General features: G+C 44.6%; 3 protein-coding genes across 3 annotated transcripts; 2 read left to right on the top strand and 1 right to left on the bottom strand.

Annotated features, from left to right (window-relative positions):
• The first annotated feature begins 12,912 nt into the window (after nucleotides 1–12,912).
• LOC120020025 (myeloid-associated differentiation marker homolog) lies at nucleotides 12,913–20,694 on the top strand. Its single transcript, XM_038963452.1, has 2 exons — nucleotides 12,913–12,972; nucleotides 18,647–20,694. Exon 2 carries the CDS (start codon nucleotides 18,778–18,780, stop codon nucleotides 19,657–19,659), a length of 882 nt encoding a protein of 293 aa, XP_038819380.1. The 5' UTR covers nucleotides 12,913–12,972; nucleotides 18,647–18,777; the 3' UTR covers nucleotides 19,660–20,694.
• A 21,403-nt stretch (nucleotides 20,695–42,097) lies between these two features.
• On the bottom strand, nucleotides 42,098–48,285 carry LOC120020635 (nuclear factor of activated T-cells, cytoplasmic 4-like; the record flags this gene model as incomplete). Its single annotated transcript, XM_038964345.1, has 12 exons — nucleotides 47,688–48,285; nucleotides 46,718–46,881; nucleotides 45,291–45,800; nucleotides 45,038–45,210; nucleotides 44,751–44,913; nucleotides 43,998–44,098; nucleotides 43,796–43,897; nucleotides 43,426–43,613; nucleotides 43,082–43,222; nucleotides 42,913–42,968; nucleotides 42,678–42,804; nucleotides 42,098–42,525 (listed from the first exon to the last, which is right to left on the bottom strand). Coding segments are annotated over exons 1-12 (2,334 nt in total), but the record flags the coding sequence as incomplete, so codon positions are not given.
• A 4,015-nt stretch (nucleotides 48,286–52,300) lies between these two features.
• Nucleotides 52,301–53,984, top strand: LOC120020634 (leukotriene B4 receptor 1-like). The gene is made up of 4 exons (XM_038964344.1): nucleotides 52,301–52,942; nucleotides 53,224–53,424; nucleotides 53,552–53,595; nucleotides 53,714–53,984. The coding sequence occupies exons 1-4, from the start codon at nucleotides 52,301–52,303 to the stop codon at nucleotides 53,982–53,984; spliced, it is 1,158 nt and encodes a 385-aa protein (XP_038820272.1).
• The last annotated feature ends 18,105 nt before the right edge of the window (nucleotides 53,985–72,089 follow it).

Raw genomic sequence — 72,089 nt, 5'->3', positions numbered from 1 at the left:
TACCTATCGCTCCACAAAAGCTGTGGCCCTTGCAGAGCAAGGGAAACAACTACTTCAAGGTCTCAGAGCAAGTGACGTCACCGATTGAAATGCTATTAGCGCGCACCCCGCTTACTAGCTAGCCATTTCACACCGGTTACACAGGGAGTACAGGAGGGGGCTGAGCACGGACCCTTGTGGGTCCCCAGTGTTGAGGATCAGTGAAGTGGAGATGTTGTTTCCTATCTTCACCACCTGGGGGGGCGGCCCGTCAGGAAGTCCAGGACGCAATTGCACAGGGCAGGGTTGAGACCCAGGGCCTCAAGCTTAATGATGAGCTTGTAGTAAATGAACAGCATTCTTACATGGGTATTCCTCTTGTCCAGATGGGATAGGGCAGTGTGATGGCGATTGCATTGCCTGTGGACCTATTGGAGCGGTACGCAAACTGAAGTGGGTCTTGGGTGGCAGGTAAAGTGGAGGTGATATGATCCTTAACTAGCCTCTCAAAGCACTTCATGATGACAGAAGTGAGTGCTACGGGGCGATAGTCATTTAGTTCAGTTAGTTCAGTTACCTTTGCCTTCTTGGGTACAGGAACAATGGTGGCCATCTTGAAGCATGTGGGGACAGCAGACTGGGATAGGGAGAGATTGAATATGTCTATAAACACACCATCCAGCTGGTCTGCGCATGCTCTAATAGCACAGCACAGATTGAAGGGTACACTTCCTGCTTTAACTTCCTGGCATGGGTACACTCAAAATGGCAGCCAGTCCACCCATTACGCCATCATTGACTTGAGTGGAGATGTCCTTTCTATTTATTCTTATTTCTATAGCTGAAACATCAATCCATGGGCAAGTCGGAAGCACATTTTCATTTGTGCCAAAATCGAAATGAAAGAAAAGTTGTCTTGCAAATTCAGCAGGCTATCATGTAAAATGGACTTTATTTTATTACCTTGTGTTTTGGTGTGGTTATTGACGTGTCTTGACTATCATTAAAGTGAAGATTGTTATATTATCGAATCAATTCTCTATGTGTAATTATTACATGTTTAAACTAATCATGTAACATTAATTAACTATGCAGTCGGGGCACCACGGGAAAATGATGTCCCGAATTTAACTCTTCAGATATTTTCATATCTTATCGACAGTCACTTACTAATGTATTATTACCTCATCAGACATTCTGAACGTCGTACTTTCTTGTAGTCTGCACGAACCCTACTTTATGGATGATTCAGCGATACACAAATTAGGTAAATTATGTATTTACTAACTAATTAAACAATTACAGAATACACAAATACACACTAACATCATACAGTAAATAGTCTCTAGAAGACTAACAATACAGGACAGTGGTTATAACACGGTGGCGAATTCAGAGAGAGGAGGGGGGGAGAAAGGGAGACAAAGGAGTTACTCTATCAGACATTGGGAAGCTACGCTCACAAAAATACAAAATCTTAAGCACTCTAATAACTGCTCATTTGGAAAAAGAGAATGCAATTTATACATTTACGATTGAGCTGGCCTTGATCGTCCAAATCCTTTGGTCTCGGAGATGTTGGGTGTACGACTCTGTTTCAGTCACCAGAGATCACCATGTCCTTAGGTAGAGGTCGTGGTGGTGGTAAGAATTGATACTTCGACATACCATAGTTGATCTCCTTAGAATGCTTCAGAGGTTGCCGGTGTTCTCTTCCTGGGCTACGTATGTTTTCAGCTGCAGACTGATAACGCGACATCTAGGATTTGCTTCTTTTGTAGTGATCGATAGTTTATAACCATTTTGCAACATTCGGTTTGGTCTATAGACGTAACCATTTCAACGTGGGGACTAGCGTCCTCACATTCTCTGGTCTTGTCCTTTGGTGGAGTTGTAGGTTTAAAACTACAAACCATTTTGCATCATCCGGCTCACACCTTAGTCTGCTTGGTCTATAGAGTGGTAGATTTCTTAACCATTTGTAACGTATTCAGTTGGCGCTGCACGTAACTGGTCTAATATGTTAATTCTTCAGCAAGTCCTTTTAAACACTTGGGGGAAAAAGGGTGTTCCATTATCTTTGGCATAATGTCTGTGCTTACGTGGGCTTGGTTACTGACTGGATAAACTTGACATTATTATTTTTTTCTCATTTAGAAGACTATAGTTACATTTCTATCTTTTCAAAAGTATTCTGATACTTAATCATTAATTTTATACAACATTCAGATGCAAACCTCATAATTGAGAAGTGTAGACACACAGAGATACAGTTGTGGTTATACTGTCTTTCATGAAGTCACAACATAAACAAATTCGACATGAGGGTTATTTTAGTGTCCGCTGACCATTAACACATTCTCAAACAGAAATATTGTTTAATTCTCAAATTTTGGGGATGTAGGAGTTTTGGCAGGAGAAGATCCTTTGTTCTACTTAGGTCTCTCCCTCCATACTGCTTGGCAAGGAAAGGTATTTATGACCATCATAAAACTGGGGGGAGTCTTAAGACCTTAGCCTAGCCGGCACGCCCGATCTCCATCTAAGGACTGGCAAGTCATGACATTATCAATGCACAAGCACCTTGTTTCCCACTCCTATAAATAAAATAATAAGTCATACAAAAGTTTTACTGTGAATTAAGTTTCAAATGCATTTGTCATTACAAAATGTGTAATGTGATTTTAACGTTACTATTTTTTAACACACAAAAACAGATTCAAAATATTGAATCAGTTGTATTCCGCAAATTAAGTGGATGAGGATCCAGTTTTTCCTCGAGGGACGGAATCTGATTTGAATTGGTCCTCAGAAAAGGTGAGCCGTTTTCGTGATACCAGTTCTCTCTCTGTGGGTCTAACCCCAAGAAGTTCTGGAAAACGGTTAAAGACCTGGAGAATAAACCCTCCTCCTCACAGCTGCCCATGTCCCTTAATGTTAATGATATGGTTGTTACTGACAAGGAGCACATGGCTGAGCTCTTTAATCACCACTTCATTAAGTCAGGATTCCTATTTGACTCAGCCATGCCTCATTGCTCGTCCAACATTTCCTCATCTCCTAGCCCTTCTAATGTGACTAGCCCCGATGCTCCTCCCTCTTTTTCCCCTGCCCCGCAACAAAGTTTCTCCCTGCAGGCAGTCACTGAATCTGAGGTGCTAAAGGAGCTCCTTAAACTTGACCCCCAAAAAACCATCTGGGTCAGATGGTTTAGATCCTTTCTTCTTTAACTTCTTACGGCTGAGATCGGCTGAGATCCCGTTAATGGGATCGACTTGACAACAGCCAGTGAAAGTGCAGGGCGCCAAATTCAAACAACAGAAATCTCATAATTAAAATTCCTCAAACATACAAGTATTTTACACCATTTTAAAGATACACTTGATGTTAATCCCACCACAGTGTCCGATTTCAAAAAGGCTTTACAACGAAAGCACACCATCTGATTATGTTAGGTCAGTACCTAGTCACAGAAAAACACAGCCATTTTTCCAGCCAAAGAGAGGAGTCGCAAAAAGCAGAAATAGAGATAAAATGAATCACTAACCTTTGATGATCTTCATCAGATGACACTCATAGGACTTCATGTTACACAATACATGTATGTTTTGTTCGATAAAGTTCATATTTATATCCAAAAATCTTAGTTTACATTCGCACGTTATGTTCAGTAATGTTTTGCCTCCAAAACATCCGGTGATTTTGCAGAGAGCCACATCAATTTACAGAAATACTCATCATAAATGTTGATGAAAATACAAGTGTTATGCATGGAACTTTAAACTTCTCCTTAATGCAATCGCTGTGTCAGATTAAAAAAAAACTGTACGGAAAAAGCACACCATGCAACAATCTGAGTACGGTGCTCAGACACAAAAACAAGCCAAACAACCTGCCATGTTGTGGAGTCAACAGAAGTCAGAAATAGCATTATAAATATTCACTTACCTTTGATGATCTTCATCAGAATGCACTCACAGGAATCCCAGTTCCACAATAAATGTTTGTTTTGTTCGATAAAGTCCATAATTTATGTCCAAATACCTCCTTTTTGTTTGCGCGTTTAGTACACAAATCCAAACTCAGGAGGCGTGGGCAAGTCCAGGCGAAAGTTCAGACAGTCATATTACAGTTCGTAGAAACATGTCAAACGAAGTATAGAATCAATCTTTAGGATGTTTTTATCATAAATCTTCAATAATGTTTCAACCAGAGAATTCCTTTGTCTGTAGAAATGCAATGGAACGCAGCTAACTCTCACGGGAGTGTGCGAGACTGAGCTCGTGGCACTCTGCCAGGCCCCTGACTCAAACAGCTCTCATTCCCCCCTCCTTCACAGTAGAAGCATCAAACAAGGTTCTAAAGACTGTTGACATCTAGTGGAAGCCTTAGGAAGTGCAATATGACCCCACAGACACTGTATATTAGATAGGCAATAACTTGAAAACCTACAAACCTCAGATTTCCCACTTCCTGGTTGGATTTTTTTCTCAGGTTTTTGCCTGCCATATGAGTTCTGTTATACTCACAGACATCATTCAAACAGTTTTAGAAACTTCAGAGTTTTCTATCAAAATCTACTAATAATATGCATATCCTAGCCTCTGGGCCTGAGTACCAGGCAGTTAACTTTGGGCACGCTTTTCATCCGGACGTGAAAATACTGCCCCCTATACCAGTGAGGTTAAAGGCCAATTTCTATTTTGCCCTGTTTATCAAAAGTGTTGGAAAAACGTGTCAATAATCAATTGACTGGCTTTCTTGAAGTCTATTGTATTCTTTCTGGTATGCAATCTGGTTTCCGCTCAGGTTATTGATGTGTCACTGCAACCTTAAAGGTCCTAAATTATGTCACCATTGCCCTAGATTCTAAGCAATGTTGTGCTACTATTTTTATTGACTTGGCCAAAGCTTTTCATACGGTAGACCATTCCATTATTGTGGGCCGGCTAAGGACTATTGGTGTCTCTGAGGGTCTTTGGCATGGTTTGCTAACTACCTCAAAGAGTGCAGTGTATAAAGTCAGAACATCTGCTGTCTCAGCCATTGCCTGTCACCAAGGGAGTACCCCAAGGCTCGATCCTATGCCCCACGCTCTTCTCAATTTACATCAACAACATAGCTCAGGCAGTAGGAAGCTCTCCCATCCATTTACGGTTCGGAAAGTATTCAGACCCCTTGACTTTTTCCACATTTTGTTAGGTTACAGCCTTATTCTAAAATTGATTAAATCGTTTTTTCCCCTCATCAATCTACACACAATACCCTATAATGACCAAGTAAAAACGGGTTTTTAGACAGTTTTTTATTTTTATAAATGAGCAAAAATATCACATTTACATAAGTATTCAGACACTTTTACTCAGTACTTTGTTGAAGCACATTTGGCAGCGATTTCAGCCTCGAGTCTTCTTGGGTATGACGCTACAAGCTTGGTACACCTGTATTTGGGGAGTCTCTCCCATTCTTCTCTGCAGAACCTCTCAAGCTCTGTCAGGGAGGATAGGGAGCGTTGATGCACAGCTATTTCATATTACTTTGACACCGGTGACCCCGCACATTGCCTCTGTACTGATTTGGGGAGTCTCTCCCATTCTTCTCTGCAGAACCTCTCAAGCTCTGTCAGGGAGGATGGGGAGCGTTGATGCACAGCTATTTTCAGTTCTCTCCAGAGATGTTGAATCAGGTTCAAGTCCGGGCTCTGGCTTGGCCACTCAAGGACATTCAGAGTCTTGTTCCGAAGCCCCTCCTGCGTTGTCTTGGCCGTATGCTTAGGGTCGTTGTCCTATTGGAAGGTGAACCTTTGCCCCAGTCTGAGGTTTTGAGCGCTCTGGAGCAGGTTTTCATCAAGGATCTCTATACTTTGCTCCATTAATCTTTGCCTCAATCTTGACTAAACAATCAAGTCAAATCCAATTGTATTTGTCACATGCGCCGAATACAACAGGTGTAGGCCTTACAGTGAAATGCTTACTTACAAGTCCTTAACCAACAATGCAGTTTTAAGAAGAAGAAAAATATATATATATATATATATTTTTAAGTAAGAGATAAGAATAACTAATCAAAGAGGCAGCAGTAAATAGCAATAGCGGTGCTATATACAGGTGGTACCAGTACAGAGGCAATGTGCGGGGTCACCGGTGTCAAAGTAATATGGTAGAGTTATTAAAGTGACTGTGCATAGATGATAACAGAGTAGCAGCAGCGTAGAAGAGGGGGAGGGGGGCATCAATGCAAATAGTCTGGGTAGCCATTTGATTAGCTGTTCAGAATTTTATGGCTTGGGGGTAGAAGCTGTTTAGAAGCCTCTTGGACCTAGACTTGGCGCTCCAGTACCGCTTGCCATGCAGTAACAGAGAGAACAGTCTATGACTAGTCTCCCAGTCCCTGCAGCATGATGCTGCCACCACCATGCTTCACTGTAGGGACGGTGCCAGGTTTCCTCCAGACATGACGCTTGGCATTCAGGCCAAAGAGTTCAATCTTGTTTCTCATGGTCTGAGAGTCTTTAGGTGCCTTTTGTCAAACTCCAAGTGGGCTGTCATGTGCCTTTTTAATGAGGAGTGGCTTCCATCAGGCCACTCTACCATAAAAGCCTAATTGGTGGAGTGCTGCAGAGATGGTGGTCATTCTGGAAGGTTCTCCCATCTCCATAGAGGAACTCTAGAGCTCTGTCAGAGTGACCATCGGGTTCTTGGTCCCCTCCCTGACCAAAGCCCTTCTCACTTGAATGCTCAGTTTGGCCGGGCAGCTGTAGGAAGATTCTTGGTGGTTCCAAACTTCTTCCATTTAAGAATGATGGAGGCCACTGTGTTCTTGGGGACCTTCAATGCTGCAGAAATGTTTTGGTACCCTTCCCCAGATCTGTGCCTCGACACATTCCAGTCTCAGAGCTCTACGGACAATTCCTTCGACCTCATGTCGGACAAAACAGAGATCTTCTGTTGGATCTGACAATTAATCTTGATGGTTGTACAGTCATCTCAAATAAAACTGTGAAGGACCTCGGCGTTACTCTGGACCCTGATCTCTCTTTTGACGAACATATCAAGACTGTTTCAAGGACAGCTTTTTTCCATATATGTAACATTGCAAAAATCTGAAACTTTCTGTCCAAAAATTATGCAGAAAAATGAATCCATGCTTTTGTCACTTCTAGATTAGACTACTGCAATGCTCTACTTTCCGGCTACCCGGATAAATCACTAAATAAACTTCAGTTAGTGCTAAACATGGCTGCTAGAATCTTGACTAGAACCAAAAAATGTGATCATATTACTCGAATGCTAGCCTCTCTACACTGGCTTCCTGTTAAGGGCTGATTTCAAGGTTTTACTGCTAACCTACAAAGAATTACATGGGCTTGCTCCTACTTGTCTCTCAGATTTGGTCCTGCCGTACATACCTACACATACGCTACGGTCACAAGACGCAGGCCTCTTTATTGTCCCTAGAATTTCTAAGTAAACAGCTGGAGGCAGGGCTTTCTCCTATAGAGCTCAATTTTTATGGAATGGTTTGCCTATCCATGTGAGAGACGCAGACTCGGTCTCAACCTTTAAGTCTTTATTGAAGACTCATCTCTACAGTAGGTCCTATGATTGAGTGTAGTCTGGCCCAGGGGTGTGAAGGTGAATGGAAAGGCACTGGAGCAACGAACCGCCCTTGCTGTCTCTGCCTGGCCGGTTCCCCTCTCTCCACTGGGATTCTCTGCCTCTAACCCTATTACAGGGGCCGAGTCACTGGCTTACTGGTGCTCTTCCATGCTGTCCCTAGGAGTGGTGCGTCACTTGAGTGGGTTGAGTCACTGACGTGATCTTCCTGTCCGGGTTGGCGCCCCCCTCTAATTCTTTCTTTCTCTTCTCTCGGAGGACCATGCCTCAGGACTATCTGGCCTGATGACTCCTTGCTGTCCCCAGTCCACCTGGTCGTGCTGCTGCTCCAGTTTCAACTGTTCTGCCTGCGGCTATGTAACCCTGACCCGTTCACCGGACGGGCTACGTTGTCCCGGACCTGCTGTTTTATACTCTTTCTCTCTACCGCACCTGCTGTCTCTAACTCTGAATGATCGGCTATGAAAAGCCAACTGACATTTACTCCTGAGGTGCTGACCTGTTGCACCCTCTACAACCACAGTGATTATTATTATTTGACCCTGCTGGTCATCTATGAGTGTTTGAACATCTTGGCCATGTACTGTTATAATCTCCACCCAGCACAGCCAGAAGTGAACTGGCCATCCCTCATAGCCTGGTTCCTCTCTAGGTTTCTTCCTAGGTTCCTGCCTTTCTAGGGAGTTTTTCTGTGCTTCTATACCTGCATTGCTTGCTGTTTGGGGGTTTTAGGCTGGGTTTCTGTACAGCACTTTGTGACATCGGCTGATGTAAAAAGGGCTTTATGAATAAATTTGATTGATTGACGCTTTTTTTATTAGGCCTCACTCCCCCCTATCTGGGATACCTACTGCAGCACTCATCCTCCACATTTTTATTTTTATTTTATTTAACTAGTCAAGTCAGTTAAGAACAAATGCGTATTTACAATGATGGCCTAACCCGGACGACGCTGGGCCAATTGTGCGCCGCCCTATGGAACTCCCAATCACGGCCGGTTGTAATACAGCCTGGAATCGAACCAGAGTCTGTAGTGACACCTCTAGCACTGAGATGCAGTGCCTTAGACCGCTGCGCCACTCTGGAGCCCATATACAACACCCGTTCTGCCAGTCACATTCTGTTAAAGGTCCCCAAAGCACACACATCCCTGGGACCCTCCTCTTTTCAGTTCGCTGTAGCTAGTGACTGGAACGAGCTGCAAAAAACACTCAAACTGGACAGTTTTATCTCCATCCCTTCATTCAAAGACTCAATCATAGACACCTTTACTAACAGTTGTGGCTGCTTCGCATGATGTAATGTTGTCTCTACCTTCTTGCCTTTGCTGTTGTCTCTGCCCAGTAATGTTTGTACCATGTTTTGTGCAGCTACCATGTTGTGCTGCTGTCATGTTGTGTTGCTACCATGTTGTTGTCATGTGGTGTTGCTACCATGCTATGTTGTTGTTCTAGGTCTCTCTATGTAGTGTTGTGGTGTCTCTCTTGTTGTGATGTGTGTTTTGTCCTATATCTTTTTTTCTTTCTTCCCAGCCCCCATCCTGGAGGCCTTTTTCCTTTTGGTAGGCCATCATTGTAAATAAGAATTTGTTCTTAACTGACTTGCCTAGTTAAATTAAATATATATTTGAAATCCAAAGTTGAACTTGCCAGAGGCATTTCACTGTACTTGTGTGCCACGTGACAATAAAACTTTAAACTACATTAGTAGTATAGGGCTCGTGGACATCGTCCTTAGTTGCAAACAGTCACCATTGTGTGTTTGTGTGTGTGAGAGAGAGTGTGTTGTGTGCGTGCTTGCATACTTGTGGTGCATCTTTGTAAAACTTCAGATGCCTTCAGTCTGTTTCTGAGAAACTAGTCATTAGGGTAGTAAATAAATAGTGGTTTCCATGGGAACTGTCTCTGTTTCTTAGCAACATATACAAATAATGTGAACAACAACAAAGAAGTACCTGCAAAATAATTTCTTGGTAGCCATTGACTGATAACATATTGTTATAGGCTACAGATGTAATATTATACCATTGAAGGACATTGCCTGCTATAAATATGAACCATTATGCCAAATGAAACTGTAATAACTAAATGACAATCAATTGAATTAATAAACCTGTAATTATTTTCATTAGTTTACAGTGCCTTCAGAGAGTATTCATACCCCTTGACTTATTCCACATTTTGTTGTTACAGCCTGAATTCAAAATGGATTAAATAGATTTTGTTTCACCCATTCACACACAATACCCCATAATGAGTGTAGTATCTGGGATCTACATCTGTTTATATTAGTTACTATGCTGTTACTAAGCGGTGATGTATTACGACAGTGTTACGTTACTACACCTAATAGGAAATGCACATGCGCACTAGTGTGCCCGGGAACTGTAGAGCTCGAGAGGTTTTGACTAAACGAAAACTAACTGTACTCCCGTCTCCTGCCTGGTCATTTCTCCACAACACAAATATTACAATGACAAAGTGAAAACATGTATTTAGTGTGCAAATTTATTGACAATGAAATACAGAAATATCTAATTCAGCCTAAGTAGTCACACCCCTGAGTCAATACATGTTAGAATCACCTTTGGCAGCAATTACAGCTGTGAGTCTTTCTGGGTAAGTCTCTAAGAGCTTTGCAAACCTGGATTGTATAATATTTGCACATTATTATTTTAAAAATTGTTCTAGCTCTGTCAAGTTGGTTGTTCATTGCTAGACAGCCATTTTCAAGTCTTGCCATACATTTTCAAGGCGATTTAAGTCAAAACTGTAACTAGGCCACTCAGGAACATTCAATGTCATCTTGGTAAGCAACTCCAGTGTATATTTGGCCTTGTCTTTTAGGTTATTGCTGAAAGTGAATTTGTCTCCCAGTGTCTGTTGGAAAGTAGACTGAACCAGGTTTTCTTCCATGAATTTTGTCTATGCTTAGCTCTATTCTGTTTATTGTCATCCTAAAAAAATCCCTAGTCCTTGCCAATGACAAGCATACCCACAACATGATGCAGCCACCACCATGGTTTAAAATATGAAGAGTGGTACTTAGTGTTGTGTTGGATTTGCCCCAAACATAACGCTTTGTATTCAGGACATACATTTTATTCCTTTGCCACATTTTTAACAGTTTTACTTTAGTGCATTATTACAATGCATGTTTTGTAATAGTTTGTTTTCTGTATAGGCTTCCTTCTTTTCACTCTTGTCGTTTAGGTTAGTATTGTGGCGTAACTACAATGTCGTTGATCCATTCTCAGTTTTTTATCACAGCCATTACACTCTAACTGTTTAAGTCACCATGGGCCTCTTGGTGAAATCCCTGAGCGGTTTCCTTCCTCTCCAGCAACTGAGTTAGGTAGGACGCCTGTATCTTTGTAGTGATTGGATGTATTTATACACCATCCAGTGTAATTAATAACTTCACCATGCTCAAAGGGATATTCAATGTCTGCTTTTTATTTGTTACCCATCTACCAATAGGTGCTCTTTGCGTGGCATTGGAAAACCTACCTAGACTTTGTGGTTGAATCTGTGTTTGAAATTCACTGCTCAGCTGAGGGATCTTACACATAATTGTATGTGGGGTACAGAGATGAGATAGTCATTGAATCATTTAAAACACTATTATTGCACTCAGTCCATGCAACTTATTATGTGGCTTTCCATAACAAAGTGGTTAAATACTTATTGACTCAAGACATTTCCCCTTTTCGTTTAATTAATTTGTAAAAAATTCTAAAATCATAATTCCTCTTTGAAATTATGGGGCATTTTGTGTAGGCTAGTGACACAAAATCTCAATGTAATCCATTTTAAATTCATACTGTAACAAAGGCCTGGGCGATTCGGCCCCCGACCTAATTCAATACGGCCCGCAGAATAATGCTCTGATCACATAAAGAATTTGCGATCGTAAACGTATTTGTTTACCAAATAAAAAGCCCAATGAATACTCGCCTTTGTGTAATGATTTAACTCTTGAAGGCACGTATAAATAACAACTGCACGAGGACAGAGTGACTGACAGGCTGACACACACGTTAGTTACAAATAGTAGCTTGCTAGAAATTGCGCAAAAATTCGTTTTTCAAAGATTTCAATGAAAAGGAAAGTAGACAATGAATGTAGGGTGTTTTTTTGGCCTTTTTCAACATCAGATGTACAGCCTTGTCAAAGCCCCAAGGGAAAATTACTCCTGACCCGCCAAGTAGAAGCCAACAATCTCACCCACCTTCCGACACTACTATTAGTCTGTTTCCTATCACATGACCAGAGGGTGTATACGTCGCTGCTGAGTGCTTTGAACCGTGAGTTTTCTCATCGTTTTGAGAATTTGAAGGTGTTGGAAAATGACATGCTGTTGGTGACAGGCTCCTTTCACCTTAAATGTGGATAACGTTCCCACTGACCTGCAACTTGAGCTTATCGATCTTCAGTCTGATGCAGTGATTGGAGAACTATTCAAAACAATGTCACTGACGAGGTTCTATGCATCTCTTAATGAACAAAACTTTCCAAAGATTAGGAGTCATGTTCAGAAGATGTTTGTACTGTTTGGGTCAACCTATGTATGTGAACAGTTTCAGAAATCCTGCGCATAGCGACGTCAGAAACTATAACGTTACCTGACTTCGCTGCCCATCTGAGACTTCACTGCTCAGACTGATTGAGTAATTTAAATGATAGGTTGAGCTCTCTTGTGTTTTTGTGCATACCCGTTAACAAGAGTTCTGGTGCTGAATGTACAGTGTACCTTTCCCTCCGTGTAGTTCATTGCATGTTTAAGCATGAAAATACCTACCAAAAGGAGAACATGGATGTGGTGTATTTCTGTGAATGTTAAAAAAGTAAAATAAGTAGCATATCTGGACGTGATTTATAATCCTGTAATATGATTCTGGCCCGCGATGGCAAAAATATATTCTAATGTGGCCCTCCATGGAAAATAATTGCCCAGGCCTGCAGTAACACAACAAAATGTGGAAAATCTAAAGGGGTGTGAATACTTGCTGAAGGCACTGTGTATATCAGGTTGTTAATATAGTGATTATTCAAATACTGACCTATTGATGGAGATCGCACAGATCCAGACTTCTAGAATTTGGCAACACACTTGTAGCCTACAGAAAACGTGCAATCAATTCATCTTAGAAACTAGCCTACTTAGTCGAGTGCAATTTTGCGTGGAGGAGGGATGAGATGGCGCGCAGTAGAAAGATGGTGGCGACATTTGATACCTAATTTGGTTTGCACTGGGCGTGGAGCTGGGTGGATGTGCTTTTCTTACTATGACTGTAGGAGGGCTACGCTGGCAAACTCTCATTCGATTGGAGATCCTGAGAGAGAACAGAGGATATTGCAGCCACAACGTAACAAAGGTAATACATTTTGGTTACAGTGTTATATTTGAGATTGTGAAATATAGAGGTCTATTCGAGAGTTTTTTTTCTCAACATGATGACTACAAATTGTACAACCAGTTGAAACGTGTCCTAACTGCATGCCTTTTATAGTTTTAAACACGTCCTAACTGCATGCCTTTTATAGTTTTAAACACGTCCTAACTGCATGCCTTTTATAGTTTTAAACACAGTATATTAAAAATACTAATTCCAGGAATGTTGTTTATCTTTCGGGGTGAGCTTTCTACACTATGCAATTGAAACATCCCCTTTTGCACATCAAATAGCCTAGAAGTATTTTGGACACAGGGATAGTCAAGAAAATAACTTCTACAGTGTTGTAAAACTGTTTTGCCATTCAAATGTCTTTTGCCTCATATGAATGACTTGATGGGGGGATACACTCGTTTTGTTCTAACACTGAGAAACTCCAGGGCGCGGCACAATTGAGCGTCACACCCACCTCAGACTGTGGTTGTCAATGAGCAACCAGAATAACGGAAGGATAACAGTAGGCTACAGCTGTCAGAATAACAGGAAAGTTGTGAAACGATGAATAATATAGATGAATATTTTGAATATGAGGGCTCTGATAGTTTGTGGGAATGTGGGTGCAGGCGTTCCTATAGTCCCTACTATTGATCAGAACACTTGTTATAACACAAATATTCCCCCTATATTGTTGCATCTGACCAGCTCACCTATGGAGCATGGTGAAACAACGTGAACATTTTGGACACGTTGGTTTTAACAATACAGTACATCATGGCCTAGTGTATTTCTGTAACATCCTCAGTGACTAAAATATCTCAATATTACAGTATTCAGTGTCTACAGTTTACATCACTGTATTGTGCCTCTATCTCACGTTTTCTCCCTCTCTCCCTTTCTCCCTCCCTCCATTGTGGGATCATTAGCTGACAGACTAGACTCCCTTGTGTCTATGCCTAGCAGTCTTGGAGCCTATGGCTCTTTATCTGGATTACGGGTGAAATCGAGTTAACCATGTTGTGTCATGACAACGCTCGTGACCCCTGCCTCAAACAAACACTGAGCCTGCCCTCTTCACCCTCAAGCTTGTGTGTGTGTGACTGTGCAAAAGTATGCTATTGTATATCCTGTTTCCCCTCCTGTCCAGGCTATGTGTGAGCCTATGAGCCTATTTTAAGCACCTCTCTAAAGGAAAGGCTGTCTTTTCCATGCCACCCCCTAAAAGGTGGCATACCCATTTTCCTAACATGATTTCATAAGTACCAAGTAATGGCTGGGAGTGGATGGATTTTTCCATTACTTCCTCCCATAGGTTTATTTTAAGTGGTTTACATGATTAGTGTTTCTCTTTGATAGAGAGACAGAAAGAGAGGGATACAGAAAGAGAGAGAGAGATTTAAGAAGGTAAATCAGTCAAATATAAAAAAGAGATCGGGAAAGGGGACTTGGCACCTTTTGACTCAGTTAGCAGTTCGGCAGTAGTCTGCATAGTTGGGATAAATCAACGAGTTGGAAAATCTTACAAGAGGGAGGGTGCACAAGAGAGAATGAGAGAGGGAGGTGACTCACTGCTCTGCTATTCCTCTTCATCATTGTGTTTAAAATATGCCTTTCTGAGGTTAAGGCACAGGGATTTCCCCATTTTACTTACTTCAACTAGCCTGTTCTGCCTGACTGCTTTGGTCACTCTCACTTTGAGTTTGTCCATAGTTTAAAATCTTCATTCATCTGTCTGTTTCCTCTATTTCTCTCTATCCACATCCCTTCCCTCTTGCTCCCACTCTCTGTCCCCTGCTGTTTGAACAAGACATCTTGTTAATGTAAACAGGTGTGTCTCTTTTAGTCCCTCCTACGTTATGTAAACTGGGAGCATGGACTCTTCACAATTTGTGGAGGGGACTGGAGGAGAGAGTGGCTTGAGGGAGTGGGAGGGAGCAATAGTTACTCAGAGTGTCTCTGGATAATGAGACTGTTAGTGGCCGATGACAGATTGGCTGTGAGGTCGGGTGGGGGTCCCTTTCAGCACCACGCCTGTCTGAAAAGCGGGGGTGGGGATAAAGCATGTCCAGTGACACTGACTCACTGACTAATAGAACAGGAATCCCTCAGCTGATAAAGCCTTCTCAGAGAATGAAAAGAAGGAACCTATACTTTCACATCCTCTTATACAGTTGAAGTCAGAAGTTTACATACACTTAGGTTGGAGTCATTAAAACTCATTTTTCAACCACTCCACAAATTTATTGTTAACAAACTATAGTTTTGGCAAGTCGGTTAGGACATCTACTTTGTGCTTGACACACGTAATTTTTCCAACAATTGTTTACAAACAGATTATTTCACGTATAATTCACTGTATCACAATTCCAGTGGGTCAGAAGTTTACATACACTAAGTTGACTGTGCTTTTAAACAGCTTGGAAAATTCCAGAAAATGATGTCATGGCTTTAGAAGCTTCTAATAGGTTAATTTACACAATTTAAGTCCATTGGAGGTGTGCCTGTGGATGTATTTCAAGGCCTACCTTCAAAATCAGTGCCTCTTTGCTTGACATCATGGGAAAATCAAAAGAAATCAGCTAAGACCTCAGAAAATAAATTGTAGACCTCCACGGGTCTGGTTCATCCTTTGGAGCAATTTCCAAACGCCTGAAGGTACCACGTTCATCTGTACAAACAATAGTACGTCAGTATAAACACCATGGGACCACGTAGTCGTCATACTGCTCAGGAAGGAGTTGCATTCTGTCTCCTAGAGATGAATGTACTTTGGTGCGAAAGTGCATATCAATCCCAGAACAGCAATGGACCTTGTGAAGATGCTGGAGGAAACAGGTACAAAAGTATCTATATCCACAGTAAAACGAGTCCTATAGCAACATAACCTGAAAGGCCGCTCGGGGAGGAAGAAGCCACTGCTCCAAAACCACCATAAAAAAGCCAGACTATGGTTTTCAACTGCACACGGGGACAAAGATCGTACTTTTTGGAGAAATGTCTGATGAAACAAAAATATAACTGTTTGGCCATAATGACCATCGTTATGTTTGGAGGAAAAAGGGGGAGGCTTGCAAGCCGAAGAACACCATCCCAACCGTGAAGCACGGGGGTGGCAGCATCATGTTGTGGGGGTGCTTTGCCGCAAGAGGGACTGGTGAATTCACAAAATAGATGGCATCATGAGGTAGGAAAATTATGTGGATATATTGAAGCAACATCTCAAGACATCAGTCAGGAAGTTAAAACTTGGTCTCAAATGGGTCTTCCAAATGGACAATGACCCCAAGCATACATCCAAAGTTGTGGCGAAATGGCTTAAGGACAACAAAGTCAAGGTATTGGAGTGGCCATCACAAAGCCCTGACCTCAATCCTATAGAACATTTGTGGGCAGAACTGAAAAAGCGTGTGCGAGCAAGGAGGCCTACAAACCTGACTCAGTTACACCAGCTCTGTCAGGAGGAATGGGCCAAAATTCACCCAACTTATTGTGGGAAGGTTGTGGAAGGCTACCTGAAAGGTTTGACCCAGGTTAAACAATTTAAAGGCAATGCTACCAAATACTAAGTGAGTGTATGTAAACTTCTGACCCACTGGGAATGTGAAGAAAGAAATAAAAGCTGAAATAAATCACTCTAACATTATTCTGACATTTCATCTTCTTAAAATAAAGTGGTGATCTTAACTGACCTAAGACAGGGGAAAAAATGTAAGATTAAATGTCAGGAACTGTGAAAAACAGTTTAAATGTATTTGGCTAAGGTGTATGTTAACGTACGACTTCAACTGTACATTTAAACCCAGTTTTTCACAATTCCTGACATTCAGTCCTTGTAACAATTCCCTGTCTTAGGTCAGTTAGGATCAACACTTTATTTTAATAATGTGAAATGTCCGAATAATAGTACCGAGAATGATTTATTTCAGCTTTTAATGCTTTCATCACAATCCCAGTGGGTCAGAAGTTTACATACACTCACTTAGTATTTGGTAGCATTGCCTTTAAATTGTTTAACCTGGGTCAAATGTTTCGAGTAGCCTTCCACAAGCTTCCCACAATAATTTGGGTGAATTTTGGCTCATTCCTCCTGACCGAGCTGGTGTAACTGAGTCAGGTTTGTGGGCCTCCTTGCTCGCACACGCTTTTTCAGTTCTGCCCACATATTTTCTATAGGATTGAGGTCAGGGCTTTGTGATGGCCACTCCAATACCTTTCCTTTGTTGTCCATAAGCCATTTTGCCACAACTTTGGAAGTATGCTTGGGGTCATTGTCCATTTGGAAGACCCATTTGCGATCAAGCTTTAACTTCCTGACTGATGTCTTGAGATGTTCCTTCAATATATCCACATAACTTTCCTTTGTCATGATGCCATCTATTTTGTGAAGTGCACCAGTCCCTCCTGCAGCAAAGCACCCCCACAACATGATGCTGTCACCTACGTGCTTCACGGTTGGGATGGTGTTCTTCGGCTTGCAAGCCCCCCCCCTTTTTCCTCCAAACATAATGATGGTCATTATGGCCAAACAGTTATATTTTTGTTTCATCAGACCAGAGGACATTTCTCCAAAAAGTACAATCTTTGTCCCCATGTGCAGTTGCAAACCGTAGTCTGGCTTTTGCTTTTTGGAGGTTTTGGAGCAGTGGCTTCTTCCTCCCTGAGCGGCCTTTCAGGTTATGTTGATATAGGACTCGTTTTACTGTGGATATAGATACTTTTGTACCTTTTTCCTCCAGCATCTTCACAAGGTCCTTTGCTGCTGTTCTGTGATTGATTTGCGCACCAAAGTATGTTCATCTCTAGGAGACAGAACGCAACTCCTTCCTGAGCAGTATGACGGCTACGTGGTCCCATGGTGTTTATACTTACGTACTATTGTTTGTACAGATGAACGTGGTACCTTCAGGCGTTTGGAAATTGCTCCCAAGGATGAACCAGACCCGTGGAGGTCTACAATTTATTTTCTGAGGTCTTGGCTGATTTCTTATGATTTTCCCATGATGTCAAGCAAAGAGGCACTGAGTTTGAAGATAGGCCTTGAAATACATCCACAGGTACACCTCCAATTGACTCAAATTATGTCAATTAGCCTATCAGAAGCTTCTAAAGCCATGACAAAGTTTTCTGGAATTTTCCAAGCTGTTTAAAGGCACAGTCAACTTATTGTATGTAAACTTCTGACCCACTGGAATTGTGATACAGTGAATTATAAGTGAAATACTCTTGTCTGTAAACAATTGTTGGAAAAATTACTTGTGTCATGCACAAAGTTAATGTCCTAACCGACTTGACAAAACTATAGTTTGTTAACAAGAAATTTGTGGAGTGGTTGAAAAACGAGTGCTACTGACGCCAACCTCTGTGTATGTAAACTTCTGACTTCAACTGTACATGGTATTTAAAATGCGAAATCCATAATTGAATTGATACACTTTTGTGTATTGTCACCCATTATTATGTTACATTTACAAGGAGATAATGACAAAAAATGCACCTGTTGCCCTCATGTCGTCAAATATGATACACCATCACGAATGTTTTATGAAAACCATAATGGAATCAATACTTGCTATTTGAACTTCATTGTTTTTATATGAATGCATTCTGTTAATTTGTTCTTTGTTACTGAAGCTGCTCTCAATTCTGTGTCTCCTTATAGATCCCTCTGCACCAGATGCACCAAGAGCAGTAGTCCTACAGTATTCCACATAAATATCTAATCTCCAGCCTATTCAGCCTTTCACTTTAATCTAACCCATTCTAGTTGTCAAGCATCATCCATATCCCATCATGCCGATAGTGGTGGTGCACTCCAACCCCCTGTTCTGGGTGCGTTTGTGTGCTCTGGTCTTCTCCTGTGTGGCCTTTGCTGTGACCGTCCATGGGGCCAACCTCTCCCATGGCACAGGGGACTGGTGTGTGTTCTGCTGGGCCTTCAGCTTCGCTGGGACCCTGCTGGTGCTGCTGGTGGAGCTGTTTGGCCTGCAGACCCGTGCCCCTGTCTCCTGGAAGAACTTCCCCATCACCTTTGCCTGCTACGCCTCCCTGCTCTGCCTCTCTGCCTCCATCATCTTCCCCCTCTACTTCCTCAAGGGCCAGAACTCCCGCAGCGAGACTCACAACTACCGCATTGTGGCCACTGTCTTCTCCTGCCTGGCAACCATCGCTTACATTTGTGAGGTGAGCATCAGCAAAGCCAGGCCAGGAGAGGTAGCAGGTTACATGGCCACCGCCCCGGGTCTGCTGAAGGTGTGTGAGACTTTTGTAGCCTGCGTCATCTTCGTCTTCATTAGCGACCCAGTGTCCTACGACTCTCACAATGCACTGAGGTGGTGCCTGGCCGTCTTCTGCATCTGTTTCATCCTGTCGGCGGCCATTATAGTGCTGTGTATCTGTGAGTGCACCGGCTGCCTGCCATTCCCCTTTGCCCGCTTCCTGTCCGCCTACGCCGTACTGGCTGTCGCCATGTACCTCTCCGCCACCATCATCTGGCCCATTTTTAAGTTTGACGAGAAGCACGGGGGATCCTCCAGGCCCTATAGCTGTGGCAGATATGCAGGGCTGTGCGACTGGGACAAGCAGGTGGCTGTGGCTGTGCTCACTGCAGTCAACTTTGTGCTCTACCTGGCAGACCTGATCTACTCTGCCCGACTGGTGTTTGTTACTGTGTGAGAGGAAGGAAGAGGGAGGTGGTTGATTTGATTACAATGTAGAGAGAGGTTGAGGAGTAGAAATGAAGAGGTAACGAAATAAACTGCTTACTGTATTTTGCGTCATTTATATATCAATGTTCAGACAGAAGTCACCTACTCACCCAGAGAGGGACTATACATTGAGGGGATTGCTGTGGTATTTCATGCAAAGGAAAAAATCCTTACACAATGATGGTGTTATGGACCCAAGATCTCAGATTAGATGGACCAGATCTTTTTTTTAAAGTTTTATCTCTGCTTATCTGACACACACACAGTGTTCCATAGACGGGATGGATTTATTGAGTATGTTGATGTTACTATAGTTAAATCTTTAACTTTGAATGGTCTTTTTTATAAGCATGGCTTTTTTAGAAATTATGCAATACTGTTAGTAGATGTAATATTCAGTTTACAGAACAACTCACACCTACCTAGTTTGGAGTTACGAAGTAGAAAAAAAATCTCAATCAAACCCTTAAGTAATTCCTAGAAAATTTGTACACTGCTCCAATGTTTGAAAAACATTTAGTTTAGAAATTCATGTTAAATTGTATGTTAGCCTAGCTTTTTGGTTATTTTATATTCCTATTTTCACATTTTTAAAACATATATTTTCATATTCTGCCAAGCTGTTTGCCAAGAGTTTATTGTATGTTGAAAGAATATATTCAAAAGGTAATGCGCACTTACTGTTTGATTCTCTGTAGGTGATGGGCTCTCCAAAAACATCTTAGAATAAAAAGTAAGTTGTTAGTTACGTGTATTATCCTTAATCTGGCCCATTGGTTTGTACTACTGTGTCAGTCTGCTCTTGTGGATGAGAATGTCCACTTTGTCATAGAGAGGGAGACATCTTTTTGCTGCATTTTCTTCTCTCTACTTCCTGCTGTTACTGATACATGACATGTCCTTTGTTTAGTTTTTTTATTCCACTGTGCCTGTTGAGAATGTGCCTACCACATCAGTGTTTTGGGAGAATATAATCCAGTGTTCAATAAAACCCATGTGATATATTAAAGCCTGTGTGCCAATCACTTCTTGTGTCTGTAACTATTTACTTGTGCTTGTGTCCTTTGAGAGAGAAATTACGTATTTACTTGATTTGTTTAATATTAATAGTTAATGCTTAGCAATAGTAAGACATTTCTGTATCTACTAATGCTGTGTTTCTTTAAAGGAATGGTTCCACTCTAGCTACAATACAATACAATATAAATATAGGACAAAACACAAATCGCAACAAGAGAGACAACACAACACTACATAAAGAGAGACCTAAGAGACCTAACATAGCAAGGCAGCAACACATGACAACACAGCATGGTACCAACACAACATAACAACAACATGGTAGCAACACAACATGGTAGCAGCACAAAACATGGTATAAACATTATTGGGCAAAGACAACAGCACAAAGAGCAAGAAGGTAGAGACAACAATACATCACACAAAGCAGTCACAACTGTCAGTAAGAGTGTCCATGATTGAGTCTTTGAATTAAGAAATTGATATAAAACTGTCCAGTTTAAGTGTTTGTTGAACTCGTTCCAATTGCTAGCTGCAGCAAACTGAAAAGAGGAGCGACCCGCAACTCATGGCCTCAAGAAGATAACAAGGTAGTCTCTCTCACTTGATTATAATTTTCCGCAACAGTCCTTGTTCATTATAAAAGTAAACCATTAACACCAAGATTATTTCTCAATCTCTCTCTCCTGATCTCTCTCAAAACACACTCACACGCACACACACAGTAGCATCCCACCCACATCCCAAACCGCTGTAGGGGGTGTGGTTGTGGGTTGCTGCTTTGTATATGTAGGATTTATAAATGAGATGCCACAGTCTGCTCCAGAGAAGTTGATGCAATCTCCCTCTGCCTCTGTGGTAGAGAATGGCACAAACAGGTCCTCGGATAGAGAGCAATTCTGCTACTCAATTTGAAGGAACCAGTAGCTATCCCCAGTGGACAGAGCTACTGTATGGGCTGTATCAGGAGGTGCCGGGGTGAAGATGACTCCTCGAAGATCTTCAGCTGTCCTCAGTGCAGACAGACCTTCACTCCAAGACCAATTCTGAAGAGAAACACCATTTTAGCTGAGATGGTTGAGGAACTGAAGACAGGAGGACTCTAAGCTGCTCACGCTGGTCAAAGCTGCCCATATGCTGGAGCTGGAGATGTGGCATCTGATCTTTGCCTCATTGGTCAGCTCAAATCAATCAGATCCTGTCTGGTGTCTCTGGCCTCTTACTGTGCAGCTCACCTCCACTCTCACAAGGAATCTCCAGCCCTAAGGAAGGATAGACCTGGTTGAAGTGACCATGCAGCTGAAGGAGCGAATCTATTATCTTCATGACAGGCTTTTGTAGATCTACTGTTGTACTGATCAGTGTGTCTGTGTGTGTGATGCGTGAACACAGAAGCCATGATACAAACTCAGCTACAGCGCAAAGGACCAAGAAACAGGTAAGGACTGAAAAACAATCATCTCTTGCCATTCAACCTCAGTTGTTTAACCATGACAGAATATGGCCATTTCTGAAAGCATGTTATGTGCACAAAGAATACGTATGCCCATTCCTATGACTGAAAACTATAAAGAAGCAATATGTTTGGCGCCTTCTATATGTAACGGATGTGAAATGGCTAGCTAGTTAGCGGGTACGCGCTAGTAGCGTTTCAATCAGTTACGTCACTTGCTCTGAAACCTAGATGTAGTGTTGCCCCTTGCTCTGCAAGAGCCGCGGCTTTTGTGGAGCGATGGGTAACGACGCTTCGTGGGTGACTGTTGTTGATGTGTGCAGAAGGTCCCTGGTTCGCGTCCGAGGTCGGGGCGAGGGGACGTACTAAAGTTATACTGTTACATATACTGGGATTGATGGATATAATTTCAAAAAAATTCTAATTTCCCTGATAATGATCAGGGTTGAGGGCATAAAATCTAAAGGTTAAAGGTAAGTTTCTATCAAAATCTATAGAACTTTGTTTCCCATATTAAAATGTTAACTCTGTATCTGACACCTGCCTATATGTAACCAGGGATCTGAGTGAGTTGTCCATTCTGGGTTGAGGACTGTCAGGTGTCTGCCATCAGTTCAGGCAGTTGCTTTGAATGTGGCACCATACACTATGTTTCCACATGCAAAGCATCTCCAACTCTTTGGACTATCTGACTGACTGGAAGCGTCACTACAGACCCTGGTTTGATTCCAGGATGTATCACATCTGGCCATGATTGGGAGTCCCATAGGGCGGCGCACAATTGACCCAGCGTCGTCTGGGTTAGAGTTTGGCTGGGGTAGGCCGTCATTGTAAATAAGAATTTGTTCTTAAGGTGCAATACCACCACCACCATCTGGACTGGAGTGTGGAACTCAGTTCATCTTCCAATCACCCATGTGGGTATTTGCTCCTAAAAACCAATGAGGAGATGGGAGAGGAGGGACTTGCAGTGCGACAAGTGTCAAAAATAGAACTATGTTCTGTTTTAGCACCTGGCCATGCAGACGCTCGTTGACGAGCGCGAGCAGTTTGAATGAAGTGATTGAATAACATGTATGTATAAATGTATTTTGAATGCGAGCGGACGTAACGCCAGCGTTGTGGCCAGCATGAGTATACAGTATGTCACACCAGGGGTGCAACTTTGGTTTTAGAAGTGGGGGGGACATAATTATTCTCTTATATTATTTTTATCCAGTCGGATAAACACTCCAAACAGTCTACCCGACCGCTCGGAGACGTCCACATGGTCCTAAAGCACACCTTTGCCTCGTTTTGTATCATATTCCAATGTGATACAAATGCATTTTCAGAATGTGGGGGGGACATGCCACCCTCCGTCCCCAGTAAAAGTTGCACCCCTGTGTCACACATAAGCTCAGTCCTATTTTAATTTTAACCTTTATTTAACCTTTATTTAACTAGGCAAGTCAGCTTCGGGATCAGTGTCGCGTCCACGGGAAGGTTGAGCCAACATAGGCTAATGCGATTAGCAATTAGGAAGTAACAAGATTTCCCAGGACATAAACATATCTGATATTGGCAGAAAGCTTAAATTCTTGTTAATCTAACTGCACTGTCTAATTTACAGTAGCTATTACAGTGAAAGAATAGCATGCTATTGTTCGAGGAGAGTACACAATTATGAACTTAAAAATGTATTAATAAACCAATTAGGCACATTTGGGCAGTCTTGATACTGTCACAATTCCGATGGTGGAAATGAAGGAGTCAGGTGCAGAGAGCAGGGTAATCTTGATCAAGTGGATTTTATTATTTCACCCAGAAATAATCTCAGAAGCGGCGACGCCACACAAACAACGGGCGCGTCAAAATACTGTCCAACATGAATAGGACTGAAATCCACTATACAAAAAACACCACCACAACAAACAGGAAAAACAAGCCCGCACAAAAGTCGGCGGGCCAACTGGGTTTAAATAACCCCCTACCCTAAACACAAAACAGGTGATACCAATTAGACAAACTCAAAAGAAAACGGGATCGGTGGCAGCTAGTAGACCGGAGACGACGACCGCCGAGCGCCGCCCGAACGGGAAGAGGCACCATCCTCGGCGGGATTCGTAACAGTACCCCCCTCCCGATGCGCGGCTCCCGCAGCGCGCCGACCCCGGCCTCGAGGACGACCCGGAGGGCGAGGAGCAGGGCGATCCGGATGGAGGCGGTGAAAGTCCTTCAAGAGGGACGGATCCAAAATGTCCCCCACCGGTACCCAGCATCTCTCCTCCGGACCGTACCCCTCCCAGTCCACGAGGTACTGCAGGCCCCTCACCCGGCGTCTAGAGTCCAGAATGGCTCGTATCCTATACGCCGGGGACCCCTCGATGTCGAGAGGGGGAGGAGGGACCTCCGGTACCTCACCTTCCTGCAGGGGACCAGCTACCACCGGCCTGAGGAGAGACACATGAAACGAGGGGTTAATACGATAGTAAGAGGGAAGTTGTAACCTATAACACACCTCGTTTATCCTCCTCAGGACTTTAAATGGCCCCACACACTGCGGCCCCAGCTTCCGGCAGGGCAGGCGGAGGGGCAGGTTTCGGGCCGAGAGCCAGACCCTGTCCCCTGGTGCGAACACAGGGGCCTCACTGCGGTGGCGGTCAGCGCTCCTCTTCTGCCGTTCACTGGCCTGCCTGAGAGAGTCCTGGACTGCCCGCCAGGTCTCTCTAGAGCGCTGTACCCACTCCTCCACCGCAGGAGCGTCGGTCTGGCTCTGATGCCACGGAGCCAGGACCGGCTGGTACCCCAGTACACATTCGAAGGGTGACATGTTCGTTGATGAGTGGCGGAGTGAGTTCTGGGCCAACTCCGCCCACGGGACGTACCTTGCCCACTCTCCTGGCCGGTCCTGGCAATACGACCTCAGAAACCTACCCACTTCCTGGTTCACTCTTTCCACCTGCCCATTACTTTCGGGGTGATACCCAGAGGTGAGGCTGACCGAGACCCCCAGACGCTCCATAAACGCCCTCCACACCCGGGACGTGAACTGGGGACCTCGATCAGATACGATGTCCTCCGGCACCCCGTAATGCCGGAAGACGTGGGTAAATAGAGCCTCCGCAGTCTGTAGGGCCGTAGGGAGACCAGGCAATGGGAGGAGACGACAGGACTTAGAGAACCGATCCACAACGACCAGAACGGTAGTGTTCCCCTGAGATGGAGGAAGATCAGTCAAAAAATCTACCGAGAGATGAGACCATGGCCGTTGTGGAACCGGAAGGGGTTGTAACTTCCCTCTCGGTAGGTGCCTAGGAGCCTTACTCTGAGCGCATACCGAGCAGGAGGAGACATAGAGTCTCACATCCTTAGCCAAGGTGGGCCACCAGTATTTCCCCCTAAGACCCCGCACTGTCCTCTCAATCCCCGGATGACCCGAAGAAGGTAGTGTGTGAGCCCACCGAATCAATCGATCACGGACACCAAGCGGTACGTACCTAAGGCCAGTCGGACACTGGGACGGCACAGGTTCTACCCTCAACACCCGCTCGATGTCCGCGTCCACCTCCCATACCACCGGGGCCACCAGACAAGAGGCAGGAAGGATGGGAGTCGGATCGATGGGCCGGTCATCCGTGTCATAGAGACGAGACAGCGCGTCGGCCTTAGTGTTGAGGGAACCTGGTCGGTAAGAGATCGTGAATCTAAAACGAGTAAAGAACATGGCCCACCTAGCCTGACGCGGATTCAGTCTCCTCGCCTCTCGGATATACTCCAGATTGCGGTGGTCAGTCCAGATGAGGAAAGGGTATTTAGCCCCCTCAAGCCAGTGTCTCCACACCTTCAGGGCTTTTACCATAGCTAGTAACTCCCGGTCCCCCACATCATAGTTCCGCTCCGCCGGACCCAGCTTCTTAGAAAAGAAAGCACAGGGACGGAGCTTCGGTGGCGTGCCCGAGCGCTGTGATAGCACGGCTCCAACACCAGCCTCGGACGCATCCACCTCCACTATGAACGCTAATGAAGGGTCCGGATGCGCCAACACGGGAGCCTCAGTAAACCGTGCCTTCAACTGGTTGAAGGCTCCCTCTGCCTCGGCCGACCATCGTAGACGCACCGGCCCCCCCTTCAGCAGTGAGGTAATGGGTGCCGCCACTTGACCAAAACCCCGGATAAACCTCCGGTAGTAATTGGCAAACCCTAAAAACCGCTGCACCTCCTTTACCGTGGTCGGAGTCGGCCAATTACGCACGGCGTTAACGCGGTCACTCTCCATCACCACCCCTGAGGTGGAAATGCGATAACCCAGGAAGGAAACGGCTTGTTTGGAGAACACACATTTCTCAGCCTTGACGTATAGGTCATGCTCCAGCAACCGCCCAAGGACCTTGCGCACCAGGGAGATATGCGCGGCGCGTGTGGCAGAATAGATTAAGATGTCATCAATATACACTACCACATCCTGCCCGTGCAAGTCCCTGAGAATCTCATCTACAAAGGATTGGAAGACGGCTGGAGCATTCTTTAACCCATACGGCATGACAAGGTACTCATAGTGGCCTGATGTGGTACTAAACGCTGTTTTCCACTCGTCTCCTCCCCGAATACGCACCAGATTATACGCGCTCCTGAGGTCCAGTTTTGTGAAAAAACGTGCTCCGTGGAATGATTCCACCGCCGTAGCGATGAGAGGTAGCGGATAACTAAATCCCACTGTGATTGAATTTAGACCTCGATAATCAATGCACGGACGCAGACCTCCCTCCTTCTTTCTCACAAAAAAGAAACTCGAGGAGGCGGGTGACATGGAGGGCCGAATGAACCCTTGTCTCAGAGTTTCCGTGACATATGTCTCCATAGCCAACGTCTCCTCCTGTGACAATGGGTACACATAACTCCTGGGAAGTGCAGCGTTCTCCTGGAGGTTTATCACGCAATCCCACCGTCGATGAGGTGGTAATTTGGTCGCTTTCTTCTTACTAAAAGCGATAGCCAAATCGGCATATTCTGGGGGAATGCGCACAGTGGAAACCTGGTCTGGACTCTCCACCGATGTGGCACCGATGGAAACTCCCACACACCTACCTGAACACTCCTCTGACCACCCCTGAAGAGCTCCCTGTCTCCAGGAAATGAGGGGATTGTGAATGGCTAGCCAGGGAACCCCCAACACCACTGGAAACCCAGGTGAATCAATAAGGTAGAAACTAATCTGCTCCCTATGATCCCCCTGCGTTACCATGTCCAGCGGAATCGTGGCCTCCCTGATCAGCCCTGACCCTAACGGTCGGCTATCTAAGGAGTGCACAGGGAAAGGTGGGTCTATCTGCACCAGCGGAATACCCAACTTACGGGCGAGTCCGCGATCCATAAAACTCCCAGCTGCGCCTGAGTCTACTAGCGCCTTATGCTGGAGAGAGGGGAAAAACGCAGGGAAAAAAATAACCAAAAACATGTGACCGACAGGAAGCTCTGGGTGAGTCTTGTGCCTACTCACCTGGGGTGACCGAGAAGTATTCCGCCTGCCATCTCTACTCCCAGAGGCGCTCCTCCAGCACCGGTCCGAAGTGTGTCCTCTTCGGCCACAATAGGTGCAAGAGAAGCCACCTCCTCCGGCCCCCCTAGATGCAGCCCCTCCCAACTCCATCGGAGTTGGAGCGGGAGGGCTGGGAGGTGGAACTGACAGGACCCCCTCTGAACGCCCGCGGGCAGCTAGCAGGTTGTCCAGTCGTATTGACATGTCAATAAGCTCATCGAGGGAGATTGTAGTGTCTCGACAAGCTAGCTCCCGACGGACGTCCTCCCGAAGGCTACATCGGTAATGGTCCATCAGGGCCCTGTCATTCCACCCCGCACCAGCAGCCAAGGTCCGGAACTCCAATGCGAAGTCTTGCGCACTCCTCGTCTCCTGTCTGAGGTGGAACAGTCGGCCCTCCTGAGGGTGGTCAAATACGGCCCGAAAGCGGCGGGTGAACTCTGGGTAGTGGTCTCGAACCGAGTCTGGGCCGTTCCAGACCGCGTTAGCCCATTCCAGGGCTCTACCCGTCAGACAGGAGATGAGGAGGCTAACACTCTCCTCTCCAGAGGGAGTCGGATGAACAGTGGCCAAGTAAAGCTCCAACTGGAGCAAAAACCCCTGGCACCCAGCCACCGCTCCGTCGTACTCCCTTGGGAGCGCGAGACGCAACGCGCCTGAACCAGATGCTGACGTTGAAGGAGTAGGTTGCGACGTCCGTGAAGGAGCTGGGGTAGATGTCGGGAATCCACTCCTCTCCCATCGCTCCATCCTCTCCATCATCATGTCCATCGCCGACCCAATCCGATGGAGAACGGCGGTGTGATGGAGGACACGCTCCTCCATCGATGGAAGAGGGGTGGTTGCTGCTTCTGCTGACTCCATGGTAGGGTGCGGGCTTCTGTCACAATTCCGATGGTGGAAATGAAGGAGTCAGGTGCAGAGAGCAGGGTAATCTTGATCAAGTGGATTTTATTATTTCACCCAGAAATAATCTCAGAAGCGGCGACGCCACACAAACAACGGGCGCGTCAAAATACTGTCCAACATGAATAGGACTGAAATCCACTATACAAAAAACACCACCACAACAAACAGGAAAAACAAGCCCGCACAAAAGTCGGCGGGCCAACTGGGTTTAAATAACCCCCTACCCTAAACACAAAACAGGTGATACCAATTAGACAAACTCAAAAGAAAACAGAAAAGGGGATCGGTGGCAGCTAGTAGACCGGAGACGACGACCGCCGAGCGCCGCCCGAACGGGAAGAGGCACCATCCTCGGCGGGATTCGTAACAGATACAACATTTTGAACAGATATGCAATGGTTCATTGGATCAGTCTAAAACGTTGCACACACACTGCTGCCATCTAGTGGCCAACATCTAAATTGCGCCTGGGCTGTAATAATACATTATGGCCTTTCTCTTGCATTTCAAAGATGATGGTACAAACAAAACAAAAAAAATCATGTTTTTATCTTTGTATTATCTTTTACCAGATCTAATGTGTTATATTCTCCTGCATTCATTTCACATTTACACAAACTTCGAAGTGTTTCCTTTCAAATGGTATCAAGAATATGCAGATCCTTACTTCAGGTCCTGAGCTACAGGCAGTTAGATTTGGGTATGTCATTTTAGGCCAAAATTGAAAAATAAGGTCTGATTCTTAGTTGGTTGCCAACTGCCATATAAAGTCCAAAGAAGATGAAGAAGAAGAAGAAGGGATCAGAAATCAGTTGTGTGCTGGGCCACGACTGGCATTCGAGGAGGACTGTGAGATGGCGGAAGCAGAAGTGTAATTTGAAGCTGAAAGCGCATAGAGTACAGTTAGCGAAAAAAGTCCAAAAATGGAACAAAAAGGGCAAAAATTGTTGTGGAAAATGAGTCTGATGAATCATTCCTTGTTGGAATCCAAGTTATCCAAGTTTTTTGGATAAAAATGTGTATTTGGGAAACCCTTTTGAAGTTACGAGGATGGTGAAGAAGGCGTTGGGAAAAGTGGATGCACTCAAAGTAACCAAAAGTGGTTTGGTGTTGATATTGTGTGTATCTAGAGAGCAGAAGGAGTGTGCATTGTGGCTCGCAAAAATATCGATGCATGAAGTGAACAGCTTTGATTTTCGGAGCAGGGCACCTGTAAAAGGTGGAAACACTTTGAAGTTTGTGGAGATGTGAAATTAATGTAGGAGAATATAACACAATAGATCTGGTAAAATATTTTATTTTTAAAACATGTATTTTCTTTTTATTGCATCATCTTTGAAATGCAAAAGAAAGGCAACACATTGAGGTAGGAAGCTGGGGATTTAGATGGTGTCCATAACAGGGCAACTGTGTGTGTGCAACGTTTCAGACTGATACATTCAAGAATGAGAGAGCTACATAATATTTAGTATGAAGTCTCCCAGGTGTCCCTCACGAGTTTGCCCAAATGTACCCAAGTGGCCTCTAAGTGGCCAAATTGGTCAATTGATACATTTTCAACTACATAACTATAGAGAACATGCAAAAATGCTATGGTAATAAAACATTTAAGTTTACAAACTCCCAGGAATGTCATACATGATGGATCATTAGCTTCCCTACATAAAAGGTACTAACAGGAGACGCAACGAGAACACTGATCCAATGCCTCCCAACACAGAAGTGAACTATTTCAGATAAGGGCCAAGTTAGCAGCCAACACTGATCTAATGTCATAAGTGCACTCACCACAAACAAAAAAACGATTTACACACTATTTACAATCAGAGTATTTATAACACCCACAGTCCTCCACACCAGATTATGCTGCTGCAGCCAAGTCCCATAGCTTTCTCTTTCTGCTGTGAAGCAGAGGGTAACAGCACAAGTAGTGCAGGTGACGGGAGATTTCTTGTGGCACAGAACACAACGACGCCTCCCTGTTGTGCTTTTTTTGAGGCACATTCAGGTCTGCAGTTATGTATTTTGGCCAGGCGAGGGTGGGTGTGGAGCCAGAGAGAGCACTCCTTCTTGGTCCTTTCACAGCCTGGAGGTGTGATGGGTCATTGTCCTGTTGAAAAACAAATTATAGTCCCACTAAGCGCAAACCAGATGGGATGGCGTATCGCTGCAGAATGCTGTGGTAGCCATGCTGGTTAAGTGTGCCTTGAATTCTAAATAAATCACTGACAGTGTCACCAGCAAAGAACCCCCACACCATCACACCTACTTCTCCATGCTTCACGGTGGGAAACACATGCAGAGATCATCCGTTCACCTACTCTGCGTCTCACAAAGACACAGCGGTTGGAACCAAAAATGTCAAATTTGGACTCAGACCAAAGGACAGATTTCCACCGGTCTAATGTCCATTGCTCGTGTTTCTTGGCCCAAGCAAGTCTCTTCTTCTTATTGGTGTCCTTTAGTAGTGGTTTCTTTGCAGCAATTCGACCATGAAGGGCTGAATCACGTAGTCTCCTCTGAACAGTTGATGTTGAGATGTGTCTGTTACTTGAACTCTGTGAAGCAGAGCTCCCGAGTGGTGCAGCAGTCTAAGACAATGCATCTCAGTGCTAGAGGTGTCACTACAGACACCCTGGTTCGATTCCAGGCTGTATCATAACCAGCTGTGATTGGGAGTCCCATAGGGCAGCGCACAATTGATCCAGCGTCTTCCGGGTTTCGCCAGTGTAGGCCATCATTGTAAATAAGAATTTGTTCTTAACTGACTTCCCTAGTTAAATAAAATGTAAAGCATTTTTTTGGGCTGCAATTTCTGAGGATGACAACTCTAATGAACCTATCCTCTACAGCAGAGGTAACTCTGTGTCATCATTTCCTGTGGAGGTCCTCATGAGAGCCAGTTTCATCATAGGGCTTGATGGTTTTTGCGACTGCACTTGTAGAAACTTTCAAAGTTCTTGAAATTTTCTGGATTGACTGACCTTCATGTCTTAAAGTAATGATGGACTGTCATTTCTCTTTGCTTATTTGAGCTGTTCTTGCCATAATATGGTATCTTCTGTGTACCACCCCTACCTTGTCACAACACAACTGATTGGCTCAAACACATTAAGAAGGAAAGAAATTCCACAAATTAACAAGGCACACCTGTTAATTGAAATGCATTCCAGGTGACTACCTCATGAAGCTGGTTGAGAGAATGCCAAGAGTGTTCAAAGCTGTCATCAAGGCAAAGGGTGGCTACTTTGAAGAATCAAAAACGTAAAAAATATTTTGATTTGTTTAACACTTTTTTGGTTGCTACATGATTCCAAATGTGTTATTTCATAGTTTTGATGTCTTCACTATTATTCTTGAATGAGAAGGTGACTGGTTCTGTATATATACAGTGCATTCGAAAAGTATTCAGACCCCTTGACTTTTCCCACATTTTGTTACGTTAAAGCCTTATTCTAAAATGTATTAAATTGTAGTCCCCCCCACATCAATCTACAAACAATACCCATTCAATAACAAAGCAAAAACTGTTAGACAACCCTTGAATGAGTAGCTGTGTCCCCAAAATTTTGACTGGTACTGTTTTATGTTTTTTTTTTCTTCGTAGTCCCCACTTTGACTTCCTCTCTCCTGGTTTCTAGAAGTGCCAGTCAATCTCTACATTGACTGAACTCACAGAAACACCCAGAATCACAGTGGTTCCTCTGGGGGATTTTGGTAAAGTGTGACATTGGTAGAGATTGGAGGACTTGTTCAAAGGGGAATGGCCCAACAAATCTAGGGCAGGTGAGAATGAACACTTTACTGTCATTCTAACATTTTCTATAGAACCTTACTACTCCTCACTGTATAAAGTTCAATTCTTATTCCTCCATAGCGGGCACAGTGAAGCTCGTGCAGAGTCCCAGATCAGACCAGAGTTCTTATTATACTGTAAGTCAGTTTCAACTCCATTAATGACAAGAGTGCTGCATCTGGTCTTAGCTCAGGGCTAAATCTGCATCGTGGCAGTGTTCTGTTGATTCTAGTCATCCTCTTGTTACCATTCCTTTCATATTAGTGTTGAACTTTACTAAACTGACTCCTCCTTTCCTTTCCTTCCTTCCCTCCATTCTCTTCCCTCGTAGATTCCTGTCAGCTCACACTGGACACCTGGACAGCCCACAGGGGCTTGAGTATGTCTGAGGAGAACAGGACGGTGACAGTGAGGGCCAGGGACCACTCCTGTCCTGACTACCCAGAGAGGTTTGATCACTGGAGTGCTGTGCACTGAGGCTCTGTCAAGGCACTGCTACTGGGAGGCCGAGTAGAGGGGTAGTGGCATTAACATGGCTGTGGCGTACAAAGAGATGACCAGGAGAGGAGAGGGCAACAACTCCCACTTTGAACGCAATGAGTTTGTTCTGTTCCAGAAAATGTCTGGCACAATAATGTGGCCACTAGAATACCCACCTCAACCTCTAGGCACCGGAGAAGAAGGCTGACGTTTTACGTGTCCCCAACCGACTGTTTTTTTTGTTTGTTTATTTGCAACTTATTTTTTTACTTATTTTGTACATAATGTTGCCGCTATCGTCTCTTATGACCGAAAATAACGTCTATACATCAGGACTGCGATTACTCACCACAGACTGGCAGAATCCTTTTTTTCCTTTAACGAGTCTGACAAGCCCGATGCGAATGATATACTGCTTTCCTGGGAACAGGCCCAGAACCCCGTGATTTGCGTGAAGAGGAGGCAGAGAAAAAGGGGCCAGAGGGCAGGCTGCCTTCTGAGAATTCGTAGGTGATCGAATAAACCCCCACTTCCTTCCATTCTGCTAGCAAACATGCAATCTTTGGAGAATAAAATCGATGACCTACGTGGAAGATTAAACTACCAACGGAACATTCAAAACTGTAATATCTTATGGTTCACGGAGTCTTGGCTGAACGACGACACTATCAACATACAGCTGGCTGGTTATACACTGTAACGGCAGGATAGAACAGTGGCGTCTGGTAAGACAAGTGGTGGCGGACTCTGTATTTTTGTAAATAACAGCTGGTGCACAATATCTAATGATGTCTCGAGCTATTGCTCGCTTGAGGTAGAGTATCTCATGATAAGCTGTAGACCACACTATCTACCTACAGAGTTTTCATCTGTATTTTTCGTAGATGTTTACATACCACCACAGACTGAGGTTGGCACTAAGACAGCGTTGAATGAGCTTTATTCCACCATAACCAAACAAGCACACGTTCACCTAGAGGCGGCGCTCCTAGTAGCCGGGGACTTTAATGCAGGGAAACTTAAATCCGTTTTACCAAATTTCTATCAGCATGTTAAATGTGCAACCAGAGGGAAAAAATCTCTGGACCACCTTTACTCCACACACAGAGAAGCATACAAACCTCTCCCTCGCCCTCCACTTGGCAAATCTGACCATAATTCTATCCTCCTGATGCCTGCTTACAAGCAAAAATTTAAGCAGGAAGCACCAGTGACTAGATCCATAAAAAAAGTGGTCAGATGAAGCAGATGCTAAGCTACAGGACTGTTTTACTAGCACAGACTGGAATATGTTCCGGGATTCCTCCGATGGCATTGAGGAGTACACCACATCATTCATTGGCTTCATCAATAAGTGCATTGTTGACGTCGTCCCCACAGTGACCGTACGTACATACTCTAATCAGAAGCCATGGATTACAGGCAACATCCGCACTGAGCTAAAGGCTAGAGATGCCGCTTTCAAGGAGCAGAACTCTAACCCGGAAGCTTATAAGAAATCCCGCTATGCCCTCCGACGAAACATTAAACAGGCTAAGCGTCAATACAGGACTAAGACCGAATCGTACTACACCGGCTCTGATGCTCGTCGGATGTGGCAGGGCTTGCACACCATTACTCCCTGTTCACTCATGACTGCACGGCCAGGCACGACTCCAACACCATCATTACGTTTGCCAATGACGCAACAGTGGTAGGCCAGATCACCGACAACGACGAGACAGCCTATAGGGAGGAGGTCAGAGACCTGGCCATGTGGTGCCAGGACAACAACCTCTCCCTCAACGTGATCAAGACAAAGGAGATGATTGTGGACTACTACTACTACTACAGAAAAGGAGGACAGAGCACACCCCCATTCTCATCAACAGGGCTGTAGTGGAGCAGGTTGAGAGCTTCAAGTTCCTTGGTGTCCACATCACCAACAAACTAACATGGTCCAAGCACACCAAGACAGTCGTGAAGAGGGCACGACAAAACTATTCCCCCTCAGGAGATTTGGCATGGGTCCTCAGATCCTCAAAAGGTTCTATAGCTGCACCATCGAGAGCTTCCTGACTGGTTGCATCACTGCCTGGTATGGCAACTGCTCGGCTTCCGACCGCAAGGTACTACAGAGGGTAGTGCGTACGGCCCAGTACATCACTGGGGCCAAGATTCCTGCTTTCCAGGGCCTCTATAACAGGCGGTGTCAGAGGAAGGCCCTAAAAATTGTCAAAGACTCCAGTCACCCTAGTCATAGACTGTTCTCTCTGCTACCGCACTGCAAGCGGTACTGGAGCACCAAGTCTAGGTCTAAGAGGCTTCTAAACAGCTTCTACCCCCCCAAGCTATAAGACTCCTGAACATCTAATCAAATGGCTACCCAGACTATTTGCATTGCCCCCCTCTCCCTCTCTTTTACACCGCTGCTACTCTGTGTTGTTATCATCTATGCATAGTCACTTTAATAACTTTACCTACATGTACATATTACCTCAACTAACCGGTGCCCCCGCACATTGACTCTGTACCGGTGCCCCCCTGTTATATAGTCTCTCTATTGTTATTTTGCTGCTGCTCTTTAATTACTTGTTACTTTTATTTCTTCTTCTTATCCGTATTTTCTTTTAACTGCATTGTTGGTTAGGGCCTGTAAGTAAGCATTTCACCTGTTGTATTCGGCGCATGTGACTAATAAAATTTGATTTGATTTGGAGTCTGTGTTTCTACAGTGTCTCTGACCCTGGTCATTCACTCAGGCCATCTATCCTGGCTTTGAGTTTATTTGTTTCGGAGCCTGTATAGAGTTAATGTAGAGTTTAGTAATTTAGTTGCTGTCGAGTTTGTCATTTTGTATTTTTCTGGCAAAACAAGTACAATCATTGAAATACTAATTCTGTAAATACCTTCTTGATAGGTTGTGAAGTGAAAAGAAAAGTGTATCCTGTTTCCCCATTCTCTACTCTTCATTTGTCGTCATCACATCCCCATTACACATGATCATGTTTAGGTCTTCTTGACCCTATCCGACTCTCTATCCCCAAAGCCCACGGTCCTAAAAACAGATCTGCTATAGTTAGTGTCCTCTGAGGATATTGTTTTATATCAACCTCCCTCAGGCTCTGGGTTAATGGCCTCACTGTTAGCCCAAAGGCTCTTTATGATAAGCCTGATATCAGCTGTTACCCCCAAGCATATGGTGTTAGAAACACATCTGTTATCATTTGCAGAGGATGCTACTCCCCCCTTGTGGTGGTGGTTTTAGTTGAATGATGTTGGTTAGAAATGACTGCTCATATCAATGGCAATATCAATGACACTGATGATTTGTGTTTTATATAACACATGTATTGTGGTATGTTTTTAGCAAAAGTGTCACAGGTAACCTCAGTGGCAACAGCACAGCAGTGAAAGTCACAAGACATGAAGAAATTGCAAAACGCCCAGTCTGTATAGACATGAACAAATGTCATACTGTCTCTCTCTCACACACATGCACACACCCAGGGAGGTTCCTTATTCTTTGTTACAGAGTAACCTCAACCACGACTTCTGTAACTGCTAGTAGAACTAGGAATTCCTCAATTTTCACCGCAAAAAAAAATCAATACTGTTCTCTCTCTCTCACTCGCTCTGGCTGTTTGTCCTGGACTCTCTGAAATGGCACAGGCAGAGGAACTCATCTACCAGGATTAATTCCTCTGTCCAGTCTGTCAGGATGTGCTGAGAGATCCAGTGGCTATTCCCTGTGGACACAGTTACTGCATAGTCTGTATTGAAGGCTGCTGGGACCAGGATGAACAGAGTGGAGGAAAATACCACTGCCCCCAGTGCAGAACTACTTTCTCCTAGAGACCTGAACTGTGTAGAAATACAATTTTAGCAGAGCTGGTTGAAAAGATTAGGGTCTTGGGAGTCCAAGTTTCTCCTCCTGAAGATTTTGTGAGATTCACCTTCAGCTCCATTTGGAATCACCCACTCGAAACAAGCATGTAATGGTTGAGGCCACCGGGCAACAACAGGATAAGATCTGCTCTCATCATGACAGACTCCTGAAGATCTAGTGCCATACTGATCAGCAGGGTGTCTGTCTGCTGTGTGTGATGGATAAACACAGGGGCCACGATAGTCTCAGCTACAGCAGAGGACAGACCGACAGGTGGGGCTTGTCATAGCATTCACACACCCCATACGGACCAGGGGATATGAGTGCTGTATTATTTTTCTTAGTTGCGCAACTTTGTAAAGGGGGCGTGTTCTCTAAGTGTGCGAAAGTAAATATTTGTCATCACCCTCCGATTATGATTCAACATTCATCCTCTATTTCTTCATCAGACCGGAGAAAGAGATACAGAGAGGCATTTCCATACAGATGCAATGTCAGAGAACTGTTATCAGATGCATGGTCTTAACCCATAAGAGTTTAAGCTATATGGAATTGTTTTAAGAAAATCATACCAATGATAATTTTGCATTTTTACATGTATTTAACCCCTTATTGTTTTTACACTAAAATAGTGGGGAGGGGTTCTACTAAGCTATATGCAATTGTTTTAAGGTCATACCAAGGATCATTTTGCTATTTGATTTAGAATTTTAAGACCCCTTGAAGTATTCCAAAAATATATTTTAAAAAATATTTGATTAAATGTATTTGGCCTTACTGCTATTAGCCCATACAAATGCATTGAATAACAGATTCACTACATGGAACAACATAGTCCCCCCCCACCCCCCCCCCAAAAAAAAGATCTACAGGAAGTTTGATCTGAAGTGTGTGTCCTATATCTGAGAGATAGAAGAAAGATCAGGAAACATTTTTTTTAATACATGTATTTAACCCTTTATTTTTCTCAGTAAACAGTCTCCATATACTGTATACTTCCATGATTTTTTTGGACTGGTACTGGGAGATCTTCAGACAAGTCTTGCGAGCCCTGTCCTAGAACAAAACCTACATGTACGTGTTCGTGAGAGTCTCACCTTTGCATAGAGGGGTCATATTAGTGTGTAGCCAAAACTGTGTGTAGCCAAAACGCTACTGACGATTTTGTGAGAAGACCGATTTTCGGGATGTCTCATGGTCTGACAAACACCGCTCTAGCTCTGTCACCTTTCACCGCAGATGCGGAAGTGTCACATATGCAGATGTGGTGGATTGAGACGCAATTCAATGCAAAAAACCGGACATCTTTATCTTAAACTGACATATTTTCATGGTGATGTTTTTATTATGCTAATTAGATTTCCGCATGGGTGCAGACATCAATCCGTAGGGGGCTTTATATGGTTACCAATAGACCTGAGAAAGAAGCATATGAGTTGAACAAAATCATTTACAACCATTGTGGAATTCCAAAGTACATTTCTGTCTAAAATCTACAGTGTTAATATTTTAACATGATAGTCACAGCTGTCCATATGTCTGTCCTTATGTCTATTTTTATTTTCAATAGAGGCAGTTGGAGAGAATTTGTGACCAATCCCAGGAGAAAATCCAAGGTAGAGAGAAGAAGGTTCAGGAGCTGAGGGAGGCTTTGGACTCTGTCCACTGAGCCACAATGTAGGGAGGAAGCTCTGTTCATCACAGAACATTCTTGGCAAAAGCAAAGGCTTAATCATCGCTGTGACCCCTCTCTGTGTCTCCCACCAGCACTCTGCACAGACAGCAGTGGAGGACATTGAGAGGATCTTTACAGTGAGGGGATCTGATTCGCTCCTTAGAGGTGCTGTGAGGTGAGAGAGCTGATCAGAGTCCAGGAGGAGACTGGAGCAGGAGGTGACTTAGCTGAGGAAGAAAGACTGAGCTGGAGAAGCTTTTACACACACAGGATCACATCAGATTCCTCCAGGTATTATCAAGTATATTTGATCATAAAACTATATGGTCTTCGATCTGGATTTCTAATTTGCCTCATTTTGTATCCTTCGCTCACTGTTCCCTCTCTAGATATGCCCATTCCTACCCCCCAGTCCTGGAACTCCAGACCTATCCAGCATCCCGATGGGTCAGACCTGTTGTTTTGGAGCGGTGTCAAAAGCTACCTCTGAACTAACAGAGACTGGAAGACGTCTGGAAAGAGAATTGGTTACAGATTCTTAGAGCAGGTCTGACATTGATATGTAAAATATTCAACACCAGCACTTAAATAGAGCTTCATTACCTGCCACCTGGCGGTGGTATATGACCTATTTTATCAAACTGACAAAAATGTGTATTGCTCTTCAATCGTTTTATAAAATGAATTAGTGCATAATTGTTGATAGCCGTTTGTTGTTATTCATTGAACATTTCCCATATGCAGTCAATACAGTGGAGATTGTCCACACACCAGAGCCCCAATTCTTACAATGTATCTGTCCTCTCAGAGCAATACTTCAAAAATGTATCTAAAATCAAAAATCTCTCTCATTCAATTGGGCATCCATTTCTTTCTTTATGGTCACCAGCACGCATTGTTGCTGAAGTATACAGTCGTGACCAAAAGTTTTGAGAATGACTCAATATTTGCAGTGTTGACCCTTCTTTTTCAAGACCTCTGAAATCCGCCCTGCCATGTTGTCAATTAACTTCTGGGCCACATCCTGACTGATAGCAGCCCATTCTTGCATAAACAATGCTTGGAGTTTGTCAGAATTAGTGGGTTTTTGTTTGTCCACCCGCCTCTTGAGGATTGACCACAAGTTCTCAATGGGATTAAGTTCTGGGGAGTTTCCTGGCCATGGCCCCAAAATATTGATGTTTTGTTCCCCGAGCCACTTAGTTATCACTTTTGCCTAATGGCAAGGTGCTCCATCATGCTGGAAAAGGCCATGTTCGTCACCACACTGTTTCTGGATGGTTGGGAGAAGTTGCTCTCGGAGGATGTGTTGGTACCATTCTTTATTCATGGCTGTGTTCTTAGGCAAAATTGTGAGTGAGCCCACTCCCTTGGCTGAGAAGCAACCCCACACATGAATGGTCTCAGGATGCTTTACTGTTGGAATGACACAGGACTGATGGTAGCGCTCACCTTGTCTTCTCCGGACAAGCTTTTTTTCCGGATGCCCCAAACAATCGGAAGGGGATTCATCAGAGAAAATGACTTTACCCCAGTCCTCAGCAGTCCAATCCCTGTACCTTTTGCAGAATATCAGTTTGTCCCTGATGTTTCTCCTGGAGAGAAGTGGCTTCTTTGCTGCCCTTCTTCACACCAGGCCATCCTCCAAAAGTCTTCACCTCACTGTGCGTGCAGATGCACTCACACCTGCCTGCTGCCATTCCTGAGCAAGTTCTGTACTGGTGGTGCCCCGATCCCGCAGCTGAATCAACTTTAGGAGACGGTCCTGGCGCTTGCTGGACTTTCTTGGGCGCCCTGAAGCCTTCTTCACAACAATTGAACCGCTCTCCTTGAAGTTCTTGATGATCCGATAAACGGTTGTTTTAGGTGCAGTCTTACTGGCAGCAGGCAGGTGTGAGTGCAAAGCAATGATGACGGCATGTGTTTCCTTGCAGGTAACCATTGTTGGTAGAGGAAGAACAATGATTCCAAGCACCACCCTCCTTTTGAAGCTTCCAGTCTGTTATTCGAACTCAATCAGCATGACAGAGTGATCTCCAGCCTTGTCCTCGTCAACACTCACACCTGTGTTAACGAGAGAATCACTGACATGATGTCAGCTGGTCCTTTTGTGGCAGGGCTGAAATGCAGTGGAAATATTTTGGGGGGATTCAGTTCATTTGCATGGCAAAGAGGGACTTTGCAATTAATTGCAGTTCATCTGATCATTCTTCATAACATTCTGGAGTATATGCAAATTTCCATCATACAAACTGAGGCAGCAGACTTTGTGAAAATGTATTTTTGTGTCATTCTCAAAACTTTTGGCCACGACTGTACATTTATGTTATCGCACAAGGTAAGGTCTATTCTACACCAATCACACATCCTAATTATCTCTGCTCTGTTTTCTCCCTCTCCTCTCTCTCCACAGATTCCTGTCAGCTCACACTAAACCCAAATACAGGCTTCTACAACCTCCACCTGACTGAGGGAGACCAGGAAGTGACAATGAAGGGACCCAAACTGTGCCTCAACCATCCAGAGAGGTTCCACCTTCTCCAGGTGCTGTGTAAGAAGGGTCTGTCTGGGGCCCACTTTTACTGGGAGGTAGAGTGGAGAGGGAAGAGGTCCTACATAGCAGTTTCTTACAACAACATCAGCAGGATGGGCTTTGGTCCAGAAGCCCAGGTTGGCCTCAATGAGAAGTACTGGGGTTTACTATGCACCAAAGAAGCCTGTAGTTTCCTACATAACAACATAGAGACTAAACTACCTGCCCCTGACCCTGAATCCTGTATGGTAGGGGTGTCCCTGGATCATAAGGGTTGCAGATCTGTCCTTCTACAGCATCTCTGAAACATTTACCCTCCTCCATACTGTCCAGACTGTATTCACTCGGGCCACTCAACCAAGGGGCTTTGGACAGAGCTAAATTTATTCAGCTCCAGTGATAACAGATATTAGACCCATAACAGACATTTACTTGTATAATTTATATTGAAAACAGGTTAAAAACATTAGTCTCCCTTATATAAACTGTAACAGTTACCTTCGATCATACTTACAACTGTGCCCTTTTATTTAATCCCCATTCAGTATTGCCATATTTGAGCAACACATCAGAAACCAAGTGCATAGGAAAAGGTGTGATATGATATCAATAATGCACTTCATACTATAAAAACAGAACAAGACAGGACAGCACTGAGCTTGTCATCCCGGTTGGCTGTCCATCTGTGAGCCCGACTGGGACGATCTGATGTCTTCTCCTATGAACTCATTCACTGCAGACACAAAAGACACAGCAACCAGTCAGACATTTATATATGAATTCATGCTGTATACTGTATCAATACATCTATACAAACAAACATGGTACAAATGTATTGTTACTCTTGTAACGGTGGAGATCAACACAAATGAGAACCTCGCACATGCAAACTTCTCACCTTCCTCTAATGTAATGTGGTGAAAGGATGATGAGCTGGGAAATTCCAGGGGGCTCTCCTGCATTTTAGGTCCAGCCTGAGCAGGTCCCCTGCCCTGGTGGTCCCATACCTCATAGTGGGAGTACGGTGGTGGGTAGAAGTCCTGATACGGGCTAGGGTTGGAAGGAGGCGAGGGGCAGACCTCATGAGGGTAGGGGTAGTGGGGGTAGGGAGAGGTAGTCATGGGGGGACGAGGGGAGGAGGAGATGGGGCTGCTGGAGGGGAAGGGACTCAGAGAGGAGGAGTGGGAGGGAGAGGGGGAAGAGGACAGGTATGGGGAGTCCAGCCAAGGGGAGGGGGAGGGAGGCTGGGGGACTCTGGGGTAAAAGGGAGGCAGTAGCTCAGTGAAGCCCAGCTCCAAGTTCTCAAAGCTGGGGTGTCTCTCCGACAGAGAACCTCTGCTCTCCTCCACAGCTTCCGGCTTGTGGCAGTACTCCTGGTAGCTCTGGCCGGGGTAGGGGGGAGAGCAGGCTGAAGGGTAGGGGGGAAGGTGGAAGGCCAGTCCTCCCTCCTCAAGCATGGGATCATTCCCCCGGTGCACACCGCTGTCCACCCTGCTGGGCCTCCTCATGGAGCAGAGTGTCACCCCCTCCAGGGGCAAGGCAGAGGGATGCGACAGCAGAGGGTCCTCCTCTTTAAACATGACTGAGGGTGAAAAATAAGTGGTAATACGTAGTCTGGTCCCTGACCACGTAGATAAATACCATGGAGATTAATTGTTCAAAATGAACCAAAAACAACAAAGATAGTTCCAGTCTCAGCGGAGAGGCTGATGGATGAAGTGAAGGGAGACTCACCCGGCAGGTACTTGAAACAGTGAGTGCTGCTCCTTTTCCTCTTCCCGTTGGAGACGTAAAGGCACACAGATACTGGGCGGCTCACTGAGAGGTCGCTATAGGCTGGAACTCGCACACACAGCAAGCACTGGGAGAGGACAACATGAACAATGTACATTACAATTCTCGTACATGTGCATGAACACTTATGCTCGCACACTCAAACACACATACACCCAGAAACATACTATTTTACCTCACTACTGTTGTCACGGTCAACATGTGCCTCCTCTTCCCACTGTAGCTTTCCATCTGGTAAATAAGGATATCAATTATACCTTATTTCATGGACGGTGCACATTGAACATTGAAGAATTGTAGACAATAACGCTTAAACACACACACTTACACACACACGTCATTACCTGTCCCTCTTTCCATAAAAAGCACTCTGGACATGGGCAGGAAGTTAGACCCACCCAACAGTAGCTCCTCCCCTCCTTCCACAGAGCAGGATGTAAGACTGACCGACTCCACCACTGGCAGCTCCTGAGCAGAGCGCTGGGCTGAGGAGAGCGATTGAGAGGAGAGAGAGAGAGAGAGAGACACAGAGAGAGAGAGAGAGAGAGAGAGAGAGAGAGAGAGAGAGAGAGAGAGAAGACAGATGATTCGCTAGGATATTGATAAATATGATACCTTATCAAAATACAAACTCAAAGAAAGTGTCAGGACAGGGAGAGTTGACTGTGATTGTTGGCTGGCTACTCACAGCACTCTATAGGAAGGGAGGCGACCTGCAGGGCCAGCACCCGTCCAGGCGGGGCCACGGGAGGGGCCAGGGGGAGGTGGGTACGGAACACTAGGCGCACACGCGTGTTCTTCCTCCCTACGTCCGTCTCTCCTTTCCTCAGCTCGATGTCCGAGTTCCTCAGCTTCAGAATGCCAGCACAGTCAATGCTGAGAGACAGAAAGGCTGTTTTATTCACCACATAGACACACTCACACCGTACAATACCATGTACACACGTACTTAGTACACACACACATACTTATACAGGAAAGCTATTCTTTCTGCCTACTCTGTTACTCCATACAAACCTTTTGTGTGCATTCTCTTTATTTCTCTGTTAGTTACTCACAGCGCAGTCATGTTGGTATCTGGGTTGAGGGGGATATCCAGTATTTTGGTGCCAGCTTGGACGCTCTCCTGACTGGCAGTGCCCACCATCTTTCCTGTCACCCTGAGGATCAGAAGAAACGCTTTAACAATAAAAACAAAAACACACTAAAACACTGAGGCAGCACATACAATCACAGATTCACTGTAGTATTGTTGCCTACCTGTGAATCTGATAGAAAGGGTGAGGCCGGATGGACCTGTCATCAGCTGTTCCCACAAACACCTGCAATGAGAGCGGCTGTCTCTCTGTGTACCCAGTCAGCTGGGAGAGACAGAAAAGAAACGGAGGGAAGGGAGTTATTGTTTAGATCTATACTGAGGGTACAAAACATTAAGAACACCTTCCTAATATTGAGTTGCAACCCCCCTTTTGCCCTCAGAACAGCCTCAGTTCGTTGGGGCATGGACTACAAGGTGTCGAAAGCGTTCCACAGGGATGCTGGCCCATGTTGACTCCAATGCTTCCCACAGTTGTGTTAAGTTGTCTGGATGTCCTTTGGGTGCTGGACCATTCTTGATACACACGGGAAACTGTTGAGAGTGAAAAACCCAGGAGCGTTGCAGTTCTTGACACAAACCGGTGCGCCTGGCACCTAATACCATACCCCGTTCAAAGGCACTTAAATATTTTTGTCTCGCCCGTTCACCCTCTGAATGGCACGCATACACAATCCATGTCACGACTGTCTCAAGGCTTAAAAATCCTTCTTTAACCTGTCTCCTCTCCTTCATCTACACTGATTGAAGTGGATTTAACAAGTGACATTAATAAGGGATCATAGCTTTCACCTGGATTCACCTGGTCAGTCTATGTCATGGAAAGAGCAGATGTCCTTAATGTTTTGTACACTCAGTGCATATGTGTTAGTTTGGGATTGAAACCATAATCTATTTAATTTACTTATTTATTATACCTTAACAACCGGATGTCCCCCTGGTGATGCCTTGACGGCTCCTCTGCTTCCCTCCGTCTCGTAGTGGGCTCGGTGGTGTGGGCGGGGCTGCACCTCGATACGCAGTTCATATTGGTCAAACTGAGTTGGCAGAGGCCAATCAAGTGGTGGCAGAGCATTGGATCTGTAAGAACAATGGACCAGTCAGATGTGTGGGCGGGGCTGAGGGGAACATCCTGGCCACCCAAAGAATAATAATGGCAAGTCAACACACTATTGAGGGATACTGTATAAACACATTGTGTAACCTGAACAGAGGGCTGTGGGTGCTGGCTCTGGTCCTCCCCCAGCCCAGAGCAGGGGGCACAGACAGGTAGTCCATGCCCATGGAGGGGGCCTCTCTCTGCTGCAGCGGCTCTGGGAGTGGGCAGTGGGAGCTATGGGCTGGAGCCTGACCTTGCTCCACCTCCCTGGGGGAAACCTGGAGGACACAAACCAGGGACTTCTGGTTGAGCATGAAAACAAACTATGGAAGTTAAGATCTACAAACCACCAGCTGACCTGCTCCAGTGATGTCTTCCTGGTCTTCTGTGGGATGCTCAGCTCAAAGCTGCTGTTGGGACCCTGTGACTGAGAGGTGGAGTCTCCTTCCTCCTGGTTACAAGAGTGTTCGTCAGAGTAGCTGCTCCTGCGGGAGGTGCAGGGGGAGGCCAGGGGGGAGTTCCTGCGCTTCTTACCCCCCGGGGAGGTTGGCCGGGAGGAGGGAGACAGGCAGAAATGGGAAGTGGCCTCATTGAGATCCTCCTCCTCTACTAGCAGCGAATCGCAGCTGGACGCAGGACTGAGCCAGCCGCGAGAAGAGGGGCTGGAGGCAGGGCTTGGGCTCAGGGACCCAGTGCCGGTGCCGCCGTCGCGGTAGCAGAATGGGTCCAGTAGGGGGAGGTATAGGCGCTCCCTCTCCCAGCCACCTCCTGTGTCCCAGTAGTTACTTCCTGCTGGGGCAGTGTCATCCTCTGGAGAGATAGTAGTGATCTGGATGCTAGGGCACTCCAACACACGGGACTCTGAGACCTGGGAGAGAGAGAGAGAGAGATGGAGAAATACAGACATACAGACAGACATAAGTCAGAACATTAACCCAGTGAGTCCCACTGCAACGCCGGCGCGATTTGGACTTCTAACAATGTGTGTTTGCGCTACAGACTTCTTGTACCAATGAATTTGTCTATTTCTTCTGCATCTGTTGGTAACAACCATTAGTCTGTGTGATTAACCGGGGCTAAGCTAGAGCGGTGTTTGTGAGACAAGGGCAGATCCCAGAAGCGGTCCGGGGACGGGTCTTTTTACAGAAACGTCTGTAGAGTCCGAATTTGTTTGAGCTACAAACTATTAAACCTATGTATGAAAAGCTGAGACTCTCAGAAACACGGACACTGTTTGCTCTTTGACACTCACAAGCTACACAAGAGTCGTTAGAAGGTACAGGGTTCTTCTACATAGAAGATCGTAGCACATCTAGAACATAGCGTCCAAAATACCGTAAAAAGCTCACATAGTTGCCGTCACAAACTCCACACGGTTGTCACTGACTAGTTGGATATTCATTTCCCACTGAGCAAATCATTTCTGTACTTACAGCATTATTTTTGTCCGTTTTTTTTTGTGCTTTGCTTTGGACCTTATTTTTGTTGACATTTGAATGTGACAGTTTATGTCAAATGGTTTTGTGTTCTACTTGTAGCCCTTGTTGTCCTTAGAATGAAATGGTAAAACGCCTCATTGTGAGGCTAAACATAACGGCTGGACATGCAGATAAATGAAAGTCATATAAATGAAAAGCTGATTTTTGCTGGGGACTCGGGACTGATAGGGTTAACAATAGAGACATGTACAGTAGGGACCATACTGCAAGGACAGGTATGGCTTCCAGCATCTCTGTCCCACTCTTACTGACCAGGAGAGTAACTGGCCCATCTCTGACCACTCACTTGTACAGATCGCGCTGGAAGACTCTCATAAGTCCCGCTGAACTCCCTCACCAAGGCACGTCTGGGGGGCGGGGAATGCATCCCAGCCCTTTGACTGGCTGAAGAAGACGGTGGGGTAGTGATGCTGATTGGCTGGCCTACATGAGTGGCAGCCAGGTGGCTGTCTGTGACCAAACAAAAAATGTGGGAAAGGTGTCAGGAGTCTCTCAGTTACAGTTGACATGGTAAGCTGTATCCTACTGAGTTCACTGTTAAGAGAGTACAGAGCCAGAATACATTCACGTTGAAGAGTAAAACTACTACTATAAAGAGTATCCCCTAACCAGGGGTGAGAGGGGTGTGTATGAAAGCAGAAAGGGGGGAAGAAGAAAGGGGGTGAAGGAGAGCGAGAGAGAAAGTAAAGGAGGGAGAACGGAGGGAGGTGTGGTGCATGCTCAGTAAACAGAGATTGAGGTTTCAATCCAGATGGCAGCTGTTAACTTCACTCACACGCACAGCTGATTAGAACCACATTGAGTTCTGCCCTTACACACACACACACACACACAACATACAGGCAAGCACAAGCATGCAATACACAGCACGCAAACTCCATACACATGAACACACACATCCCCCACACACAGACTAGCACACACTAGGCCTACATCCAGACACATAACTTATCTATATCCAGGTAGAGAGAGGTAGAGAGATAGAGAGAGAGAGAGAGAGAGAGAGAGAGAGAGAGAGAGAGAGAGAGAGAGAGAGAGATCAGTAGGCCTCATACTTTTACCAATGATGAACATACTCAGATCAAGTCAAACTAAATAATTCTCACGACATACACCACACAGAGACAAATCACTACAATGTGGATTAGGCGTCAACATTGGGAACCATTGACCATCTTCTTTTTCCCTATCTGTCATTCTCTCTCTGTCAATCTCTCTCTCACTGTCACACACACTATCCAAGAAAGTGTTCTAACCAGTATTGCTCGACGTTGGGAGTGACAGGGAGCTATCTGTCCTCTCCCCTGCGATGGTGTGCTCCTGGTCCGCGTTGCGCAGCGGGGATGGGCCCCGGAGTTGGCGCGGCGGGTCCTCCTCAAAAACCAACTTGAACTCGAACTCCCCCTCCTCCCAGCCCGAACCCGGCGCGGCCCCCATCCCCTCAGCACGCGGAATAAATCAGAGAGACTGATGAAGAGAACACCCTGGCTGAAAAGATTGAGATCTACCTAAGTGTGATCCAATAATAATAATACTTTCCTTGGTCCTTTAAAAAAAAAAACATCGACGTTTTCAAAATTGTATACGTTCAAGGGTAGGTCCAACATTCGTTCTTGTCATCCAGATTGTGGTCGTTCTTGCTCAGAAACTCTCTGTAACTTTTTATAATGTCTTCCGCCGATAAGACATATTTTTGGACCACCGCTTCATCTATTTCATTCGAAGTTTTGGAGAAGACAAATTTTATGCGTAGGCTATCGTTGAGTTCTTCGAAATTCGTAAACGATCGGACCGTTATCTATCTATTCCATCAGAGGCTATCAGTGTTTCATTCTATTGCTCTCTCGCCATCCTTTCTTCTATTCGACCAGAAAAAAAGTGTATCAAATATTTTTGTAGTACTTTACCCTTAATTGCCTTTGGGTGGGTTTCTCACCACAGTTGGACCGTTACTGGAATTCCATAGGACATTTGGGTTGTCAGTCAAGGAGACCCCCTCCCCTCTCCCCCTGCCTATGTCCATGAGCTGAGGAGGTTTGGTTACTTTGAGATTTTTACCAAGTTCTTATAAATAATTAATCAGTTATGTAGCATATACTGTAGATTATTGCATACATTTCCTCTGACAGTTTGACATCACATCCTTTTATTTCCAGACGTTTTCTGCTTTCCCTCCCTCCCCCATCACCAAACTTTTTAAATGGCATCAACTCGAGTGTAATAAAAGTAATGAAGTGACCCTCTTGAGCCAGATGTTTGGCTGGTGGGCTGTTCCTCCCTGCTGTGGCCTCACTGAATGTCCCAGTGCTCTCTGTCACAAGAAGGACAATGATGCTTCGCTGTCACTCAGAGAGCATGAGGAGGCCAGGCTGTTTCCTGTGGTGTTTTACATGACAGCCCCCACCTCTCTTCTGTTTTCTTCCCTTTCTCCTCCCATTACCCCTCTCCCCCTTTCTCTTTTCCCTCCTCCGTGTCCCTCCTCCAGCTCTCCCAGGCTCACCCCCTCCCTCTCTTCCTCCCTTCCTCGCCTTGCCTTGCAAGATCTGTTTCTGATTATCCTCTGTAGTCTGTCTGCACTCTGTCTGAGACGGGAGACGAAAAGCTTAAATAAACATGCTCCCTCCCTCTCTTTCTCTAGCCCCCCCTTCTCTCCATCGCTCACCCCTCCTCCAGTTCTCACAATCATTATGCTATACAGGAGTTGGAGGCTTTTTTTGTGTCTCACTTTCTATAGTTCATACTCTTGGGGATGTGGGTACCGGTATCTTTTATCCAAATTAAGATAGTTACATTTGGTGAACGTTATTGCACAATCAAGATTGAGGGTTGCCTAAAGACTACTTATTATTTAGGATTATAGTTTAAATTATGGGGGATTGGGATATTTCAATAGGTTTATGGTGTCTTTCAGAATGATCTGGCCTTCATGGAGTTTTGGCAATAAATGAAAAAAGAGCTCTTTAGAGTTGATATAACCAGTAGAGTTTTATTTGGGAGGAAAATAAGTGTTACAAATTAGAAGGATGATATGTGGGTCAAATCCTCAGGCTGGGTTTCAGCTGCTGTCTGATGTCAACAGTTGAATGTCACTCATTGACGGAGGAAGATAGAATTATGTGGATATGTTGCCACCATGTGGTAAAAAGGTGGAACAGTCTTTCCATAACATTCCCAGAAAGGGAATATATACAGTACAGGACAGGGGTATTAAAATCCTACCCTGGATGTCCGGAGTACCGGCATTTTTTTTGTTCTACCTGATAATTAACTGCACCCACCAGGTGTCACAGGTCTAAATGAGTCCCTGATTAGAGGGGAAGAATGAAAAAAGCACTGGAACTGACTTCGAGGTCCAGATATGAATTTGAGAGGTATAGGAGATGAAAGAGGGTGGCAGGTAGCCTAGCGGTTAAGAGAGTTGGGCCAGTAACCGAAAGGTTGCTGGTTCTAATCCCTGAGCCATCTAGGTAAAAAAATCTGTTGATGTGCCCTTGAGCAAAGCACTTAACCCTAGTTGCTCTGGATAAGAGTGTCTGCTAAAAACTCATATCATATATTCAGTGTATCTGAACACCAGTGGGAAGTGTTTATGATAATACATTCGTATTTCAACGACAGAGCTAAAATCAGAAAAGAGAGTGGCTGGATGCATGTTTTGGTGGTGTGTGTGTTAGACAGGAACTGACAACTGTCAGTTCTGAAGAAATCAAATGTGTGAGTGATGGTGACGTCCATGTCTCTATGTACCTGGACAAGGGAGTATCATTTTTCACTCACTCCTTAACTTTCCATCTCTGCTTCTGCTGTCCTCTTTTTACCTTGTGCCCTACCCCGGAAATAACCAACATTCCTGGGTAAGTGTCAGAGCTCTGTGAGCAAGTGTGTGCATGTGTGTGATTAGTGTCTAACACTCTCTCTGTGTACATGTTTGCGTTTGTGTGGTTTGGTGGATCATAATTGTGAAAATTGTATGTTTGCGTCATCAACACACTCTTAAAGGTACCCTGAGGATACAGAAATATCCACTGTGATGGATGAGAATGGGAAATGTTTAAAGATTGTAACAATTTGTACAGCAATTGTTGTTTCCAAATTTTGCAAGCATAATAACATAATTGTTATTACATTTCGCTAGCAGATGAAGTATCATTTGGGTTCCCGAGTGGCGCAGTGGTCTAAGGCACTGCATCTGAGTGCTAGAGGTGTCACTACAGACCCTGGTTTGATTCCAGGCTGTATCACAACTGGCCATGATTGGGAGTCCCATAGGGCGGTGCACATTTGGTCCAGCGTTGTCTGGGGCTGGGCTGGGGTTGCCTATCATTGTAAATAAGAATCTGTTCTTAACTGACTTGCCTAGTTAAATAAAGGTTAGAGAGAGAGAGAGAGAGAGAGAGAGAGAGAGAGAGAAAAAAAAGTAGTTAGGACACACCTCTCTTGCCCCTCACAGCGTGGGGCAGCACATTTATTAGACACATTAACGGGGAAAGCAGTTGTGAAGAAGAACATAGACTGTTAGAAAGAGAGAGGGAGTGGGATACGAGCTGTCAGAAAAGAGAAAGAAACAGAGAGCATAGAAAAATAGAAAACTGATCCCACCACATAATACATGCCCTACTCAGATCCATTGCTCTTCATCATCCTCTAAATGCTTAATTGTGTAATAAGGTGAGTGGCTGCAAATCTCCTGAACTTTTATCTGGCACATACTGTGTTCTCATTGTATGCTCATTCTCATTTTCTGTCTCGCTCTCTCTCTCTTTCTTTCTCTCTCTTTCTCTCCATATCTCTTTAATCATTCCTCATTCATTTTCCATTCTCTTTTCATTCCTTTACAAACTTTACATTTCTTTCCTCTTTTCTTCATATATTTTCTCATTATATCAAGTTCCATCTCCTCTGTCTCCTCTCTCCCCCTCTTCTCCATGTGTTGGTGAGCCCTTCCTGTCTCTGTGTGGTTCTGTGTTCCTTGCTGTTGACCTAACTCTGCCTTGGTTCTCATGTTTACACATGTCTACACTGATCTGCTTTTGAAATACACAAAAGCTGCTATAATGTCATAGTCTGGAAAGTAGGGTGTATTTTATGTTCTCACATTCCCAAAGAACAGTTGTATTCTTTCTAGAAATTCAACCAGCATATAGTACAATTATAATACAATACTATTTTAACTGCTTTAATTTCTTTCTTTTTTTCCTTTTTTCTTTGTTAAAATAACTGGAAGAGGGGAAACTTGTTGCCCTGTTAATAGCCTGTCAAATTAGTGTGATGAATGGCACGATTTCCACTTCTTTGAACGATTATTTGGTGTCCTTCCTCTCCATAGCTTGACAGAAAGTTAGAAACAGAACTTACAGCACGGAGGAAGACAAGTACAATGCCTTTGATGATAGGAGGAAAGGATTGTGCCAATGTTGAGTATTGTGAGAGAAAGAGAGAGTCTTTTGAAGGAGCAGTGTTAACATTTGGCATGTTTTAGCATGTCGTCTCAGTGCTCTGCCAGTATACTGTTGGCCAGGAGGCCTAATGTGAATATTTGCTTGCCTGATTCAGTGGCATCACATTTTATGTGTGCTGCAAAAACATTGTCTACCGCAAGGAGAGAAGAGTAATAGAAGATAGAGAGAGCTATGTTTCTCCAATCCCAAATCAAACCGTAGTCCAACCCTTTGGCACTTGGATTCAATTGGTGTAAACAATATGTAATATGCAAAACAATCCACCTAACTTGGGTTCGAAGATCAAGCTCGATGCCACTTCCCAAATCAAAGCTTCATAAGAACAGGTCGAATTTCACCCAAATAGTACTATGTATGACTCTTTCTCTTTCTCTGTTCACCTCTCTCCCTCAGAATCAATAACATCCCCAATGGCCAATGACAGTGACTTCCTTCGTTCTTCCGACTCATCCATCTCCTCCCTTGATGTCTTCAATGACACAGAGATCAAAGATGACATCATTGTCCTGTTCTCGAACAGCACTGTTGAGGATCCCAGCGTTGTGAGTAACAACGCCACCACAGCCATTGGGGCCCTCATCCTGGGCCTGGTCTTCCTCCTCGGCGTTCCAGGGAACCTCTTCATCATCTGGAGTATCCTGGCCCGTGCCCGCCGACGCTCCGTCACCACCCTCCTCATCCTCAACCTGGCGTGTGCCGACGGCTCCCTCATGTGCCTCACCATCTTCTTCATCATCTATTTGGCTAGGCAGAACTGGGACTTTGGCACCTACATGTGCAAGGGGGTGTTTTACCTGTGCAACTTGAACATGTATGCCTCCATCTTCCTCATCACGCTGATGAGCCTGCACAGGCTGGTGGCAGTGGTTTGGCCCCAGCGAGTAGCGGCCCTGGCCAGCAAGACGATGGTAGTGCGGGCAATAGTTGTGCTCTGGGTCCTGGTGTTCTTCATGGCTATCCCAGCTCTGGTGTTCAGGGAGCAGAGGGATGATCATAACGAACTGAACAAAACCCAACGGGTGTGTGCCTCAGATCACAGAGTGCCTCAGCATGTAAGTTTAAGAGATAAGTGAATATTAAGTTAACAGTGGAGTTAGATACATAATATATTGTTCTGGTTTAAGTGCATTGTTATTTAGGATTGGGAAGAGGTCTATATGTTGATACAGGTACGGTCATGATATGACTACTAAAATCATGAATCCTATCCAATCGTACATTTTTGCTCGAGATCTTGTTATGACAGACTCATTCATGTTCAAACACGCCTGGTATTCCACTATGCTATCATTACATGTGTGCAGTTAATCGTTACCTCATTTTTCATGTCCAGTTGGTGTTCCAGTACACCTTTGAGACAGTAATGGGATTCCTGGTTCCGTACGGGATTATAGTGAGCAGCTATGTCTGCATCCTGAGACGCCTCAGACAGACCAAATTCCGTCGCAAGGTCCGCAGTGAGAATCTCATCCTGGCCATCGTTGTGATGTTTGCCATCTTCTGGTTGCCCTATCACATCATCAACATAATACAGGTGTGTGATCATACGGGATTGGTTATTTTGACGTTTCACTCAGAATGTGGAGAGTAGCATAGGAAGTTGTACTATTTTACAGTGAAGGAATGAATGAAAGGTTTTGCTCTGTGGTTGCCTCTCCTAGGTGGTGGCTGAGCATTTTGATGACACTTCACCAATAAAAAAGAGGTAAGTGCTCACCAACTGACCCAACATTTCCCCTTCCATTTCAATATAACATAAGCACCACCATACAATGATAGTAAAAAGACTAATGGCAACATGAACTGTGTCCCTCCCTCTGCAGACTATATAGGATATGGCGGCCCAGTCGTGCTGTGACCTCCGCTCTGGCCTTCATCAGCAGCTGTGCCAACCCTATTCTCTACACATTCGCTGGGAAGTCCTACATCAGAGGGGACGGCATGGCCTTTATGGCTCGCCTCTTTGAAGGGACATCTCTGGACACTGGGATAAGGAAGGGCCAGCCGACAACCAGGGACAGGGAGGGAAATAGACTCAAAGATACGTTGTCTTTCAGCAGCACTGGGGGCAATGTTGTGATGAAAGGAAAATAGACACTCATATGCAGGGTTGCACTGCACATGCTATCCACTCATCATGACGATGCACTCCTGCACACAGACTGCTTACATGTTTTTATTGATATATAGATCTGCTCCTCTACTTGCATATGGGACCATCTGAAACAATCACTACAATATTCAGTGCACCTCATGTGAGACACAAGTTTCTCACTAGACCCAACTTCTCTGCCTCAATTATTTTGTAAATGTGTTTGTCAAATGTGCCTTTTTTACTTAATTCATTGCTTGTGCCGCTTGAATGTTTGTTGAATCGCACGCTGCATTCAACACCCTGCATTGACAGCCACACACCCAACAACCACAGCACTAGCACACAAAAACATATTCTCAACCCCTGCCCCATGGAGAGCATCACTCCAGACACCACCCAGCCAGAGCACCACACAGCCATACACCACCCAGCCAGAGCACCACACAGCCAGAGCACTACACAGCCAGAGCACCACACAGCCAGAGCACCACACAGCCAGAGCACCACACAGCCGGAGCACCACACAGCCAGAGCACCACCCAGCCGGAGCACCACCCAGCCAGAGCACCACACAGCCAGAGCACCACACAGCCAGAGCACCACACAGCCGGAGCACCACACAGCCGGAGCACCACACAGCCAGAGCACCACACAGCCAGAGCACCACCCAGCCAGAGAACCACCCAGCCGGAGCACCACCCAGCCGGAGCACCACACAGCCGGAGCACCACACAGCCGGAGCACCACACAGTCGGAGCACCACACAGCCGGAGCAGCACACAGCCGGAGCACCACACAGCCATACACCACCCAGCCGGAGCACCACACAGCCGGAGCACCACACAGTCGGAGCACCACACAGCCGGAGCACCACACAGCCGGAGCACCACACAGCCGGAGCACCACACAGCCGGAGCACCACACAGCCGGAGCACCACACAGCCGGAGCATCACACAGCCGGAGCACCACACAGCCGGAGCAGCACACAGCCGGAGCACCACACAGCCGGAGCACCACACAGCAGGAGCACCACACAGCCGGAGCACCGCACAGCCGGAGCAGTGCACAGCCAGAGCAGCGCACAGCCAGAGCACCACACAGCCAGAGCAGCACCCAGTCAGAGCAGCACACTGCCAGAGTAGCGCCAGCCAGAGCAGCACCCAGTCAGAGCAGCACCCAGTCAGAGCAGCACACTGCCAGAGCAGCGCCAGCCAGAGCAGCACCCAGTCAGAGCAGCACACTGCCAGAGCAGCACACAGAGGACAACATTGTCATCCTGTGTGACTCCAACGACAAATATCTTGATGGAAGACGGCTGTTCCCAAAGAGAGGAGTGAGGAAGATCTGGTGCCCAACTATGCAGTCAGCCCTTGGGATCCTGGCAGAGCAGAGACTGAGACCACCGACTCACATAATCATCCACACAGGGACAAATAATCTCTGCAAGCAGGGTGGATGTAACCAAGGCTCTGACCAAGATGTTTTATATATTATTTTTTTTACTTCAGTTTAATTTAGTAAATACTAAATTGTTGGTTAAGGGCTTGTAAGTAAGCATTTCACTGTAAGGTCTACAGCTGTTGTATTCGGTCCATGTGACAAATAAAATGTGATTTGATTTGATGTTGATCTATTAACAATTTTAGAGACATTGTTGAGTAGGAACATTTCTGACACTGAGTTCAAAATCCAGGGTTACATATTATATAGAATTGATAGGTGCACTCTAGGTGGGGGAGTAGAAACCTATGTCCTCGATAAATTACTGTCTATGAAGATTTCACGTGAGATTGTCCCTCTACATGTTGACATTTTTTTGTTAAAATAACTACATGAGAACAAGTCATTGATGATTGGTAACATTTACAGATCACCCAATGCCCAAGTAGACTCCATAAACAATATTATCACCACAGTAATTGAATGCATTGGTCAAATGAAGGGATCATGTTACGTGACTTCAATAAGAATCTGCTAAGGATTATAAAACTATTGAAAATATGTACTTTACTGAATTAAAGTACCAACCAGAGTCAATAAACAAACTCATAATGGGACTTTGGTGGATTGGATCTTGGTGACACGTCCTGGCAGGATTATACATTCAGGTGTTCTTTCAGTGATCATTCCATCATCAACTCCATTTGGAAAATTAAGATACCCAAAGCACCACCCGAAAAAAGTGTTTTTAATTTTGTCCCTGCAGGCCAGGGTAACCCCTTTTGGTGCTGTGAAAGACCTTTCCATATGGGTCACTGAATAACCCTTTGAATTAACATTTGTACGGTTCTTCATTACACTGACAGAGCCAAAGGGTTTTCATTACACTGTAGAAAAAAATCCTGGCTACTAGTTGCAATGAAAATACAGTAAATTGCTGTATTTTTAGAGCTGGATTAAGGTATTACTTCTATAAGGGGCAGTATGCTGCCATATTATGATTACTTGAAAGACAACCTCTCTTGGGATTTGAACTCACAACCTGTCAGTTGCCAGGAACCTGACTTTCCTGCTAGGCCACCAGCTCTGTGGGTATTATAGATATTGCTAAATAATTAGAACCAACAGATATTTTGTAATTTGTCACTATGGTAGAACCCTTTTGGGTGCCACATAGAACCGTTAGATTTTTTACAACCCTCTCACAATGAACCCTGTTTTTTTTGTCACTGTAGGGGAATCAAATTGGGTTCTCCGTAGAACCCTCTCATGAAGAGCCCTCTGGTTCCAGGTAAAACCAATGACAGGTTCTGCAATTATACTTATATGATACTTCAGATGCGCTTATGGCACATACTGTTAGGTACTCACATGGTACTGGTCAGTACCTTTAAGGGTACATTTTTCTACCCAATATATTATATATAAGGTACAATCATTACTGCACTTTGAAATGTAGATGGGGGCAATGTGCTGGTTAGGGCCCATTACCATATTTGGGGGCATGGTCTAAAATAGGATGTATTTGGTTATAAATCAAACAAAGTCCTATATCATGCTGTTTGCTACACAGGAAAGAATAAACTCCAAGCTGGCAATTTCAAAATGAATGCTAGTGATGGAACAATTGATTGTTTGAAATATCTGTGTTTATGGATTGATTCTGACTGATATTTTGGAAAGCATATTGATTAGGCTGAAACAGCTGCATTTTGGAGCTGCTTTACTCAAGAAAGCAAAAAGAGACCATATTTGTATGCGGCTTTATTAACTCAATGAAAATGTTTTGACGTTGTTGGCAAACCGATATGTGACGCATATTAATTCCAAAATAACATGGTTCTCAAAACAGATGGGGCTCTGCCCTGAATAACGGAAGAAGAACTGTCTAAGGCGCTTCTCCCAGCTGCCACTGATTCCATCACAAACAGGATCCTGTGATTCACAATAAGGTTTTGGAGTTCCTCAACAATATGACGGGATGTAGTGCGAACTCTCCCCTTGGAGATGACTTCCTTCAGTCTCTTCAGAAACCTGCTGTATTCCTGTTAGATTTACAAAATCCAGGATTTGTTGTGTTCACAACATCAGTGATGGATTCAGCACTCACTGAAGCATCCCTCATTTCAATAGTTGTGTTTCTTACAATAGGACAATTATCGATTGGCAACTCGACTGGAATCCCTGGAAGCGTCAATGTTTCAAATGGGTCCTCTGACCTGAAGGGTTTTGAGGAAGAGCTTGATAGGGAGGAGGTAGTTCTGGGTGGACGATACTCTAGCTCTTCATTGCCTTCATACTGAGCCATCTCTACACTTTCCAACATAGTTCCCACTATGTTAGGAAGTTGGGTGAGCTTACCTGAGGTATTCATCTCTTCAGACCTGGACATTTCATTCTGAACAATGACCAAGATCTGACTGAGACTTCTTTTGGTATCAGCCATGATAGCAATGATTTTGGCAACTGTTTTCTTATGCTGAAAGAAAAAATACCCCAGCTTTCTCTTCAGACTCTGGACAAAAGTATGTGCTACAGACCACAGTGTCACGTTCCTGACCTGTTTTCCTTTGTCATGTATTTGTTTTAGTTGGTCAGGGCGTGAGTTGGGTGGGTTGGTCTAGGTTTGATTTTCTATGTTGGGATTTTGTGTTCGGCCTGGTATGATTCTCAATCAGAGACAGCTGTCAATCGTTGTCCCTGATTGAGAATCATACTAAGGCAGCCAGGGTTTCACTTGTGTTTTGTGGGTGTTTGTTCCTGTGGAGGTTTTGTTGCCACACAGGACGGTTTCGGTTTTGTCACGTTGGTTGTTTTTGTATTTTGAAGTGTTTTGTTGATTTTCATTAAAAGAATGAACACTAACCACTCTGCGTTTTGGTCCCCACCTTCTGTCAGCGAGGACAGCCGTAACAGAAACACCCACCACAAGGGGACCAAGCAGAGTGGAGAAGGGCAGCGACAGCAGCAGAGACAGACAGAGGAATGGACATGGGAAGACGTCTTGAACGGCAAGGGTTGCTACACATGGGAGGAGATCCTGGCTGGAAAGGATCGCCTCCCATGGGAACAGCTGGAGGCAGCGAGGAGAGCAGAGGCAACCGGAGAGAGGAACCGGAGGTATGAGGGTACGCGGCTAGCACGGAAGCCCGAGAGGCTCACCCAAAAATTTCTTGGGGGGGGGGGCTAAAGGGGAGTGTGGCGAAGCCGGGTTGGATACCTGAGCCAACTCCCCGGGCTTACCGTGGAGTGAGAGGGCGTCGTACTGGTCAGACACCGTGTTATGCGATGGAGCGCACGGTGTCCCCAGTACGCGTGCTTAGCCCAGTGCGGGCTATTCCACCTTGCCGCACTGGGAGGGCTAGGTTGGGCATCGAGCCGGGTGCCATGAAGCCGGCCCAACATATCTGGCCTCCAGTACGTCTCCTCGGGCCGGCGTACATGGCACCAGCCTTACAGGTGGTGTCCCCGGTTCGCCTGCATAGCCCAGTGCGGGCTATTCCACCTCGCCGCACTGGCAGGGCTACGGGGACCATTCAACCTGGTAGGGTTGGGGAGGCTCGGTGCTCAAGAGCGCGTGTCCTCCTTCACGGTCCGGTATATCCGGCGCCACCTTCCCACCCCAGCCCAGTACTATCAGTGCCAACACCAGGCACCAGGCTTCCAGTGCGTTTCCAGAGCCCTGTTCCTCCTCCACGCACTCTCCCTGTGGTGCGTGTCTCCAGCCCAGTGCCTCCAGTTCCGGCACCACGCACCAGGCCTACTGTGCGCCTCAGCAGGTCAGAGTCGGCCGTCTGCCCAACGCCGCCTGCGCTGCTTGCCTGCTCAGCGCTGCCTGAACTGTCTGCCTGCCCAGCGTGGTCTGAACTGTCTGCCTGCCCAGCGCTGCCCATCTGTCCCGAGCCTTCAGAGCCGTCCAGCCAGGACCAGCCAGAGCCGTCCAGCCAGGACCAGCCAGAGCCGTCCAGCCAGGACCAGCCAGAGCCAGCCAGCCAGGAGCTGCCAGCCAGCCAGGATCCGCCAGAGCCTTCCGCCAGCCAGGATCCGCCAGAGCCTTCCGCCAGCCAGGATCCGCCAGAGCCTTCCGCCAGCCAGGATCCGCCAGAGCCTTCCGCCAGCCAGGATCCGCCAGAGCCTTCCGCCAGCCAGGATCCGCCAGAGCCTTCCGCCAGCCAGGATCCGCCAGAGCCTTCCGCCAGCCAGGATCCGCCAGAGCCAGCCAGCCAGGATCCGCCCCTCAGTCAGGTGCTACCCCTCAGTCAGGTGCTACCCCTCAGTCTGTTACTGCCCTTTGGAATAGTGGGATTGACATGGAGGGTGAATATTGGGAGGAGGCTTACGGAAGCGGGGGTTGACTATGGTGGGGTGGGGACCACGACCAGCGCCAGAGCCGCCACCGTGGACAGACGCCCACCCAGACCCTCCCCTAGACTTTGTGCTGGTGCGCCCGGAGTTCGCACCTTAAGGGGGGGGTTCTGTCACGTTCCTGACCTGTTTTCCTTTGTCATGTATTTGTTTTAGTTGGTCAGGGCGTGAGTTGGGTGGGTTGGTCTAGGTTTGATTTTCTATGTTGGGATTTTGTGTTCGGCCTGGTATGATTCTCAATCAGAGACAGCTGTCAATCGTTGTCCCTGATTGAGAATCATACTAAGGCAGCCAGGGTTTCACTTGTGTTTTGTGGGTGTTTGTTCCTGTGGAGGTTTTGTTGCCACACAGGACGGTTTCGGTTTTGTCACGTTGGTTGTTTTTGTATTTTGAAGTGTTTTGTTGATTTTCATTAAAAGAATGAACACTAACCACTCTGCGTTTTGGTCCCCACCTTCTGTCAGCGAGGACAGCCGTAACACACAGCTTAATCTCAGACACAACACCAAATTGTGAGTCTGTGGATGAAGTCTCTGAATCTTTTGAACCCTGAAGAAGGTCAGAGCCTGTAAGCCAGAGGACTGGACTGGAACAGGCTTTTCACACCATCTACTATGATTTCAACAACATCAAAGGCTGTTGTTTTTGAACTCATGGAGGAAGTACTGGGGGTGCCCTGTAAAATTAAATTTAAAAAATTAAAAAATCAGACTGGTTGATGCTGACCCCACTGCAAAGTGACTTGGTGTTGTGAGAACTCACTGTGGTTGAAAAACATCTCATGGATTTCTTGAGGACTCTTCCACATTGAGTGGTTTTGCTCTGAAATTCCAAATTACTCCATCTGAGGAAACGTACAAGCTCTGTAATGTTGAGGACCTAAAAGAAGATATATTCTATAGCCAGGTCATAATGCTGTCCACCAATTCATGCGCTGCAATGGTTTCCTCGGATTACATTTTCCCATCTGAGGAAGACCACTCTTCTGACTTCTGACGTAAGATCAGAATCCAGCTGACAACTCCTGATGAACTGGCTGCATTCCCTGGCCATCCAGGATGTTTGCTTGCCTGACCTATTAGGTGTGTGTACTCGGACAGCGATGCAGCCTGGTTCGCTGCGGACTTGCCTTTAAAGCTTGTGGTTGTGAACAGGCGGCTTCTCAAGGTGTTTTATAAGGCTGGATAGGAACTACTGGTGAGAATGTTCTAATTTTCACTGAAGGAGACTGATCCCATACCTCCCTCTTTTGCAGCCTCCAGTGTTTTTGTACCTGGCCGTTCTTGTAGTCCCTCTAAAAAGTGAATGCTGCGGTGGATCAGTTTGTCAAAGTGGTCAAGCCTCTGATGGCCTCCGCAGTGCATACACGTACAGTTCGTCAGCATTCTCGCTACCGCCAGAGAGAAGACAGGAAAGAAACCACCATTTACCTACCTCTAGGTTGCTGTACATATGTATTTGGTTTTTCATTCTATCGTTTTTCATGGAACGTTTGTGGTAATGAAATATAATTTATTTAGAAGTTATCAGAATAAATTTTCCAGGAATAGTTTTACCAGCGCCGTGCAATGCTCCCTCTAATTGTTTTCGTCACTGAGCAAATGTCAGGTCTGCTGAGCGCAAACTTGAAAGTCGTGAAAATTCTGTGCAACTTCCAGTGCGCATTTACTGTGAAAATCAAATCAAATCCAATTTTATGTGTCACATGCGCCAAATACAACAGGTGTAGAAATGCTTACTTACAAGCCCAACAATGCAGTTTTAAGAAAAATTAAATTAAATAAATAAAAGTAACAAATAATTAAAGAGCAGCAGTAAAATAACAATAGCGAGGCTATATACAGGGGGTACCGGTACAGAGTCAATGTGCGGGGGCACCGGGCTGTACCCGCTTTAAGTTAGTTTTAACAGTGTTCAAGGAGGCTACTGTGGTTATGTGATCATAATGTAGGCCTACCAGTGTGGCTTCCATCAAAAACAATGGAGAAAATGCATCCTATAACATTATTATTTTACCCCTTTCTCTCCCCAATTGGTAGTAGTTACTGTCTTGTCTCATCACTGCAACTCCCGTACAGACTCGGGAGAGGTGAAGGTCGAGAGTCATGCATCCTCCGAAACACAACCCAACCAAGCCACACTGCTTTTTGACACAACGCCAGCTGCACCAATGACCTAGCGACCTGGTCAGCGTGCACTGTGCCCTGCCCGCCACAGGAGTCACTAGTGCACGATGAGACTAGGATATCCCTGCTGGCCAAACCCTCCCTAACCTGGACAATTGTGGGTCGCCCCATGAGCCTCCCAGTCAAGGCCGGCTGCGGCAGAGCCTGGGCTCAAACCCAGAATCTCTGGTGGCACAGCTAGCACTGCGATGCAGTGCCTTAGACGACTGCGCCACCCGGGAGGATATCCCATAACATTTTAACATCTGTTCTATCGTTCAGCCTACAGTAGAAGCCAATGTGTGGTGTTCAATGTAGGCCTATTACATTCCATGAGACTTTCGAAAGAAACATGCAGGGCTTGACACTAACCTGTTTATTCACTTGTCCTTCAGGCAAGGATGTGACTGAAAATGTTGTTGTTTGATGCAAGAAACCACTTCAGAAAACAAAATGCATCATTATTCACAGAGAATCAGACAAATTATGCTACCCTCTGCCTATTAGCTACTTAGCTTATTCAAGCCTGTCTTAAAAATAAAACACTGCCCCTTTAAGAAAAAAAAGAAGCTCTTTACTTGACTGGCTTCTCAAAGATGTCTAGAAATGTACACGTTTTGTGCTCTTGTAGGAAGCAATCAGTCCCCCATTGCTGACACAAATGATCTATAACTGGGCTAATAACCCACTAACTAGCGAAGGACATGAACAAATGTACAAAGGTGCACACATTGCTACATGCAGCTCTCACTTTGATCTCAAAACAAGCGCATCTACTCACGACCGCTCATGCTGTAAAAACAGTCCAGTTCAAAGTGAATGGCACAGATCCCCATATGGCAATGGTCTATTTGCATATAGACCTACTGCAGCTCTGATTGGTTATAGCGCACCGGTCTGTGTAGAGTACGGGCCTGAGTCATGCCTGTCAGTGCAATAGAATCCTACTCTGATGTGTTCTGTCTACAACAAAATCTCTTGCATAGTTCGTGTTGCATGTTAAGTCTTGCATAGTTAGTTTTGTTTTGGTATGTTGCTATAAAAGTGGCTAATATTGCGTTGATTCGATCACAATTACTACAGTAATGGGAAACGTTGATATTGTTAACTAATGGGGAAAATTCTAGAAAGTTAAGTGAAGTTCAATCTCATGCTTCTTTGTGAGTGCTATTTCTTCTGTGCTGCAGTACCGGGGAGCCGTGCACCCACGCAAGCACGCGCGCTACTTAGAGGTAACGTTGGCTCCATGTATTTTCAAAATGGAAAAAGTGAGGGATCCCACCCAGCTGTCACCCTGGCCTGATATTGCATATATTGGCTTCACTATCTAGCTACTTCCCATCCTTGCCTCTCCTGCCAGACAGCAGTGCTTGCCAAGCGGGAGGGAAGTTGTGCCCCATGGTAGTGTTGTGTTCTTGATGCAACACCTTTGCAATGGTAATGTGCATCGGCTTGTTGATGCATTAGCTAATTGGCATGTCACAGTGACATCCAAATGGTGCCCAATACTAAAAGTTATTTCTCCATCACCCATCGAAATAAACAACACTTTCTTTTGCAAGTTTTAACTACCGCCATGCTGATGTTATTGCCAGCTAACCAGCATAAATTAGCTGGCTGGGAAGGGCTCATCAGGACGACTGACTGAACCTAAAAAAAATGTTTACAGTATTTTTTATTAACAATAATAAATCAATACAAAGATACATGGGAAACACAAATATACATAAAGAGTATACAAAGGACAGTTGGGCTAGGGGGTAAAATAACACATTACACAAATACCATAAAACCTGTTCAACTCTGACCCCCTCTGGTGGCATTTTCTAAAATATGCATAATATTTTATTCTACCCTCAAAGTACATTTTGGTTTCAAAACTATAAGTCCTACAAGCACATGCTTAATACTGTTAGAAAGGTAAGAAAAATGTGACTACTACAGAGCCTGAGATATAGCAGACCCCAAAAAGCTGATACTTAGAGAATAAGATAATTGAAAGTCTAGGTTTTAGAGAAAATATGTCAACAATCACTGTTCCAAAAATAATTTTAAATAATGACCAAAAATTGTTGGATCTAATGGTGGCACACTAAACATGCGCAAATTCCCATTGAAACACAGTGCAATGATTGTGCAATGTGCCATACATTCATTTTTTGTCTTACAGGAATTATATACATATGAGGAGAAAGATGAAGTCTCTTCCTATCCATTGACGCAAACATATCCTCCGTCTGATTCCCAGTTCGTCCAATAGATAGCAGTAGGAAAGCACATGACGTCTCTTAGCCACTTGAAACCAGTTTCGTCTGCTTTGGGTAGTGAGTCACTGTGCCAAAATGGCTGAACAGAATTTCAAGCCTGACATCTTAAAATGACCATAGCAATCAGGGCTTTCAATATATGGAGTTAAGAAAATAAAACACAGACAGGTGAAGAAACTTCAAACCTCTTTTCCCATTCACTTTTCAAATTGTAAACGATGAGCTAGCTAAAAGGCGCATGTGGATGGAGAAGGAAATGCATTGCTAATGACCATCAGGGTGTATGTACCCTTTCCATGCATACTAAATGTTTGCACTTTTGGTGACTTGACCTACATTTACATACTCTGTGAATATGTCCATAGCGCATGATTTACAGTATGGCCTTTATGGGGGGGGCGGTGGGGTTATTCTTCTGACATTGCCGGCAGTAAGATTTGAGTTCGATTTTCAAAAAGACAAGGCCTGTAGCTTTGAAATGCTATGTCACTATAGCTGTAGCCTGTAGCTTTAAAGTTATATGTTTGGTACCGCCCAAACTCACCAGGCACTGTACAGGGCCCAAAACAACCGCTCAGAGTTTAACATAAGGGACACATTCATCATTTTAACAGCTTTTTTGTTGGTAGAGTATTAAATTGCCTTAAAATATTGTTACATTTATTTTTGTAAAGTAAGACAACTTTTTTTTTGTAAATGTACCTTTGTGAATATTACATTTGGCCAAAAGAATAATTCAATGAATTATGAATTTTTACAAATGATTTCTATTGTAGGTCAAAGAATCCAAGCAGTAACTCTCTCCATAATAGGGTAACATCTTCCTATTATAAATCTACCGATGTCTTGCCACAGATTCTTTACATGAATACAATGCCAAAATAGATGTAACACCGTCTCTGGGTGGTCGTTACAAAAGGTAGAATTTGAGTTTGTCTTTTTAACATTTCATATAGTGGTTGGCAGAATAATATGTATGAATCATTTTAAAAGAAACTTCCTTGATTTTGTTAATAAGTAGGTATGTGTGAGGCAACATCACAACATTTTTTCCAACAGATGTTATCAATAAAAAGATTCCAGTAATGCATGACATAAGGTAGAGATACATCCTGTTGAAACAAGGCATGAATGGCTCTATTGTTTTTGTATGGACCAAAAGAAAAATATATATTTCCCATTGGTGATGAGTCAACAGGGTTAATGGAAGGTACGGTGAGGGTCAGGTCTTGACACGTTCCTGAATAATAAAGCAACACCTCTGGGAATGGGATCAAAAACGATTGCAAAATCTTTAGGTGTTACAGGGATCTTGTAGAGTGATAAGAATTCCTCATAAATACGTTTTAAAAAACTGCATTTACAAGTTGGCTCACCAATAGGATATTATTTTGGAACCAACAGGGTTAAAATGTAGGAAGCCTCTAGACTTTTGATCCTTAGTAATGGTTATGCCTAAATATGTAAGTTCTTCTTTCACTGGAATACCACAGTATTTGTATTTGTATTTATTATGGATCCCCATTAGCTGCTGCCAAAACAGCAGCTACTCTTCCTGGGGTCCAGCAAAATTAAGGCAGTTTATACAATTTTAAAAACATTACAATACATTCACAGATTTCACAACACACCGTGTGCCCTCAGGCCCCTAGTCCACCACTACCACATATCTACAGTACTAAATCCATGTGTATGTATATGTCACGTTCCTGACCTGTTTTCTGTTAGTTTTGTATGTGTTAGTTGGTCAGGACGTGAGTTTGGGTGGGCAGTCTATGTTTTCTGTTTCTATGTTGGTTTAAGGGTGACCTGATATGGCTCTCAATTAGAGGCAGGTGGTTTTCATTTCCTCTGATTGAGAGTCATATTAAGGTAGGTGTTTTCACACTGTTTGTTGTGGGTGGTTGTCTCCTGTGTCAGTGTCTGTATGTTACGCCACACGGGACTGTTTTCGGTTTTGTTTGTTTGTTCGTTTTATGTAGTCAGTTTTCCTGTTATTGCGTTCTTCGTGTGTCATGTAAGTTCGTCGTCCAGGTCTGTCTACATCGTTTATTTGTTTTGTTAATTATTCATGTGTAGTTCGTTTTACGGAAAGCCGTTACAGTATAATGCGTATGTTATCGTGTGTGTGTGTGTGTGTGTGTGTGTGTTGCTTCACAGTCCCCGCTGTTCCATAAGGTGTTTTTTATCTGTTTTTTAAATCAAATTTTACTGCTTGCGTCAGTTACTTGAAGTGGAATAGAGTTCCATATAGTCATGGCTCTATGTAGTACTGTGCGCCTCCCATAGTCTGTTCTGGACTTGGGGACTGTGAAGAGACCTCTTCTGGCATGTCTTGTGGGGTATGCATGGGTGTCCGAGCTGTGTGCCAGTAGTTTAGACAGACAGCCCGGTGCATTCAACATATCAATACCTCTCATAAATAAAAGTAATGATGAAGTCAATCTCTCCTCCACTTTCAGCCAGGAGAGATTGACATGCATATGATTAATATTACCTCTGTGTACATCCAAGGGCCAGGCATGCTGCCCTGTTCTGAGCCAATTGCAATTTCCCTAGGTCCTCTTTTGTGGCACCTGACCACACGACTGAACAGTAGTCAAGGTGCGACAAAACTAGGGCCTGTAGGACCTGCCTTGTTGATAGTGTTGTTAAGAAGGCAGAGCATTGCTTTATTATAGACAGACTTCTCCCCATCTTAGCTACTACTGCATCAATATGTTTTGACCATGACAGTTAACAATCTAGGGTGACTCCAAGCAGTTTAGTCATCTCAACTTGCTAAATTTCCACATTATTTATTACAAGATTTAGTTGAGGTTTAGGGTTTAGTGAGTGTTTTGTTCCAAATACAATGCTTTCAGTTTTAGAAATATTTATGGCTAACTTATTCCTTGCCACCCACTCTGAAACTAACTGCAGCTCTTTGTTGAGTGTTGCAGTCATTTCAGTCGCTGTAGTAGCTGACGTGTATAGTGTTGAGTCATCCGCATACATAGACACTCTGGCTTTATTCAAAGTCAGTGGCATGTCGTTAGTAAAAATTGAAAAAACCAAGGGTCCTAACAGCTACCCCGGGGAATTCCTGATTCTAACTGGATTATATTTGAGAGGCTTCCATTAAAGAACACCCTCTGTGTTCTGTTAGACAAGTAATTCTTTATCCACATTATAGCAGGGGGTGTGAAGCCATAACACATACGTTTTTCCAGCAGCAGACTATGATCGATAATGTCAAAAGCTGCACTGAAGTCTAACAAGACAGCCCCCACAATCATTTGATCATCAATTTCTCTCAGCCAATCATCAGTCATTTGTGTAAGTGCTGCGCTCGTTGAGTGTCCTTCCCTATAAGCATGTTGAAAGTCTGTCAATTTGTTTACTGTGAAATAGCATTGTATCTGGTCAAACACCATTTTTTCAATAAGTTTACTAAGGGTTGATAACAGGGTTGATAACAGGCTGATTGGTCAGCTATTTGAGCAAGTAAAGGGGGCTTTACTATTCTTGGGTAGCGGAAAGACTTTAGCTTCCCTCCGTATCTGTTTTTATTAGCCACCCAACTTATTACAAATTCTATTACTAATAGTCCTGTACAAGGTATTTCCATAGCTGGTAAATAAATTATTATAAACCAACTGGCTGACGAACTACACTTTTTCTGGAAGACGCTAGTCAGATTCCCATATCAATCAAGGTGATACTAGAAAAAAAAACATAAGAATATGAAATACACAATAAAGTATGTAAGTAAGCATAATATAGACAGGAAATTTTTAAAAAGTCAGTTACAATACTATTTACATGTGCAGGGATACTGGAGTGATGTAGGTAGATATGTATAGGGGTAAGGTGACTAGGCAACAGGATATAAGATAAACAGAGTAGCAGCAGCTTGCATGTGAGTTGGTGTGCGGGTGTGTAGAGTCAATACAAATGTCTGTGCATATTATGTGTGCGTGAGCAAATGATGGAGTGAGTGTTTACGTGTGTGTTGGAGACACAGTGTGTGTGAGTGTGTAGGGCCCTGTGGGTTTGCATAGAGAAAACGGAAATAAAAGGTCAATAGAGATACAAGGTAAACTCGGTCTGTGTAACTATTTAGTTAGCTATTTATCAGTCGTATTGCTTGGGGATGGAAGCTGTTCAAGAGGCTGTTGGTGTCAGTCTTGATGCACTGGTTCCTCTTGCCGTGCGACAGCAGATAAAATAGTCTACGGCTTGGGTGGTTGGGGTCTTTGACGATTTTCCCGGGCTTTCTTTTCTCACTGCCTGATATAGAGGTCTTGAATGGCAGGGAGCTCGGCCCCAGTAATGTACCGGGCTGTCCACACAACCCTCTTTAGCCCCATGCAATATCAGTGTAGACGAAGGGGAGGAGACAGGTTAAAGAAGGAGTTTTATGCCTTGGGACAATTGAGACATGGATCGTGTATGTGTGCCATTCAGAGTGTGAATGGACAAGACAAATATTAGTAAGGTGTTCCTAATGTTTTGTACACTTAGTGTATATTCTTCGTATATATTTTTGTGTTTGTATGCATAGATTGCGGGCTGTAGGCTTGAGAGAAGTGGAAATACTGGGTGAAATACACTGGCAAATGAGACATCAGAATGTGTTAAAATGTGGTAATAAAACGTGTAATAACATACTGGGGCAAATAGTCTTCTGGGGTCATTGGCTGCCTTTTCTTGTTTCTGGGATAAGACAGAGTAATAAAGGTATCATTATACTTTCAATGACTATCCTGTATTTAGATATTAAAAGTACGTGGCTAGGTACAGTCACCTCCAAAATGATTGGCACCCTTGATGAAGATGAGCAAAAAAGACTGTATATAATAAATAATACAAATACTGAGCTATAATGTATTCTATTATTTTATACTAAGACAATATTCAGTTTAACAAGTAATAATAATTGGGACCTCTCGAGTGGCGCAGCGGTCTAAGGCACTGCATCTCAGTGCTAGAGGCGTCACTTAAGACCATGGTTTGATCCCAGGCTGTGTCGCAGCTGGCCGCAACAGGGAGACCCATGTGGCGGCGCACAATTGGCCCAGCGTTGTCCGAGTTAGGGGATGGTTTGGTCGGCCGGGATGTCCTTGTCCCATCGAGCTCTAGTGACTCCTTGTGGCGGGCCGGGCGTATGCACGGTTGACTTCGGTCACCAGCTGTACGGTGTTTCCTCCGAGACATTGGTGCGGCTGGCTTCCGGGTTAAGCGAGCAGTGTGTGAAGAAGCAGTGCGGCTTGGCGGTGTCGAGTTTCAGAGGACGCATGGATCTCTTCCGAGTCTGTACGGGAGTTGCAGCGATGGAACAAGACTGTAACTACCAACTGGGGAGAAAGATGTGTAAAAAGTAACCCAAAAAATAATAACAAGTAATAATAATAATTTACGAGGATAATGGCACCTAGCCTTTTTCTATAATGCTTTATGAGATTGAAGACCACATTGGGAGAGATCTTAGACCATTCCTCCATACAGAATCTTTCCAGATCCTTGATATCCTTCAGTCTTCACTTATGGACTCTTTAATTTAAACCACAGGCTTTCAATGGGATTCAAGTCCGGAGACTGAGATGGCCATTACAAAAGGTTGATTTTGTGGTCAAAACCATTTCTTCGTGGATGTTTATGTGTGCTTGGGGTCATTGTCTTGCTGGAAGATTAACTTGCATTCAAGTTTCAGCCTCCTGGCAGAGGCAACCAGGTTTTTGGCTAAAATGTTCTTGGTAGAGTTCATGATGCCATTGACCTTAAAACCTCTTAAGGATCGGATCCTTAATTTTTTTTTGTTTGTAAAATGACATACCCAAATCTAACTGCCTGTAGCTCAGGACCTGAAGCAAGGATATGCATATTCTTGATATAATTTGAAACAGCAGGGGTTGAAACTATAGTACCCAGTTACTACATTTGAATATCAAACAAGACTATGCTACACGTTATCTCTGGGACCCTCAGGATGACAAATCAAAGCAAGATTACTGAATGTAAGTAGATTATTTACCTTCAGAGGTGAATGTATCAAACCAAGTAACGTGATAAAAGTTTTTTGTTGTTATGCACTCTCTTCAAACAATAGCATGGTATGTTTTCATACCATGCTATTGTACATTTCATACCATGCTACTGTAAATTGGATAGTGCAGTTAGATTAATAAGAATTTAAGCTTTCTGCACATATAAGACATGTCTATGCCCGGGAAAGTTGGATGTTACTAACAACGTCATTCTAGTCACATTAGCGCACGTTAGCAACAACCATCCCGGTATAGGGACACCGATCACGTAGAGGTTCACAAGGGCCCCAGGAGCAGTGAAAGCAAAACAGTCCCATAACATCAAAGGTCCACCACCATATTTTACTGTAGTTATGAGTTTCTTTTTGCATATGCATCCTTCTTTCAATGCCAATCCCACCGCTGGTGTGCGAGGCCAAAGAGCTCTATTTTCGTCTCATCTGACCATAGCACTCTGTTCCAATCCAAGTGCCAATGCCGTTGAGCAAACTTCAGATGTTTACATTTGTGGGTTGATGTCAACATTTAATTGGCATGGAGGTGGTGTGTAATTGTAGATTTGGAGACTTGGTGACCCCAAGATGCGACCAAGTTCTGTAATTCTCCAACTGTGGCCCTTGGACTTTTCTTTGCTTCCCGAACTACCTTTATTTGGGTCCTCTACCCGGCAAGTTTTCCACTGTTCCAGTGGCTTTAAACTTCTGAAATTGTTGCCCGAATAGCGGTAAGTGGTATATTTTGGCATTTCAGTGGGTTTTTCTACCCATAGCCATATTTATGAAAGTCAACAACCATTTATCTCTTTTCATTTGTGAGTAAATTTCCTTTCCCATGGTGATGTATGACAAAGGGATTTTTACATGCGTGTTACCTCATTTTTATACACCAGTGAAACAAGAAGCCATGGAAGTCCACAATACAGTTCCTTAAACTGAGAATAATTTATAAAAGTACAATGTTGTTGCAGATTTTATTTTGTTAGATTTAAAAAAAAAAATTAAAAAAAATTATAGGTGCCAATAATTTTGAAACTTATCTTTTTGATAGTTCGTTTTTTTTAGCAATTGTATTAGCTAGTATAAAATAATATAGTTCCCACATTTTTTTTGCAAACAATATAGCTCAGTATTTGTATTGTTTATTTTATACATAATTTTTTTGCTAATCTTATCAAGGGTGCCAATCATTTTGGAGGTGACTGTACTGTATATGTTTAAGAGAGTGAGACCTTAAGTTGTGTGTATCTGGTATCCATAAGTATCTGGAGGCCCTCTTGGTCCCATTTTCAACCAACACCTTCAACAAGAACAGTTCAAAGACAAGAGGCTGGGGTAATTCTTGATAATATTACTGATTGTATACAGGAGGAGCTGGTCTTTCTCCACAGAGTAAGTATGGCATCTCCCCTCTCCTTCTGACTGGCCAATTCTGACAGAGAAAAGTCCCCCACCACCAGGTCAAATTGCACCTGAAATTATACACAGCATCATCATCATCATCATCACTAAAACCAACACATTGTTAGCTTTTCACATAATCAGACACAAAGACGGGAACTTAGACAGGTTCATCTTTTTCGCTGCCGCCTGGTCAACAAAGGACAGTACAATGACTACGTAATCTCTCAGTCTGTCTGTACATTGACATGAATGACTGGACATGCATGCCTCTAACAAGGCGATCTGCTATAGTGTTCATTGCCCCAGAGTTGTCCACACACACCATCTCCTTCAATGCATCAGTCCAAAAGGAGTGTGATGCCCTGGGGGAAAAGGATGAAGAATATTAATGTGAGGTCTCACTACACAGACAGACAACGGAAATTATGTTTTTGTTC

The sequence above is a fragment of the Salvelinus namaycush genome, chromosome 25 (genome assembly GCF_016432855.1).
Source record: "Salvelinus namaycush isolate Seneca chromosome 25, SaNama_1.0, whole genome shotgun sequence".
NCBI lineage: Eukaryota > Metazoa > Chordata > Actinopteri > Salmoniformes > Salmonidae > Salvelinus > Salvelinus namaycush.
This window is presented reverse-complemented; position numbering and strand designations above follow the sequence as displayed.

Bases quoted from the DNA above. Each gene is read 5' to 3' on its own strand.
- LOC120020025 (XM_038963452.1), top strand. From the start codon at position 18,778: ATGCCGATAGTGGTGGTGCACTCCAACCCCCTGTTCTGGGTGCGTTTG.
- LOC120020634 (XM_038964344.1), top strand. From the start codon at position 52,301: ATGGCCAATGACAGTGACTTCCTTCGTTCTTCCGACTCATCCATCTCC. The intron at 52,943-53,223 runs GTAAGTTTAAGA...TTTCATGTCCAG, and splicing joins ATCACAGAGTGCCTCAGCAT to TTGGTGTTCCAGTACACCTT. The intron at 53,425-53,551 runs GTGTGTGATCAT...TGCCTCTCCTAG, and splicing joins ACATCATCAACATAATACAG to GTGGTGGCTGAGCATTTTGA.